The following is a 60,948-nucleotide window of genomic DNA, read 5'->3' as shown; positions in this document are numbered from 1 at the left end:
CGGACATCAGGGATGTAACACATAACATCTCTGATGGGAATCGAACCAATCTGACCATCTGCCAATTCATCTTCATAGCTGTAGCTCTATTGAAATGGGTAGCCTCTGACCTGAGTTCACCCCAACCTGGTCTGTTGATTTTGTTTTTCTCTCTTGGGTCTCCCTGGTTATTACATGATTATAAAATAACTTTCCTAGAGCACTGCATGGGCAGAACATAAATGTACTGAACATGCATGGTATCAATTACAGTTGATGACAGAAGTACTATCCAGTGTAACAGGTAAGATACCAAGCGGTTAGCGATGAATATCCAACTTTAATAAGTTTTAACTAAGATATTGTGACTTGCTTAATTTAATTTAACTCTGAGTGCCTGGAATTTTTCACTCCAGGAAAATCAAACAGCTTGACAACTAAGAACATATATCATGAAAATGAATGATACCCCTGGTCACTGGACATTGGAGCTGACGATGAAATCATTAAATATACCAGTTAGCTACATTTACCCTGCTTTTGTTTTTGGGACCCTTACATATGTAATTATTCTGTTTTGTAATATATTAGTGATTACAACAATTGTCTTCACAAAGAGTTTGCATTCACCTATGTTCATCTTGCTGTTAAACCTCCCTATACTGGACGTAATGGGAGCCACTGCTCTTTTCCCTCAGCTGTTACACAGTATAGTGTCAAATGACCGCTCTATTTCCTACCCTGGGTGTTTTCTCCAGGCTCTGTTGATTCACATCTATGGTTCAGGGAACTTCCTATTCTTAACTGCCATGGCCTACGACCGATATATTGCTATATGCTTGCCTCTTAGGTACCACTCTCTGATGACGTCAAATATTTTGATAAGAATCATCGTAGTTGTTTGGTTATTGGACATCTTAATTATAGTAGTGCTGCTGGGTATTACTACACGGTTCAAATTATGTAAGAATTATATATTAGATGTATTCTGCAACAATCCCTCTTTAGTGAAACTAGTTTGCGAAGACAGCAGCGTCAATAGAAACTATGGTGTATTCACTATCATATTAGTCCAGGGTGGATCACTGTTCTTAGTGATATTCACATACATCCAGATATTGTTGACTTGTATGAAGTCTAAGCGGTCAGATGCGAGAGGAAAAGCTCTCCAAACATGTGGAACACATCTGGTGGTTTTTTTATTCTTTCATTTAATTTGTATCATCGCTATAATGTCTCACAGATTTGACAGTTTGTCCCCAAACCTGAGACAGGCCCTGGGTGTATCAGTTATTGTGTTTCCCCCAGTACTCAATCCACTTATATATGGGTTAAACACAAAAGAACTTCAGAAAAACATGATTAAAATCATTAAAAGAACAAGGTTAACTTAAAAAATAACGAACTAAACCAGCTACAATTCCAATGCACCTTTTTTGATTTAATTTAGATATATCAAGTTAAGATTATGCATGAAAGGTCACTTAGACGTTCTTAATGTTTCTGGAAACATTTTCATAATGCAAAGCCTCATTGCGAACAACAAATTTTGTTTAGAAGTGATCAATAACTACAAATTCATGGTATTTTCTAATTTTGACCTTCTAGGATGGGTAAAAGTACAAACAAATATATTTTCTGGTGTGGTTTATTCGCATGATCAATTCTACACACACACACACACACACACACACACACACACACACACACACACACACACACACACACACACACACACACACACACACACACACACACACACTATTTGTCTGAGTCATTGCATTATAGTATTTGTAACTCATGCTAATTTGCCAATAATAATTTTAACATGTGAATATATAGTATGAACAAATATTATTAAATTTACTTAAAGCTCAGTTTAAAGGCAAATATTGTTAAATGTTAGTAATAATTAAACAGGGCAAATTAACACCAAAGACTTAATGTTTGGTTCAACAATAACTACATGGATGTGAGGGTTACTACATTTGATTCTGTTTGTGCATTTAAAAATGTAGCTGACGATACTACAGTAGTAAATAATATACAGTTATGAATAATGAAATATAATCACTGCATTTATAGTGTTCTTTAAAGTCAGAAAAAGCACTTTACATAGTGAGTGGGTTTGGGAGCATCAAAAATAAGAGACATTAAACTTGACCGTAAACTTGGCCTAAATTTACATACTACCTAATTTATACAGCAGATTCTCAAATAATTTGGGACTCTAATTTGGTTTTAGCTATGTGATTGGAGTACAGAAATGTGAAATAATTGTTAAATGATTGTTCTCCATAATACGGTTTGTAAAGGTCAGATTCTGAGAGAAGTTCTTCTACAGCTCAACAATGCCACCCACTGTAATTTGAGATAAAGGCACGCTTGTGGTTCGTTTTTAGGGGAACTACTGAAAACTACTAAATAAAACACAATATAGCAATATTTTATCATGTGTCGGACACTTTCTTTGATACCACAGGTAAAAAATGGGACTCTTGGTGATGTTGTTTGTGTTTAAATTGGGCCAAGACCTAACCTCGACCTCACCAAGCAAACTTTGATACATTGCAATCACAGTTGCAGATTATTATTATTATTATATTGACTATTCATCCGAGATTCGCCTCTCCTGGAACCGTGACCTTATCGTGGTGGAGAGGTTTGCGTGTCCCTGTGGCCCTGTGGGCTGTGTTGTCTGGAGCCTTGTGCTCCTTGTAGGTAGCAGATTGGTCACAGTTGAGGGGCCAGACTAAAGGGCTGATTATGGTCTCACGTCACGCAACACAAGGACCACGCAGACCCTTCTACGCAGTCGTGACCTGTTTTGGTTCTGCGTCGGTTTTAGGGAGTGGACCAATCACATCCCTTGCTGCTGCTTCGCCTCGACGGAAGGTTACAATTGTTGGGAGGCGCACGTCAGGCCCTTGCGGTGGACGTAAGGAGGGTCGGCAAGGACGTAACGGGTCAGTAACCCCCTTGTTTTGTGTGAACGTAGGACCATAATCAGCCCTTAAGAATGGATCTCCAAGTGTCAAGGCCCATGAATAGGTGAAAAAGAGGAGGAGAGACCCTGCCCGGAGGAAACCGGGGGCCCACGTCTGAGGAGGAGGGCTCATCGGCGATAGCTGGTGGCCGGGTTTGCCACGGAGCCTGGCCAGGCAAAGAAGTGACGTGGCACACCCTTCCTCTCCGTCCTGTGGGCCCACCACCTGCATGCAGGAAGACCCGATGGGGTTGGGTGCGCTGCCACATGGGTGGCTGAAGAAAGTAAAAGTCACCCAATCTAATAATACTTAAGTAAAAGTCTTAAAGGTCCCATGGCATGCTACTTTATGGATGCTTTAATAAAGATATTAGTTGGCCTTGGCCCCTAACACATTATTTGAAGACGTTCCCGAAATTCAGCCGTGGTGCAGAATTACAGCCACTACGAGCCAGTCGCACATTGAGATTTCCCCAAATCTCAAATGAGATTTTGGAGGAGGAGAGAGGCGGGTCAAGGAGGAGGGTGGGGGTGTGGCCCTGAGCAGCTTGCGGCCACGGTACCATACGCTCTGTTTACAGTGGATGTATCGCAATGGCGAAGCGAACACAGCCTTTGGCCGTGTTCTGTAAATATTCTAGAACACTCCGGGTGCTTTGGAATGAGTCCTGGAGCTCTATATCTAAATAATATCATATCATACATAGATATCTATATCATGTAATATATATTATCACGGCCAAAAGCTGTGTGCGCCTCCAGACGATATTATGAATCTCAAACGACTGCGCTGGGTTCTCCGACGTCTCTGGTTCTTCCACGTCCACATCAATCTGAAGTAGACTGAACCACGACATGGAGGAGAAGGGGATTGTTGCCCGTGATTGTCTCCCACCGGAGCCTCGCTGCCGAGGCAATGGTCCCTCGGCCGCGGGCAGCAGGAAGAGGGGGTCAAGCGAGAGTCAATCGCGGGCAACAATCCCTTTCTCCTCCATGTCGTGGTTCATGTACTTCAGGGAGTCAAAGCCAAAGTTCCTTTCCCCCAAATCCTTCTCAACCATGGCTGAGATAACCCCCACTACGAGTCTCGTTGTGGAAATACCAGAGACGAGAGTCCGACATGTTATGCGCCATAACCCCAACAGCAGAACGGTTATCCAAATAACAAAAAAGTGTACAACACTTGCGTTACAGTCCTGGAGCTCTATAGGCCATTCTTAATAATATCATATAATACATATCATATAATACATATTATCATGGTCAAAAGTTGTGTGTGCCTCCAGACAATATTATGATACACAAACGACTGCGTCGGGTTCTCCGATGTCTCTGGTTCTTACAATTCCACATCAATCTGAAGTAGACGATGGTGCGCCCGGTGGTGCGCCCAGCGGCTGAGATAACCCCAACTACAGTCTCGTTGTGGAAATACTACAGACGTCAAAGAGCCGACGTGTTATGCGCCATAACACCAACAGCAGAACGGTTATCCAAAGAACAAAGAAGTGTACAACACTTGCGTTACAGTGTGTTTAAACACACACACACGCACACACAAACATGTGGCGCTCGCACGGTTGTAGCTCATTGGCGGGCCAAATTCTCTGGGTATGTCGTCCCCGTATGTCAAACGGCGTGTCTGAGTTTCGGTTTTTCAAAGGCGGAGCAGAATGCCTAATGCTCATTTTACACCCAACTAAATTTCTTGCTACTTGGGGAGCATAGGTAGGCTAGGGGAACTCATATTAATGTTAGAAAACCTCAGAAAGTTAAATTTTCATGCAATGGGATCTTTAAAGTATCTGATATTAATTAGGGTTAGGTTATATCCAAAGTAATTTTCTGATATTATATGGACTTAAGTATTGAAAGTAAAAGTACAAGTAAATATTGTTAATAAAAAAACAAATCAAATTAGAACTTTCCAAATATATAAACTATAACATCAATACTAAGGGTCTTTCTTACCTTCCCTCCCTTTCCATCCTCCCTCTCTCTCTCACAGTAACGACCCCGTTCTTACTTGACGTCATCATTTCATTTTTAATTTGAACTTTGATTACATTCGATTATGTGACGTGCTAGCAATATTAACCATTTAGCTAACGTACACACACAAACATGTGCGGTCTCTGTGTGCAGGGACAAATCCACAGAAAATGTATGATTAGTACATGAGCTAAAATAAAACACCATCATAAATCTGAGGCCATGACTCTCAGCAGGAAACCGGTGGATCGCCTACTTAGGGGTAGGAAATGAATCCTCAGCTCAGCCCAAGTGAAGGAGTGTGAGTGCGACTGAGTGTGAGATTGGCCGGAGAATCTGAGCAGCGGGGCGCTATTGCGTTTGCTTTACCGCACCGTTGCGACGAAAAGAGAGCTGATCCGCAAGAAAAAGCTCTCGATCTACCGGTTGATCTTCGTTCCTAACCTCACCTATGGTCATGAAGGATGGGTGATGACCAAAAGGACGAGATCGTGGGTACAAGCGGCCAAGATGGGTTTTCTCAGGGTGGCTGGCGTCTCCCTTAGGGATAGGGTGAGAAGCTCAGCCATCTGTGAGGAACTCGGATAATCACCTGCTCCTCTGCTTAGAGAAGAGTCAGTCGAGGTGGTTCGGGCATCTGGTAAAGATGCCCACTATGCGCCTCCCGAGGGAGGTGTTCTAGGCGCGACAGTGGGGAGGAGACCTTGGGGAAGACCCAGGAATAGGTGGAGAGATTATATCTCAACACTGGCCTGGGAACGCCTCGGAATCCCCCCGTCAGAGCTGGTTAATGTGGCACAGGAAAGGGAAGTCTGGGGCCCTCTGCTGGAGGTGCCGCCCCCCGCGACCCGACCCCGGAAAAACGGATGTAGATGAGGATGAGGATTCGAGATTGTTAGTTTTATGTATTATTTATGCAGAAGAAAACCTTCCCTAGCACAAGGTCCTGAAGTTCACTATTTTCGATCACAGGCCAAAGTGGCGTGTGTAGAAAAAAAAAAAAAACAGCAACCCAAACTTTTAAGTAGTGTTGTTTAAGAAAAAGATGAAGACATTGGAAAAGCACGAGCATGGTTGTTGACAAAAAGATATTGGCCAACAGAACTCCAATGATATCTTACTACTATAACAACAGGCCTGTCGCACCAGTTACTCGAGTTACTCATGTGCGCATGTGCCAAGCAGCCTGCAGCTCACACACACACACACAGCACGCACAAACGCATACATACACCGCAAGCACACACATAAGCCTACACTCCGCATACACACACCGCACACACACACAAATGCGCACGAACATACATGGAAACGCACACACACACACACACACGTGCACTTGCACACACGGCACGTCAAGACAAAGACAGCGACATATACACGCACGCTCACGCGATCACCGTCTGTCAAGACAAAGGCAGCGACACACTCGCCGAGCAAAGACGTTATGTTTTTAAACATAACGGCTCCGCCATCGACACCCGCGCAGGTAAAAACACACACGCACGCGCACACACCGCAGCGACACTCGCCCAGGTAAGATGTTATGTTTTTAAATATAACGGCTCCGCCATCGACACACCCCCAGGTAAGTACACACACGCACACACGGCAGCGACACACTAGCCCAGGTAAGACGTTGTGTTTTTAAAAATAACGGCTCCGCCGTCGACAAACTCTCCCAGGTAACACGTTCTGTCTATAGACTGTAGAAATTGCCATAAAATAAGGGAAGAGACAATTTCTCACCGCGTCAAGCAACGGCGGGTCATTCAATTTGTCATATAAAAACCGTTAAATTCAAACATCGCACCGACCGGCATATCAACACATAAGTCGCGTGATCTTAACGAGACAGTGTCCCTATAACACAGAACGAAAACATGTCAATAACAAAGTAAGTTTGTTCCACAAACTTAATACTACCCTCCTCCTTGAGCCTCCCCAAATGTCTTGCGATATTGATATCCCCCCTCCCCCCTGCGGACTGTTTTAGTTGTTTTATTTTTCTTATGTTTTGTGTGTATGCTACGTGTGACTTTAGGCTACTGCTTCCTATCTTGGCCAGGACACTGGAAGAGATGTTTAATCTCAATGATTTATTATTTTCAACTAACCAATAGTAGTTGCCTTACATTTTAAAGTGTCAATGCACTTTTCCGCAGTAAAAGCTATTTAATAATTGATTTGCATGCATAGTATACTACACTTTCCGTTGAACAATTACCCCTGTTACCAATAATTGACTAATTTTATTTCAAATGCTCATACACTAGCTGCTTTCAGACACACGTGTAAGTCCTGATATTCTCCTGATGGGCCGTATGTGTGAACAACATATCCTGAAACTCTCCTGAATAATACTACCCCTGAGGTAGTATTTTTTCCATGGGAAATGTAAATTACATTATATGTGAATGAGGAGTGGGCGTGATGATGAGGCTTGTGCATGTCATTGAGTGGTCCCCTAAATGATAATCAGCCTGTTGCCTTTTGTTTGCTGAAGGGTTAAAATATATTTAAATGCTGGCACTGCTTTTAAGAGTCATTTGTGGTTAATGAATGTTATACCCCTGCTGGGGTAACCACATTATTGCTATGGGTTTAATTACAACTAGAGGCGCGAAAACTCTAGTTAAAACAATAGCCGGGTTCTCTAAAAAGTAGGAGGTTCATTAAACACAACTCTGTGGGATGTACGGCTCAATCAGTTGGGATAATGTTTGGAATATTTGACTTAGAATAATTATTATTTTTGACAGAGCTGGAAAGGTAGTGGTTATTCTTCAGATATTTTTGATCCTTACTAAAGACATCTGAACCAAGGATCAAGAGGGACAATCAGCAGTAAAGATCCCTGTGTATCTTGCAGCCTACCCTCATTCTTCAGAGCGGAGTCTGTGCCAGACAGCGGCACTCCACTCCGAGTCAGTGTCCAAATAAGGTGGCCACTGAGGGGAAAACTGAAAGAGATAATAATGATTGAAACTTGGTTAATTAGCTAGCATGATACATCAAGTAGATACATGTCATTAAGGAGCAGGCAGGGGTTTGACATCTTGTAGAAGGATGTCTACAGGTAGGCTGCGGACATTGGGGATGGAACCCAGAACCTCTCTGATGGGAATTTAACCCTCACCGCAGCCCCCCCCCCCCCCCCCACCCTGTAGTTTTGGTTTTCTTTCTGTCCTGGATCTTCCTGGTTCTTGCATGATTATAAAACCACAGTCCCGGAGAACTGCATGGGCAGAACATAAATGTACTGAACATGCATAGGCAGTATCAATTACAGCTGATGACAGAAGTAGTATTCAAGGTAACAGGTGAAATACCAAAAGGTTAGCAATGAATATCGAGCTGTTTGAGGTGTTAACTGAAATGCATAATTTTATTAAAGGGAAAAAATCTTTGCAGGAAAATGTAATACTTTAACCATTAAAATCATAGAATAATGAAAATAAATGATACCCCGGGTCACTGGAATATGGAGTTGACGATGGAATCATTAGATATTCCGCCTGACTACATTTACCCTGCTTTTGTTTTTGGGACCCTTACATATGTAATGATTCTGTTTTGTAATATATTAGTGGTAACAACAATTGTCTTCACAAAGAGTTTGCATTCGCCTATGTTCATCTTGCTGTTAAACCTGCCTGTACTGGACATAATGGGAGCCACTGCTCTTTTCCCTCAGCTGTTACACAGTATAGTGTCAAATGACCGCTCTATTTCCTACCCAGGGTGTTTTCTCCAGGCTCTGTTGATTCACATCTATGGTTCAGGGAACTTCTTATTCTTAACTGCGATGGCCTATGACCGTTATATTGCTATATGCTTGCCTCTTCGGTACCACTCTCTAATGACGTCCAATATTTTGATAAGAATCATCGTAGTTGTTTGGTTATTTGACATCTTTATTATGGCAGTGCTATTTGGTATATCTACACGGTTCAAATTTTGTATGAATAATATAGTAGATGTATTCTGCAACAATCCCTCTTTAGTGAAACTAATCTGTGAAGACAGTAGCGTAAATAATTACTATGGGTTATTCACTATCATATTAATTCAAGGTGGATCACTGATTTTGGTTATATACACATACATCCAGATCTTGTTGACTTGTGTGACGACGAAGCAGTCAGATGCTAGGGGGAAAGCTCTCCAAACATGTGGAACACATCTGATTGTTTTCGTATTTTTGCAGATCAATTGTTGCATTGTTTTAATGTCTCATAGATTTGAGAGTGTGTCCCCATACTTGAGAAGAGCTCTGGGTGTATCAGGTATTGTATATCCCCCAGTGCTTAATCCACTTATTTATGGATTCAAAACCCAGGAACTCAGGCGAAATATAATCCGAATTTTAAGAAGATCATGTTTTGCCCATGTTAAGCACTAACTTTATATTTTTGGGGATCACACTGTATTACTGTGTATCTACTTATTTACACACACTTGTACAGGTGTTACTATATTTGTCGTGGTTTAATATAATCCACTGATAGGATTGTTTCCATGGTAGTTTGAAACCACATAACAGTGAAACTCCTATTCTGACTATATTATAAGATTAACATTATTAATGTTTTTATGGTCAGATACTTTCAATGTATATGGCCCGTGTATATTGTATGCTGAAATGAATGATATGAGAAAAATCATATGATTAACATCTGCAAAAAAATGTGCAAGAATGTTCTCCAATGCATACATTATTTTATATCATACTTCAAACAATAATTTAAGAATGGTTGTACATATTATGTTAGTTGAATATTGGAGACATATGACAATTTCTTTAAGTAAGTGTAAAAGTAGTGTTAAAGTACAATTTATACATTTAAATGGGATGTTGAATTATAAAATCACACATGCTCAACATATGGGAGAAGAAGCTAGGCAATTTCTGTGTAGTGATTTTTTTGCCTCAAATTAAAGCATCGTAAGTTATAGACTCTCGACTTACTGCCACTGCCTCAGAGTGTCAGATAGTGCCTCCTATGGAACAAAGCACCCATACTGCTGGAAGTTATTGATGACCCTGGATTGTGATTTTGTTTCATGTAATTTCTCAGACAATACTGCAGGGAGCGGCCTTAATGTAGACCAGCCCATTGTAGCAAACTGCAACATTTCAGAATAGTCCTGTTTATGTATTGAAAAATGTTTAAAAGATAGTTCCCTGAGTGACAAACAATGTCCTTTATATCAGGAAATAAATCTTATAGTGTGAAATATTTCCGATGGCCAGTCTTTAAACAAACAATCTATGTTTTCATCCATGCATTTACTATTGAGTAATTTAGCAGATGCTTTTATCCAAATCCACTTACAGTGAATTCAGATACATGTCATAGGGCCAGGCAGGGGTTCACCATCTTGTAGAAGGATGCCTACAGGTAGGCTGCGGACATTAGGGATGGAACCCAGAACCTCTCTGATGGGAATTGAACCAAACTGACCATCTGTCAATTCAGTTTCATAACACTTTCATCTGACTTCAGTTCAACCACCCTGTCTGTTGACTTTATTCCTTTAACTGTACAGAATACCACTATTTATAGTTTTTTGCACATCTTTTATTTTTAAACTGTTACAGATTTGTTATTATGGGGCCAATTGTTTAAGAGATTTTATTTCTTATTTTTTTATTCTATATTTCACTTTATTTTAATACTTTGAATGTTGCAGAATTTCTGTAGGCGCTGCTTTTTATTTCACTGCATTTATTGTATACAGTATGCATGTGACCAATAAAACTCTTAAATCTTGCAAAATCATTTTCGTTTTGTCGCTATACTATACTGGCCCGGCTCGGCACGGTTCGACTCTGCCAAGGATACAAATTTTTATTGCCTCTTTAGTTTTATATTATGGCCTACCCTACAATCTGATTGATAAGTTTAAGAGACATTTAATTTAATTTAATAATTGGGTTGTTTCAGACGGTCAGCGTATCACATAATGACATGATGCATTTGACGTTCAATATTATTCCCCTTTTTTGCTTCCTAATCTCAATAGCTCACTGAGATCTGATTTATTTCAGAATCTCAAATTAGCTAAGAGAGCTAACGGTTAATATATTGTGGTGATCAGCCAGGGAAGAACCAGAAGTGAGCCCAGAGATATCAGGGTACTACAACTCCCGTGCCTCATACACCGCATGGCTACGGGTGTTGCATTTATTTTCACACAGGCACAGTACAAGGGAATAACATACCATATAGCCCGTGGATATAAGTGCCTCGATGCAGGTGTTGCTCTAGCCGACCCCACTTGTCACCGAGGTGCCACGCCCCCCAGGGGGGCTATTAGTCCAAACAGTCTGATAGCCACGGCTTTGATCGCCACAATAAACTAGCTGGCAGATATGAGTCCAGGTCACGTCAAGTGACTTGGACTGGCAGATTGTGGCAGATAAGCAGATTTCAAATAAAACCATTTTTTGGATTAATGAAATGATTAAATGGACAATTAATAAGAGATTGTTTGACTTATTGTTGTGTGGAACACGGTTATTGATTGCAATTAAGTAAGAGACTGGCCAAATTAATCCAGACGTTGTCAGTAATGCGGAACGAAAACATCCTCAGAGCAAGGGCCTGAAGTAGGGTCAGTACATTTTTTTACTATTCAACAAGCAGAGTGAAGTAGACAAAGTCACTCGGGAGTTGCGGGAAAGCTCTGAATGAAATAAGAGACCATCTGGCAAGGAATGAAAGGAGAGGAATGTTACAGGGGGAGCACAGGTGAAGGTGGTTGGGTTAATTAGGGGAGATCAGGGTGTTAGGCAGGTGAATGGGAAAACCAGGGGCGGACCATGACATGCAGTTTGAGTTAGCCCCTGTGATGGTACACGCGTGCTCGAAAAACTCCAGCCAATGATTTCCAGACCCACCGAGTAGCATTGGACAGTAAGTACGTCAATCAAACGGTCGTACTGCACTCCCCCTCCCCCCGCGCGACCCCTTCGTGCACATACTCAAAGCTCGCTTCTGTTTGTTGTTATCCTGAGGTAGCTACTGGAGCTAGCTAACTAGCTAATGGCTCGCTCTCGCGCATCTGTGTTCGCTCGTGCATGATTGCGCGTCCATGTACTTGGAATGGGTGGAGTCAGAGTCAGCGTTGAAGGAGAGGGGGAAGGACCATTTGAGTTCTGTATTTTCAAAATATGCTGGCGTTTCGCAAATCCCATACCCAACCTTTAATCTGTACCCTATATGTTTTAAAACCTTCCCTCTTCCATCCCCTCTCCGTCTTCCTCTCCCGCTGTCAACCAAAGAGCGCTATCATCTGTACTGTCAATCATCTCGGCACCATTCATTGTGATCCGCCCCCATTCAGTTTTAGTCTTCGGGTGTAGTTTTCTTCGGGTGATTTGATGTAACTAACTACTAACTCAAAATTTGATTTAATTTGGAGTTAGTATATTCAATTGCAGCAAAATCACCTATAATATAGGCTAGTGTTGGAGCACAATGTTGTTTTAGGGGTGAATTACCGACACAAGCCCTTTTATTTGTAAATGTTTTATTTTGCTTAATCTTTTAGTTTGAAATCTTAAATTTCAGTCCAGTGAAGTACTTGAAACACTTTATTTTTTTATATAATTGTGCTTCAAAGAAAGACAAGCATTTCTCTGCACCTTATTTTAAAATCATTGACATTATCTGAAAGTTATGGAGAGCGATAAAAAGGTGACCTTATGGCTTTAAAGGCAACGCAATAAAAAAATAACAAACTACGACCTTACTGCCACTGCCTCAGAGTGTCAGACATGAAACATGAAACAAAGCACCCATACTGCTGGAAGTTATTGATGACCCTGGATTGTGATTTTGTTTCATGCAATTTCTCAGACAATCCTGCAGGAAGTAGCCTTAATGTAGACCAGCCCATTATAGCCAACTGCCCCAAAGTTAGCTTGGTTCAAATCACACCAGCGGCAGCGGCGCCTATACCACCTCAGGCAGCTGAAGAAATTCAGAGTCTGCCTTGGGATCCTCAAATCCTTCTACTCTTGAGCTTTGGAGAGCATCCAGACAAGCTTGTCAGGAGGCTCTCCAAAGTTGGCTATAATGGGCTGGTCTACATTCATTTTACCACTTGAGCAACATAGCAAAAATCTGATCATTCTTGTCATTGCGTGATGCCGAGACACTTATCCACTAATTTGTCTCTTCAAGACTTGATATTTGCAATGCCCTTTTTTCTGGTCTTCCAAAATGCGTAACCTGAGGCCTTCAGCTCGTGCAGAATGCTGCAGCAAGGATTGTGACAAAAAGTAAAAACATTGACCATATAACACCGGTATGGATTTCCTTACATTGGCTTCCAATAGTGGCCGTAACATATAAGGCACTAAATGGACTGCCACCATTGTACTTGTCTGAGCTTCTCCACTTAAATCCACCTGCACTCCCAGAGGCGGAGTGGCCATCGGGACGATTGGGAGGTTTCCCGGTGGGCCGGTCGACTTAAGTGGGCCACGGCAGAAATTCGGGCCTCTGGCACCCCCTAGCGGCCGCCGTGCAGTAGGTCACGCGAACGAGCAATCGCGAAATGCACGAGATGTCCCTCAGGATCCCCCGGCCAGCGCCTCGCAACCTACCCGTCCACGTCCCCCCATCCCCCCGTCAGGATTCTCCGTCCAACCCCCCCCCCCCCCGCCCACCTCCTCGTCAGGATTATTCCTCTGTCCTATTTCAACAAGCTATGATTTCATCCATGTATTATATACATACAGGGAATTCAGATACATGTCATAGGGGCAGGCAGGGGTTCACCATCTTGTAGAAGGATGTCTACTGGTAGGCTGCGGACATTAGGGATGGAACCCAGAACTTATCTGATGGGAATTGAACCAATCTGACCATCTGTCGATTCAGTTTCATAACAGTTTCATCTGACTTCAGTTCAACCACCCTGTCTGTTGACTTTGCATGTCCCTCTTGGGTCTCCCTGGATTTTACATGATTATAAAATAACTGTCCTGGAGCACTGCATGGGCAGAACACAAATGTACTGAACATGCACGGTATCAATTACAGTTGATGACAGAAGTACTATCCAGTGTAACAGGTAAGATACCAACGGGTTATAAATGAATATCGAACTCCTTGAAGTATTGACTGAGATGCTTTATTTTTTATTAAAGGAAACATTTTTCAGGAAAAAGCAATAATTTGACAACTAAACAATACAATCATGAAAATAAATGATACCCCTGGTCACTGGACAATGGAGCTGACGATGGAATCATTAAATATACCGCCTGGCTTCATTTACCCTGCTTTTGTTTTTGGGACCCTTACATATGTAATGATTCTGTTTTGTAATATACTAGTGTTTACAACAATTATCCTCACAAAGAGTTTGCATTCGCCTATGTTCATCTTGCTGTTAAACCTGCCTGTACTGGACGTAATGGGAGCCACTGCTCTTCTCCCTCAGCTGTTACACAGTATAGTGTCAAATGACCGCTCTATTTCCTACCCAGGGTGTTTTCTCCAGGCTCTGTTGCTTCACATCTATGCTTCAGGGAACTTCTTATTCTTAACTGCGATGGCCTATGACAGATATATTGCTATATGCTTGCCTCTTCGGTACCACTCTCTAATGTCTTCCAATATTTTGATAAGAATCATCGTAGTTGTTTGGTTATTTGACATCTTTATTCTGGCAGTGCTGTTTGGTATATCTACACGGTTCAAATTTTGTATGAATAATATTGTGGATGTATTCTGCAACAATCCCTCTTTAGTGAAACTAGTCTGTGGAGACAGTAGCGTAAATAACTACTATGGGTTATTCACTATCATATTAATTCAAGGTGGATCACTGATCATAGTTACATACACATACATCCAAATCTTGGTGACCTGTTTGAAGACTAAGCAATCAGATGCGAGGGGGAAAGCGCTCCAAACATGTGGAACACATCTGATTGTTTTCTTATTATTAGAGATCAACGCTCTCATCGCTATGTTGTCTCACAGATTTGAGAGTGTGTCCCCGCACCTTAGGAGGGCCATCGGTTTATCAATAATTTTATTTCCCCCAGTACTCAATCCACTTATATATGGGTTAAACACAAAAGAACTTCAGAAAAACATGATTAAAATCATTAAAAGAGCTAGGTTAACTTTTTTTATTTAATTTTAATATATCAAGTGAAGATTATGCATGGAAGGTGACTTAGCCTTTCTTCATAATTCTGGAAATATTTTAATTTAGTTTAGAAGTGATCAATAAATGATTGATTCGTATTCATGGTCTTTTATAATTTGACTTCCAGGATGCAAGCGTAAAAGTACATATAAATATCTTTTCTGGTATAGTTTATTTGCATAGGTGCAACAGGAGAACATACACAAACAACTTGTCTGATGCATTTCGTTATAGTATTTATAGCTCATGCAAATTTGCAAAAAACTTTCCAAATGTATTATTCATTAATTGTAATACAAATGTTAACTTGAACATATAGTATGACATTTTTGATTGATTTTGATTTGTTCATGTTTTTAGAATTAGGATTAAACAGATAATTAACATGTTTTAAAGGCAATTTAAAGGCAAATATAAGCTGTTTAATGTTTGTTATAATTGTACTCATATAAATATGTATTTCATATTAAACGTTTTAACCTAAATAGAAGGATTTGGGAGTCTGTGTATGTCAGTTGTTTCGTTGTCATTGAGAACAGTATTGAATAAGTGAGTCTTAATCCCGCTCTCCTGGGTGGCAGGGAGGCCGGTTTCTATTCAGCCATCAAGCAAATGAACCCAAAGACTTAAATATGTTTTTCTTCAAGTTAGGTTAAACAAGAACTACATAGATGTAAGGTTGCTGGATTTGATTCTGCCTGTGGATTTAAAAATGCAAATTCAAAGCATGTAATTCGTTATTATGGGAATTACTGGGGAGAAGGAAAAATAAAGTTACTAATCAAATAATAATTGAACTTGACGAGATGAGAGAAGACATCATTAGAGTCTTGTTTGATAAAAAAATACACTTTTTCAGTCGACCTCGTGATTTCATCACAGTAATAGCTGTAGGTAAAACAGAGTAACAACTCGAGGGAAATATCAAAGGCTACGCCAACTATCCAATGTGATGTATTCTTGGTGTGTTGTTGAGTACCATAAATTAAGTGTTGTCTGTTGAAGCTATGGATATGTGACTAAGATTAGTCATGTCCACCTAATCAGAAATTTTGGAACCAGGAGAAACCGGTGATTGATCTTGTGACTCTCTTCGCAACTTAGCTAAGAGAGCTAACGGTTAATATATTGTGGAGATCAGCCAGGGAAGAACCAGAAGTGAGCCCAGCGTTATCAGGGTATTACAACTCCCTTGCCTCATACACCACATGGCTACGGTGCTGCATTTATTTTCACACAGCCACAGTACAAGGGAATAACATAACATATAGCCCATGGACATAAGTGCCTCGATGCAGGTGTTGCTCTAGCCGACCCCACTTGTCACGAGGTGCCACCCCTCCAGGGGGGCTATTAGTCCAAACAGTCTGATAGCCACGGCTTTGATCGCCACAATAAACTAGCTGGCAAATCTGAGTCCAAGTCACGTCGAGTGACTTGGACTGGCAGATTGTGGCAGATAAGCAGATATCAAATAAAAACGTTTTTTGGATTAATGAAATGATTAAATGGGCAATTAATAAGAGATTGTTTGGTCAGTAAATTTTTTTACTATTCAACAAGCAGAGTGAAGTAGACGAAGTCACTCAGGAGTTGCGGGAAAGCTCTGAATGATACAAGAGACAATCTGGCAACGAGTGAAAGGAGAGGAATGTTTAAGGGGGAGCACAGGTGAAGGTGGTTGGGTTAATTAGGGGTGATCAGGGTGTTAGGCAGGTGAATGGGAAAACCAGGGGCGGACCATGACATGCAGTTGGAGTTAGCCCCTGTGATGGTACACGCGTGCTCGAAAAACTCCAGCCAATGATTTCCAGACCCACCGAGTAGCATTGGACAGTAAGTACGTCAATCAAACGGTCGTACTGCACTCCCCCTCCCCCGCGCGACCCCTTCGTGCACGTACTCAAAGCTCGTGACCCAGAGCAAGCTTCTGTTTGTTGTTATCCTGTGGTAGCTACTGGAGCTAGCTAACTAGCTAATGGCTCGCTCTCGCGCATCTGTGTTCGCTTGTGCATGATTGCGCGTCCATGTACTTGGAATGGGTGGAGTCAGAGTCAGCGTTGAAGGAGAGGGGGAAGGACCATTTGAGTTGTGTTTTCAAAATCTGCTGGCGTTTCGCAAATCCCATACCCAACCTTTAATCTGTACCCTATATGTTTTAAAACCTTCCCTCTTCCATCTCCTCTCCCTCTTCCTCTCCCTCCCGCTGTCAACCAAAGAGCGCTATCATCTGTGCTGTCAATCATCTCGGCCCCATTCATTGTGACCCGCCCCCATTCAGTTTTAGTCTTCGGGTGTAGTTTTCTTCGGGTGATTTGATGTAACTAACTACTAACTCAAAATTTGATTTAATTTGGAGTTAGTATATTCAATTGCAGCAAAATCACCTATAATATAGGCTAGTGTTGGAGCACAATGTTGTTTTAGGGGTGAATTACCGACACAAGCCCTTTTATTTGTAAATGTTTTATTTTGCTTGATCTTTTAGTTTGAAATGTTAAATTTCAGTCCAGTGAAGTACTTGAAACACTTTATTTTTTTATATAATTGTGCTTCAAAGAAAGACAAGCATTTCTCTGCACCTTATTCTAAAATCATTGACATTATCTGAAAGTTGATATTTGCAATGCCCTTTTTTCTGGTCTTCCAAAATGCGTAACCTGGGGCCTTCAGCTCGTGCAGAATGCTGCAGCAAGGATTGTGACAAAAAGTAAAAACATTGACCATATAACACCGGTATGGATTTCCTTACATTGGCTTCCAATAGTGGCCGTAACATATAAGGCACTAAATGGACTGCCACCATTGTACTTGTCTGAGCTTCTCCACTTAAATCCACCTGCACTCCCAGAGGCGGAGTGGCCATCGGGACGATTGGGAGGTTTCCCGGTGGGCCGGTCGACTTAAGTGGGCCGCGGCAGAAATTCGGGCCTCTGGCACCCCCTAGCGGCCGCCGTGCAGTAGGTCACGCGAACGAGCAATCGCGAAATGCACGAGATGTCCCTCAGGATCCCCCGGCCAGCGCCTCGCAACCTACCCGTCCACGTCCCCCCATCCCCCCGTCAGGATTCTCCGTCCAACCCCCCCCCCCCCCCGCCCACCTCCTCGTCAGGATTATTCCTCTGTCCTATTTCAACAAGCTATGATTTCATCCATGGATTATATACATACAGGGAATTCAGATACATGTCATAGGGGCAGGCAGGGGTTCACCATCTTGTAGAAGGATGTCTACTGGGAGGCTGCGGACATTAGGGATGGAACCCAGAACTTATCTGATGGGAATTGAACCAATCTGACCATCTGTCGATTCAGTTTCATAACAGTTTCATCTGACTTCAGTTCAACCACCCTGTCTGTTGACTTTGCATGTCCCTCTTGGGTCTCCCTGGATTTTACATGATTATAAAATAACTAACTGTCCTGGAGCACTGCATGGGCAGAACACAAATGTACTGAACATGCACGGTATCAATTACAGTTGATGACAGAAGTACTATCCAGTGTAACAGGTAAGATACCAACGGGTTATAAATGAATATCGAACTCCTTGAAGTATTGACTGAGATGCTTTATTTTTTATTAAAGGAAACATTTTTCAGGAAAAAGCAATAATTTGACAACTAAAACAATACAATCATGAAAATAAATGATACCCCTGGTCACTGGACAATGGAGCTGACGATGGAATCATTAAATATACCGCCTGGCTTCATTTACCCTGCTTTTGTTTTTGGGACCCTTACATATGTAATGATTCTGTTTTGTAATATACTAGTGTTTACAACAATTATCCTCACAAAGAGTTTGCATTCGCCGATGTTCATCTTGCTGTTAAACCTGCCTGTACTGGACGTAATGGGAGCCACTGCTCTTTTCCCTCAGCTGTTACACAGTATAGTGTCAAATGACCGCTCTATTTCCTACCCAGGGTGTTTTCTCCAGGCTCTGTTGATTCACATCTATGCTTCAGGGAACTTCTTATTCTTAACTGCGATGGCCTACGACAGATATATTGCTATATGCTTGCCTCTTAGGTACCACTCTCTCATGACGTCCAATATTTTGATAAGTATCATCGTGGGCGTTTGGTTATTTGACATCTTTATGCTGGCAGTGCTGTTTGGTATATCTACACGTTTCAAATTTTGCACGAATAATATTGTGGATGTTCTATGCAACAATCCCTCTTTAGTGAAACTAGCCTGTGGAGACAGTAGTGTAAATAACTATTATGGGTTATTCACCATCATATTAGTCCAAGGTGGATCACTGTTATTGGTGATATTCACATACATCCAGATCTTTGTGACCTGTGTGAAGAATAAGCAATCAGGTGCGAGAGGGAAAGCTCTCCAAACATGTGGAACACATCTGATTGTTTTCTTATTATTAGAGATCAACTCTCTCATCGTGTTGCTGTCTCACAGATTTGAGAGCGTGTCCCCGCACCTTAGGAGGGCCATCGGTTTATCAATAATTGTATTTCCCCCAGTACTCAATCCACTTATATATGGGTTAAACACAAAAGAAATTCAGAAAAACATGATTAAAATCATTAAAAGAGTTAACTTAAAAACAACGAACTAAACGTGTTACAATTCCAATTTGACTTCTAGGATGCAAACGTAAAAGTACATACAAACATCTTTTCTGGTATGGTATTCATTCGCATAGGTACAACAGGAGACACATACACATACAATTTGTCTGATGCATTTCATTATAGTATTTATAGCTCATGCAAATTTGCAAAAAACTTTCCAAATGTATTATTCATTCATTGTAATACGAATGTTCACTTGAATATATAGCATGATATTTTTGATTGATTTTGATTTGTTCATGTTTTTAGAATTAGGATTAAACCGATAATTAACATGTTTTAAAGGCAGTTTAAAGGCAAATATTCTGTTTAATGTTTGTTATAATTGTCCTAATATAAATATGTATTTCATATTAAACGTTTTAACCTAAATAGAAGGATTTGGGAGTCTGTGTATGTCAGTTGTTTCTTTGTCATTGAGAACAGTATTGAATAAGTGAGTCTTAATCCCGCTCTCCTGGGTGGCAGGGAGGCCGGTTTCTATTCAGCCATCAAGCAAATGAACCCAAAGACTTAAATATGTTTTTCTTCAATATAGATGTTAGGTTACTAGATTTGATTCTGCCTGTGTATTTAAAAATGCAAATTTAAAGCATGTAATTTTTTTTAATGGGAATTACTTGGGAGAAGGAAAAATAAAGTTACAAATCAAGTAGTAATTTAACTTGATGAGATGAGAGAAGGTATCAGTAGTCTTTTTTGATAAAAAAAAATACACTTCTTCAGTTGAGCTCATTATTTCGAGACAGTAATAGTTGTAGGTAAAACAGAGTAACAACTGGAGGGAACTATCCATAGTGGGCTACGCCAACTATCCAATGTGAAGTATTCTTGCTGTGTTGTTGAGTACCATAAAGTATCAAGTAAGTAAGTAAGCATTGTCTGTTGTTGAAGGTATGTATGTCTGAATAAGATTAGTCATGTTCACCTAATCAGAAATTGTGGAACCAGGGGAAACCGGTGATGGATCTTGTGACTCTATTCGTAAATGAATTAAGAGAGTTAACGTTAATGTATTGTGGCGATCAGCCAGGGAAGAACCAAAAGTGAGCCCAGCGATATCAGGGTACTACAACTCCCGTGCCTCATACACTGCATGGCTATGGTTGTTGCATTTATTTTCACACAGCCACACAGTACAAGGGAATATCACACCATATACCCCATGGACATAAGTGCCTCGATGTAGATGTTGCTGTAGCCGACCCCACTAGTCATCGAGGTGCCACCCCCCCAGGGGGGCTATTATAGTCCAATAGCCCGCACCGTTCCATGTACCCATGAGGCAACCCCAGCACACTGGCGAGGCCCACGGCTGTGATCGCCACAATATACTAGCTGGAATAGCTGAGTCAATAGTCAATAGTGACATTTAACACGGAAAAAAGAAACTGACATTACCATATTGGCAATCAGAGTGGCGGATTTCAAATAAAAGTTTTTTTTTATTCCATAAGATGATTTAAATGGGCAATTAATAAGAGATTGTTTGACTTATTGTTGCGTGGAACACGATTATTCATTGCAATTCAATGAAAGAATGGCCAAATGAATCCAGTCGTTGTCAGTTATGCATGAGCAAAACATCCTCAGCTTAAGGGCCTGAAGATAACTTAGCTCGTCAGCAAAGTTATCTAACCCAAGCTCTGCTGGCTAGCTAGCAAATGACTTTGTTTGCAAGCTAGATTCATACATTTAGCCTTAAGGTAAAGTAAAGTTTGAGTGGAAGGTATTGTTTCTCTAAAGATTTGAGTGTGTCCCCATACCTGAGGAGAGCCCAATGTGCATCTGTTGTTGTATTTCCCCCAGTACCCAATCCACTTGTATATGGATTTAAAACCTAGGAACTCAGTTTGATTATACAACCCGTATCTTTAGAAGATTATGTTTTACCAAGAATTGAACGTTGAACGAATACATTTGTTATCCTTGATTTTTTCAAGAAGTCTCATTGAGATCCATCTGTTTTGTAAAAGTGCACTATAACAATGCGTGACATATTTCACAAACAAGAAAATTAAAAAAGCAGAAGCATTGAGCAGAACATTCACTAACATGAAGAATGTACGAGCAAAAATGTACATTAACATTTTAAGTCCCTTAAAAAATGAGTAGTTCAGTTCAGATGTTGTTGTGTAGCTCGTCCTAGAGTTATTGATTGTAATACCTCAAACCAGCCTTCCAGGTTTTGTATTTGTACATGGAACTGTTAGAGCTACATGTTTTCGATGTGAACCTGGTTGAGGGTGTTAAATAAAAAGTAATACATATACATTTAAGAATATATATGTTTTCCTAATGTAAGGGACGACCATCCAACCTTGGCATATAGCTCAGTTGTGAGGGTGGTATCAGTGTTGCGTGATAAATCAGATGGTTTAGCGTGGGCTGGTTAGAGAACTGCTTTGTCATTGTTTTGTTAACAAAAGGAACCTGCATTGATCCCTTATGATTGCAACCTGAGGAATTGTTTAGCAAGATTCTTTGTTTGACCTGATTATAATTATTAGTATGGAACCCAGAACCTCTCTGATGGGAATTGAACCAATCTGACCATCTGTCGATTCAGTTTCATAGCTGTAGCTCTATTTAAATGGGTAGCCCCTGACTTGATGGTTGATTTTGTATGTCCCTCTTGGGTCTCCCTGGTTCTTACATGGTTATAAAATAATTGTCCTGGAGCACTGCATGAGCAGAACATAAATGTACTGAACAAGCATGGGCAGTATCAATTACAGTTGATGACGGAAGTGCTATACAGTGTAACAGGTAAGATACCAAGAGGTTAGCAATGAATATCGAACTCTTTGAGGTGTTAACTGAGATGCTGTATTTTTATTAAAGGAAAAAATCTCTTGAGGAAATTGCAATACTTTTAAAACTAAAACAATACAATCATGAAAATAAATGATACCCCTGGTCACTGGACAATGGAGCTGACGATGGACTCATTAGATATACCGCCTGGCTTCATTTACCCAGCTTTTGTTTTTGGGACCCTTACATATGTAATGATTCTGTTTTGTAATATACTAGTGTTTACAACAATTGTCTTCACAAAGAGTTTGCATTCGCCTATGTTCATCTTGCTGTTAAACCTGCCTATACTGGACATAATGGGAGCCACTGCTCTTCTCCCTCAGCTGTTACACAGTATAATGTCAAAGGACCGCTCTATTTCCTACCCAGGGTGTTTTCTCCAGGCTCTATTGATTCATATCTATGGTTCAGGAAACCTCTTATTCTTAACTGTGATGGCCTATGACCGTTATATTGCTATATGCTTACCTCTTAGGTACCACTCTCTCATGACGTCCAATATTTTGATAAGAATCATCGTAGGTGTTTGGTTATTTGACATCTTTATTCTGGCAGTGCTATTCGGTATATCTACACAGTTCAAATTTTGTATGAATAATATTGTGGATGTATTCTGCAACAATCCCTCTTTAGTGAAACTAGTCTGTGGCGACAGTAGCGTTAATGACTACTATGGGTTATTCACTATCACATTATTTCAAGGTGGATCACTGATCATAGTTACATATACATGAATCCATATCTTGTTGACCTGTTTGACTAATAAGCAGTCAGATGCTAGGGTGAAAGCTCTCCAAACATGTGGAACACATCTAATTGTTTTCTTATTATTTGAGAACAACGCTCTCATAACTTTGCTGGCTCACAGATTTGAGAGTGTGTCCCCTAACATCAGAAGGGCCCTGGGTGTATCAGTTATTGTATTTCCCCCTATACTCAATCCACTTATATATGGGTTAAACACAAAAGAGCTTCACAAAACCTTGATGAAAATCATTGAAAGAGCAAGGTTAACTTAAAAATAACGAACTAAAACATGTACAATTCCAATGCACCTTTTTTTTATTCAATGAAAAAAATATCAAGTGAGGAATATACATGAAGGGTGACTTAGCTATTATCAATGTTTCTGGACATATTTTCATTTAAATCAATAAATTATGGATCGTATTCATGGTCTTTTCTATTTGCCTTCTAGGATGCAAAGGTAAAAGTACAAACAAATATCTTTTCTGGTATGGTTTATTCTCATATTTATAGCTCATGCAGGTTTGCAAAAAAAAAACACAATTTATTATTCATTAAATGTAATACGAATGTCAACATGAATGTTAAATTTTTCATGTTTTTAGAATTAGGATTAAACAGATAATTACAATTCTGTTGGCAAAAACTCTGTTTAATGTTTGTAATAATTGTCGTAATGTAAATATGTATTTCATATTAAACGTTTTAACCTAAATAGAAGGATTTGGGAGTCTGTGTGTGTTTCGTTGTCATTGAGAACAGTATTGAATAAGTGAGTCTTAATCCCGCTCTCCTGGGTGGCAGGGAGGCCGGTTTCTATTCAGCCATCAAGCAAATGAACCCAAAGACTTAAATATGGTTTTCTTCAAGTTAGGTTCAACAAAAACTACATAGATGTTAGGGTTACTTGATTTGATCCTGCCCATGAATTAATTAAAAAAGGAAAATTAAAAGAACGTGATTTTTTTATGGAAATTACTTGGGAGAAAAAAGAAAAATGGGAAGAAAAAAAAAGTTTAAAATCAAAGAGTAATTCAACTTGATGAGATGAAAGAAGGTATCATTAGAGTATTGTTTGCTATTATACACTTTTTCAGTCCACCTCATGATTACGTCACAGTGTTAGCTGCAGGTGAAACAGAGGTACAACTGGAGGGAAATATCAATAGCAGGCTACGCCAACGATCCAATGTGATGCATACTTGCTGTGTTGTTGAATACCATAAATTAAGCATTGTCTGTTGAAGGTATGTATATCTGACAAAGATTAGTCATGTTCACCTAATCAGAAAATGTGGAACCAGGGGAAACCGGTGATTGATCTTGTGACTCTCTTCGTAAATTAATTAAGAGTTAACATTAATGTATTGTGGCGATCAGCCAGGGAAGTACCAGAAGTGAGCCCAGCGTTATCAGGGTTATACAACTCCCGTGCCTCGTACACCGCACGGCTACGGGTGTTGCATTTATTTTCACACAGCAACCGAACAAGTGAATAATAACATAATATAACAATAATAAAATAATAACACACCATTTACCCCGTGGACATTAGTGCCTCGATGTAGGTGCTGCTGTAGCCGACCCCACTTGTCACCGCGGTGCCACCCCCCCAGGTGGGCTATTAGTCCAAACAGACTGATAGCCACGGCTTTGATCGCCACAATAAACTATCTGGCAAATCCGAGTCCAAGTCATGTCAAGTCTTTCTGGGCTCAAGTCCAATGGTCAATAGTGAAATTGAACACGGATAAAAAAATGGTTTTGCATGAGCAAAACATCCTTAGAGCAAGGGCCTGAAGTAAACTTTGGTCATAAGCCACTCATGCGGAAACGACATGGGACAACGTTTTTTTTTTCTTCATACATCTAGCATTAAATTAAAGTAAAATTTAAATGGAAGGAAATGTTTCCAAACAATTTAGCTTATGTTTTTATTACATTTTGTTTTCAATTAGGTGCGTACAATTTCATCTGGGCTATGAGTTGGTTTAGTTTAGTTACAATTCGATACAGCAAAGCATGCTGTGTTGCATCATCTCTTGAGTGTCCCTGCCAATTGAATGCCTATAAAAGAGCTGCCCCTTTGTGATGCAAATGCATTGTAGGTTATCTATTAGTAGATGGAAGAGATACAACACACTAACAGGTAAGATACAAAGAAAAGTTAGAAAAGATTTAGTTCGATTAATCTGGAACTGTGTTTGATGCAAGTACATGTTAGATCTATTTTGGAGTAATGAAAAAAGTAACATTTTTAACTTCTCATTATTTTTCCAGGATAACTTGACATTTAATCATGAACTTAAATGATACTCTTGGTTACTGGAAAATGGAACTGAAGCTGGAATCATTAAACCTAGAAACTGGCAACATTTATCCAGCTTTTATTTTTGGAACCCTTGCATATTTAATTACTATTTTCTTTAATATGTTAGTGTTAACAACGATTGTCTTCACAAAGAGTTTACATAAGCCCATGTTCCTCCTGCTGTTAAACCTACCAATAATGGACATGATTGGAGCCACTGCTTTTCTACCACAGCTTGTAACCAGCATTGTTTCCAAAAACCGCGCTATTTCCTACCCTGGGTGTTTTCTCCAGGCTCTGTCTATTCACATCTATGGTACAGGGAACTTAATGTTTCTAAGTGCGATGGCTTATGACAGGTATATCGCTATATGCTTGCCTCTTCGGTACAATGCTATCATGACCTCAAATATTTTAATAAGAATCATCACTAGCATTTGGTTGGTTACCATCTCTTTGATTGGCATCCTTTTAGCTCTTTTTGCACGGTTCAAAATTTGTAGGAATAGAGTAGTAGATGTATACTGCAATAATCCCTCTTTGGTAAAACTGGTCTGTGAAGACAGCAGCGTAAATAACTACTATGGTTTATTCACTATCATATTAATTCAAGGTGGATCACTATTAATAGTTGTATACACATACATCCAGATATTGTTGACTTGTGCTATCACTAAGCAGTCAGATGCTAGGGGAAAGGCTCTCCAAACATGTGGAACACATCTGATTGTTTTTATATTTTTAGAGGTTAATACTGCAATCAGTTTAATCTCTCACAGATTTGAGAGTGTGTCCCCATACTTGAGGAGAGCCCTAGGTGTATCCATTGTTGTATTTCCCCCATTACTCAATCCAATTGTATATGGATTTAAAACCAAGGAACTCAGGCGGAATATAATCCGTCTATTTAGAAGATCATGAAGATCATTCCCAATAATTGAACAAATACCTTTTCATTGTTAATTTGTCATTACTTTTGTACATCAAATATACTTATGTATACGTTCTGTACATGTTGTAGCCGTTAAAATAAAACGGATATTGCAAGAATGCAATATATTGCATGCATCATTTTAACCATTCTTTAATATATATTTAGTATTGGATGTATACATTATGTAATTTGAATGCTAGCTACACAATTGTTATATTTTTTTAAGAAGATGAATGTAAATAATGTATCAAATTACAGTATGGGAAAGTGGGTAAATGCATGTTTTTAATATGTCGATATTAAATGAAACATTTTATTAAAAATCTCTGTTTAGTTGTTTATTTTGATCAAATTTAAGAATTGTATATGGATTTAAAACCCAAGAACTCAGGCGGAATATAATCCGTCTCTTTAGAAGATCATGTTTTTCCCAATAATTGAACAAATACATTTTCATTGTTAACTTGTCATTAATTTTGTACATAAAATATACTTATGTATATGTTCTGTACATGTTGTAGCCGTTTAAATAAAATGGATATTGCAAGAATGTACTATATTGCATGCATCATTTTAACCACTTTAATTTATATTTAGTATTGGATGTATATATTATGTAATTTGTATGTTAGCTACACAATTGTTATATTTTTTAAGAAGATAAATGTCAATAATGTATCAATTACATTATGGGAAAGTGTGTAAATGCATGTTTTTAATACATATTTCCATATTAAATGATACATTTTATCAAAAATCTCTGTTTAGTTGTCATTTTGCCTCAAATTTAAGAATTGTAAGTTGAAGTTATAGCCCTGGTCGACCTAACTGTCTGCCACTGCCTCAGAGTGTGACATAGTGCCCCCACTGAGGCAAAAGCTGACAGTTGCTGGGAGGAGCTGGAGTAGCAGAACACAATAACCCTTTAGAACTTTTTATTTAACGTTTATTTCATCAGGGATTCTCATTGAGATCAGAATCTCTTTTGCAAGAGAGCCCTAACAGTAACTATCAAATATCACAAACAACAAAAGAAAATGATAGAGACACAGATGCATCAACCAAATCATTTCAAAGGTAACAAGAATGTGACAATTTAAATTAGTTGAGTATGAGTACTTGCTATATTCTTAGTTATTTTTCTAACCCTATATATGTATATAAATATATATATATATATTCATATTTGAACAAATTGTATAATTATATCACTTTCATGAATTAAATTGAAACTATGCCAATACAAACCACCATTTCTCTTGCTTATTAAAAGTACCATAATATGTCCAAAGTCGTATCTTAATTGCAACTTAAGTAGGTTGTGTTTTCAATGAGACCACTCACATCTCAAAGTAGAACTCTGGCGAATTTTGACCCAATTATTGTTTTCCTGAGGGTCACCCCATGTTGAGGGAAGCTAGAAACCTGACGAAAACCGATTAGACCAAGCCAGAGTTCTGCACTGGCTGCTGGCGCTATGGAATACCTATAACACTAACCTATGGGGGCAAGCTCTCTTTTATTTTCTGACTGTTCCACTTTGCACTCTCTATTTCTCTTCACTCAATCACCCTGGCTCTTGTGCTCACACTTGCATGTTAGCGAGCTTGATAATGATATGATTTTAAACTTGATAATTACATAGCGGTTTCAAGCATGCCCTAAATCAAACAGAATAGATCCATACAGCCATAACTCCACAGCATAAACGGAATATCGCACAGTTCCCCTGATAATTCAGCCCCCCCCCCCCCCCCTCCCGTGCCTGAACAAGACGAGAAGAGGGGTTGGCCACTGGGAAGGCTTGGGAGGTGGGCTGTAGGCTGAGCACCGCATCAGAAGTTGAAAAGGTGCTGGTATTTTCTTAGCTTTTTTTCTATTGGCTGAACAAATATTTTTTTCATTGTTTTGAGGTTTGGTTACGTTATACGTCAGGGCATATATGATACATATACAAACCTCCTTCTGAGAGAAGTTAGTTAGCATTAGTGCCAGGAAGCATATTGCCTTATATTTCTCTGCATTATTGAATAATTTTTGTTGTTAACTTTTTATTTGACCGTGAACTGTTGAAAATCTCCATTGACCATAGATGATGATTCAGCTGGAGACGTAGATGTAAAACGTATTTTTGACATTGTAGTTGAAAGTGCAGTAGTAAGCCTACACAATTTGTGATTTTGCAATCACTTGGTAAGAACTTTTTTCAGAGAGGAGATCTAAAGAAATGCTTAAGGTTATGCACAATATATTAAGGTTGAAATGTAAGTTGTAATGACATTGATTTTGACATGTGACATACTTGTGAATGAACATGCATTCTGAATAACAATTCACTAATTTCTGATAATGCATTTATTTTTCCAGGATTCAAAAAACAAAACAAAATGGTGATCTACTACAATACAAGTTCTATTCTGAATCTGCAACCCCTAAACCTGCCCCTCGAGACTGCGATATCTACGTTTCTTCTGGCCACACTAAGTTACCTGGTCATTTTGTTCTGTAACCTCTGCCTCATCCTCACAGTCGTCCTGAACAAGACTCTGCACCAGCCCATGCACCTCCTGCTCATTAACCTCCCCATCAACGACCTCATCGGCTCCACCGCCTTCTTCCCGCAGATCATTAAAGAATTACTCTTGGACACCCGAAAGATGCATTACACAGCGTGTCTTGCGCAAGCGTTTTGCATTCACACGTATGCTGTCGGGGCCGTGTTAATTCTCAGTCTCATGGCCTACGACAGGTATGTCGCAATTTGTTCCCCGTTGAAATATCAAAGTATCATGACTAATGCACATATAATGAAACTAATTACAGCGATGTGGGTGTTTAGTTTGATTTTGGTCAGCGTGATTTTCATTTTGCTCTTGCGCTTACCGCGCTGCAAGTCTCTCATTACGCACTCCTATTGTGACAATCCGTCCTTACTGGGACTGGTGTGCGCAGATACGTCCATCAACAACATATATGGTCTCTTTACGGTGGCTATCGTCCAGTTGATAGGCCACGCATCCATTATTTACACCTACCTTCACATCCTCGTTGCCTGTTGTAAAACCAAGAGGTCTGACACAAAATCAAAAGCCATGCAGACGTGTGCAACACACCTGGTCGTTTTTCTATTGTTAGAATGCATGGGTCTGTTCACGATCATATCATACAGATTAAACAATATATCGCCTGTTTTACGAAGATTTATAGGTGCTTCCGCCATAATATTCCCTTCAACATTGAATCCGATCATCTATGGACTTAAAACCAAAGAAATACGTGGGAAAGCACTCGCTTTTTTCAGGAAAAGAATATTTATATTTTGATTCTATGATGATTCTTTTCATGAATGATTACATTCTTGCTTTTTGAGTTTGATTTCAGATTGTGTTTTTTATCAATATAATTTCTAAATATTTAGGAATCAAATTTCTACATTAATCGATAATTCCCAATATACTTCCTAAGCCTCTGACTCTGTCGAGCGCTGTTCGGCCCTCCTATAATGTTTCTAACCTTTCCATTAAATATAAATATCAATTCAAAAAGTTTTTTTCTTCAAATGTGTACAATTATAGAAATGCAAATATGTGTTGATACACTTTATAATGTGATAACTAGTATTTTCTTATAAAACACACACACACACACACACACACACACACACACACACACACACACATAGACAACGACGAAAATAGTCCTATGTTCAGCAGAAACGTAATGTTTAATTGCACATATTGTTGAGGAATTATTTTTAGTTTAGCAGAATAGCCACAAATGTAAGTAACAAGCGGACAAAAACAATGGAAGCATTAGCAAAAGCTTCTGTATGTTGTAATGTGCTGCCCTCTTGTGTGAAATTATTTGGCTGGCAAGAATGTATAGTCCTAAACCACGACTAACCTTAATGGCTCGGCAGCGGTAGAAAAATCTGTAGTCCGTATAAGCAACAACGTTACACTATCGCACTCTACTGGTAAAACGGAATATGACATAACTTACACTGACATAAAAGCATTCGTCGAATCAACTTGTTACAAAAAATTAACATAACTTCAATGTAAATGTTATATTTAATTACATAGATTAACCCTCATTTATTATCAGCTTTTCATAAGCAAGCAAAAACAGATTGACTTGCTGTGTTCATTCTGTTCTATTTACTTTGCTGGTTCTGGCATTAGCTGAGCAACATAGCTAATAATTTCCTCTGCTTTATCTTTGTGATTACCGGTACAAATATTGATTTAAAAAAAAATAGTTTCAACTTTTTCTAGTTTTCTTAATGTTCACGACCCTCCTTACAGTCAATAAGGCACATTGTTACATTGACAATTGCGTTCTGCAGTGATGACATAGCACATGCATAAAAACTGATCATAAGGTTGTATGTAGGCTAATACATAGGCCTACATAACTCCTTCCTGATCAATGTATTTTACAAAATAACATTGCAGTGTACATTTCAAACCCTTTCTATTAGTGCTGCACAATTAATCTAAACGCAATCGTGATATCCCTGTAACAAAACAAATGGCAATTACAGATGTGTTTGCGAGTGTTGCGTCATATGACAAGTCCACAAGGAAATTCATTTTCATAAGAGTTTGTTTTAGAATTTCTATTCATTTGATTTAGCCTCTCCTGGAACCGTCACCTTATCGTGGTGGAGAGGTTTGCGTGTCCCTGTGAACCTGAGGGCTGTGTTGTCTGGAGCCTTGTGCTCCTGGTAGGGTCTCTCAGGGCAGAGTGGTCACAGGTGAGGGGCCAGACTAAGAATGGTTCAAAAATCCTCAATGAATAACGTAAGAAGAGGAGATGTGACCCGGCCCGGAGGAAGCCCAGGGCCCCCGTCTGGAGCCAGGCCCAGACGGAGGGCTCGATGGCGAGCGCCTGGTGGTCGGGTTTGCCACGGAGCCCGGTCGGGCACAGCCCGAACAAACTACGTGGCACCCCCCCTCTCTTCATCTCATGGGCCCACCACCTGTGGGAAGACCCGTTGGGGTCGGGTGCGCAGCCACATGGGTGGCAGCGAAGGTCAGGGGTCTCGACGGACCAGACCCGGGCGGCAGAAGCTGGCTCTAGGGACGTGGAACGTCACCTCGCTGTGGGGAAAGGAACCGGAGCTTGTGAGGGAGTTGGAGCGCTATCAGTTAGATCTGGTGGGGCTTACCTCCACGCACAGTCTCAGCTCTGGTACCGTACTCCTGGATAAGGGTTGGACTCTATTCTTCTCCGGAGTTGCCAAGGGCGTGAGGCGCCGGGCGGGTGTGGGGATACTCATAAATCCCCGGCTGAGCGCCGCGGTGTTGGAGTTTACCCTGGTAGACGAGAGGGTCGCCTCCCTGCGCCTAAGGGTTGTAGGGGGGAAAACTCTGACTGTTGTTTGTGCGTATGCACCAAACAGCAGCTCAGAGTACTCAGCCTTCTTGGAGACCCTGAATGGAGTCCTGTATGGGGCTCCAGCAGGGGACTCCGTAGTTCTGCTGGGTGACTTCAACGCCCACGTGGGCAACGATGGAGACACCTGGAGAGGCGTGGTGGGGAGGAACGGCCTCCCTGATCTAAACCCGAGCGGTCGTTTGTTATTGGACTTCTGTGCTAGTCATGGATTATCCATAACAAACACAATGTCCGAACATAAGGGTGCTCATAAGTGTACCTGGTACCAGAGTACCCTAGCCCGAAGATCAATGATCGATTTTCTGATCGTGTCATCTGATCTGAGGCCGCATGTTTTGGACGCTCGGGTAAAGAGAGGGGCGGAACTGTCAACCGACCACCATCTGGTTGTGAGTTGGATCAGGGAATGGGGGAAATTTCCGGATAGACCTGGTAAGCCCAAACGAGTAGTGCGGGTGAACTGGGAACGTCTGGAGGAGGCCCCCGTCCTAGGTATCTTCAACTCACACCTCCGGCTGAGTTTTTCTGGCATTCCTGTGGAGGTTGGGGGCATTGAGCCGGAGTGGGCGGTGTTCAAAGCCTCCATTGCTGAAGCTGCGGTGGCTAGCTGTGGCCTCAGGGTCTTAGGCTCCTCAAGGGGCGGTAACCCTCGGACACCGTGGTGGACACCGGTGGTCAGGGAAGCCGTCCGATTGAAGAAGCTCTTCCGGGATATGATATCCTGGAGGACTCCTGACTCGGTTGCAGGGTACCGACAGGCCCAAAGGGCTGCAGCTGCTGCCGTGTCGGAGGCTAAGCAGCGGGTGTGGGAGAAGTTCGGAGAGGCCATGGAGAAGGACTTTCGGTCGGCACCAAAGTGTTTCTGGAAGACTATCCGGCACCTCAGGAGGGGGAAACGGGGAACCATCCAAGCTGTGTACAGTAAGGATGGGATTCTGTTGACCTCAACTGAGGAGGTCGTCGGACGTTGGAAGGAACACTTTGAGGAACTCCTGAATCCGAATAACACGCCCTCTATGTTGGAGGCAGAGCTCGAGGTTGATGGTGTTTCGTCGTCAATTTCCCTGGTGGAGGTCACTGAGGTAGTCAAACATCTCCGCAGTGGCAAAGCCGCAGGGATTGATGAGATCCAGCCAGAAATGCTAAAGGCTCTGGGTGTTGAGGGGCTGTCATGGTTGACACGCCTATTCAACATCGCGTGGGAGTCGGGTACAGTGCCAAAGGAGTGGCAAACCGGGGTGGTGGTTCCCCTGTTCAAAAAGGGGGACCAGAGAGTGTGTGCCAATTACCGGGGTATCACACTTCTCAGCCTCCCTGGTAAAGTCTACTCCATGGTGCTGGAAAGGAGGGTTCGGCCGATCGTCGAACCTCAGATTGAAGAGGAACAATGCGATTTTCGCCCCGGACGTGGAACTACGGACCAGCTCTTCACTCTCGCAAGGATCCTGGAGGGGGCCTGGGAGTATGCCCATCCGGTCTACATGTGTTTTGTGGATCTGGAGAAGGCGTATGACCGGGTCCCCCGGGAGAAACTGTGGGAGGTGCTGCGGGAGTATGGGGTAAGGGGGTCTATCCTCAGGGCCATCCAATCCCTGTACTCCCAAAGCGAGAGCTGTGTTCGCGTCCTCGGCAGCCAGTCAGTTTCGTTCTCAGTGGGTGCTGGTCTCCGCCAGGGCTGCGCCTTGTCACCAATCCTGTTTGTGATATACATGGACAGGATATCGAGGCATAGTCGTGGTGGGGAGGAGTTGCAGTTCGGTGGTCTGAGGATCTCGTCACTGCTTTTTGCAGATGATGTGGTCCTCATTGGATCATCGGCCTGTGACCTTCAGCACTCACTGGAACGGCTTGCGGCCGAGTGTGAAGCGGCTGGGATGAGGATCAGCACCGCTAAATCTGAGGCCATGACTCTTAGCAGGAAACCGATGGATTGCTTACTCCGGGTAGGAAATGAGTCCTTAGCCCAAGTGAAGGAGTTCAAGTACCTCGGGGTCTTGTTCGCGAGTGAGGGTACTATGGAGTGTGAGATTGGCCGGAGAATCGGAGCAGCGGGGGCGGTATTGCGTTCGCTTTACTGCACCGTTGTAACGAAAAGAGGGCTGAGCCGCAAGGCAAAGCTCTCGATCTACCGGTCGATCTTCGTTCCTATCCTCACCTATGGTCATGAGGGCTGGGTGATGACCGAAAGGACGAGATCGCGGGTACAAGCGGCCGAGATGAGTTTTCTCAGAAGGGTGGCTGGCGTCTCCCTTAGGGATAGGGTGAGAAGCTCAGCCATCCGTGAGGAACTCGGATTAGAGCCGCTGCTCCTTTACTTAGAAAGGAGTCAGCTGAGGTGGTTCAGGCTAGGGCTGGGCGATAAACCGATTTTATCGATTAATTCGAGTGTGTAGCTCACGTCGACTTGTTCAAATGAAAATCGGTTTTCTCTTCAACATCCGCAAACGCTTCCCTCTCAGCTCCCGTAGTTTGGAATGGGCTCAGCCCTCCCCCCGCACAGAGCGCGCATTTACCAAAGTGATACACAAACATGGCAGCGAGTTTGACAAGTTGTATGCCACAATTTATTCATAGATGTATAATCTATTTTGAGGTAAACATAATTCATTTGAAATATATCTGTGTGGTTTAATAATTCGTCGATCTGTTGGTAATTCGTCGATCTTTTGGTAATGCCTCGGGGCTCCAGTAGGGGGATCGCACTCCTCTTCCTGATTCAATACAGACAGTGAAGGAAAGAGCTGCGTGCGTGTGTTTTTCCTCATTCTTCTCCCGTTACTATTCCCTTTCTTAAAGTAATTATTACTGTTTGCAAAACACTGTACATTTATGACCAGTGTTGAAAGTTTGAATGTTATGTTGGCACTTTATCAGAAGTCCTCTTATCATTAGAAATATTTTATGTTTACAGAAATATTTTATTTTATATTTTATATATTTTACATTTTATGTTATGTTACAGGTTACACTGTTTACAATGGCAGGGCCTGCCATAATGCTTTTTTATGTAAATCGATTTAAATCGGAAATCGGATTTTTTATGAAAGAATCTGGGATTTTTATTTTAGGCCATATCGCCCAGCCCTAGTTCGGGCACCTGGTAAGGATGCCCACTGGGCGCCTTCCTTGGGAGGTGTTTCAGGCACGTCCAGTGGGGAGGACCCAGGACTAGGTGGAGAGATTATATCTCAACACTGGCCTGGGAACGCCTCGGGATCCCCCCGTCAGTTGGTCAATGTGGCCCGGGAAAGGGAAGTCTGGGGCCCCCTGCTTGAGCTGCTCCCCCCGCGACCCGACCCCGGATAAGCGGACGAAAATGAGATGAGATTTGATTTAGTAAATCTAGCAAGTTTTCACTGCAGAGATGCAGTGTATTTTGAAAAAGGTAAATATTTTATTAATGTTGGGAATTAAACCTTAGAAGTAATCTGTTTGTATTTTCCTTGATGTGAGTTCTCAAATATTCCCTTTTCCATAAATCCTTCATGTGAATGTTTATTTGTGGGTTTGGTAAACATATGTATTTGCACTTTGTTTGTATCATGAAGTAAGGCGGTTATTTAATGAAATCGGACTACACAGACAAGCTTTCCCGTTTGATAACCACCAGGATATAATGTACTGTAAAATACAGCGGTTTAAAGTATAGTTCATGTTGACAAAGCTTATTGCATTGCTTATCCTGTTGTTGTGTATGTATTCATTTGCAGGATCATTTTGATAATCCTTGCATAATACAGATGACTGGGAAAGTTGTGTACTCCAATGCTCCCTTTTCAAAATAATTAACACAAGCATTATGTGCCTCTGCCTGCTGATTATGACAGAAAATCATTCAGAAATTCAATTCAAAGGATATTTAGCACTGCTATAAAGCTTCTCATGTTAGGTAATTGCATGTTACAGGTTAATGCATGGTTTTATTTTATGAAAGAAATTAGCCCCAGGCAAATTTCAATAGTTCATTTCATCTTGGTGCCGTGCCTGCAGCAAGAGCATAGATTGGCCATTGTTAGAGACAGCTGAGCTATACTGTTTGACGATACGCAAGTGTGGGAAATCCTTATTAGACTATAAAACATAACTGTTAGAAAGTGAAGAGGTAATTCTATGTTTCAGTGGAGAAAAATATATATTTTACATAAAGCAAACATAAATGACAACACGAGCCACTAGATGTCGCCACTTAAACAGCTAACAAACAAATAGCAACTCCTAGACATCTTGTAGCAATCAGCACAGGAAGAAAAGGAAAACAATGGGCCGTAGGTCCCTGTGGATCTAGAGTTCTGGGATTTCCTCATGGTGATTGCCACTCCAACACTGATGACTTTGAATAAAGGGTTGGCCATTGACACAAACAAACAATATATGAGCACTAGGTTTATTTGGTAACCCTTCCTTTTACAGTCCCTTAATTACTAGATATTTACTCAGTAAATATATGGTAAATCCTAGTGTATTACTGGGTAATTACCACTGGTAATAAGAAGGTAAATACAGAGGAAATTACCCGGTAAATCATAGTGTATTACTGGGTAATTACCACTGGTAATAAGAAGATAAATACAGAGGAATTACAGCTGGAGTACTAAGTAAAACCTCCACAATCAACTCAACTGTTTTAGGTTGGTAATAACTCAGATATTATTGTGTACTTCCTAGGAAATTAGGCAACCAATTCTTAGAAACACCTATTAATTCAAGTTACAATTGTAGTTATCCAAGGTTTATGTTGGTAACAGCCCAAGTTTACCACGTTATTACCATATCATTTTTTATACATTCCATTGTCCATGGAGTAAACTGGAACTTGTACCATTTCTGCAACGTTACTAAGTAAAACATGACAATTTACCCAGTAAGTAAGCTGAAACTGTACTGTAAAAGGAAGCCTCGTCCATGGTATTACCAGGCTCTTACCATATAAATTGTAGGTTAATCCCTTTTCCATGCAATCAACAGAAACTTGTACTATATATGTTCTGCAACGTTACTAAGTAAAACATGACAATTTACAAGGGGTGGGAATCTCTTGGCACCTCACGATTTGATTAGATTCCGATTATGAGGTCAACGATTCGATTCTGAAGCGATTATCGATGCATCTCGATGCAACAAATATTTGTATGTACATTTCCATGTGTGATTTCAAAAATATATATAGACATCTTGGTTTGCTACTCAGAGTTTGCTAATCACTTCCTACTTTTGTGACGATCATTAAAGACATCAACAGATGAATTAACTTATCGAATATTTTTTAAGAGAGAAAGCTTTTGTCACAAATATGACTTTCAATGAAAAATGCAATAATCAATGCAGCTTGCATTATAACACAATATAAATCAGCAGAACAACGTAGTTATTTCTACATTGTTCCACGCATTTCATTCAGAATGTGATGACATGTAACATGTTGCGACTACTAGTTGCACTATTATTCCATATGATGGAGCAGCACAGAATGGGTTTGGTAACATGCTGATCAGGAAACAGCTAAAGAGGCCAATCAAATGAGCTCATTCATAAAAACAAACTTCTTTCCCTGACCACGAAAAAAAAGTAAAAGAAATCTAGGAATATTGAGACCTCAAAAATGAACTATTTTGGACCAAAATATTAATGACAAGCAATATTTGTATCCAAAATTGTATGATTTAATAATTAAGATTGTGAGTTTATTTCCCTATTGCTCATAAGTAAGTCTCCTGTACACTCACACATGTACAAACATACAATTGTACATAGTCTATAATCTGCCAACTCTTTACATATTAGTATCAGTATTAAGATAACTCAAATTCAGAGCAGTTTTTGCTGATAATCTTTATTTACATTTACTGCACACTTGGTGAAAATCTGACTGAATATTTTACATCCAACAACAAATTATTTACATCATGTGTGAGATGCATAAGAACAGAGGTTTCTAAACCTTTCAGGCTGTAACCCACCTAGGAGATACCTTCATGATAACCACAAACATATTTTGTGACAATATAAAGCGAGGCCATCCCATGGCCAAATTGGTCCATCAAAGGTTTGTGACCTACATGGAAACCACTGTAACCACTGTATTACAGGATACAAAATACAGCTAGAGCAGATGCATTTCAAAAATGCAATCCTATTGTATTGGTTTTCCTTTCTTAAATATACCGAACAACTTGTTTTTTATTTCTTTAGTTCTTAAACAGTACACAAAGGGATTTACAAGAGATGGACCAAGAATGGCCCCAATCATTAAACCTTGTCGTTCCTCCAACGTCAACACCAGGCCGATTCTGGTGAAAACAACACGCACAAACAATGGCACATAGTAACACACCACTACAATCAGATGACTGAAACATGTACTGAGCAACTTTCTAGTCTCATTCTTAGACGACTTCAAAACAACAGATATAATCCACGCATAAGATAAGCAAATGAAACCAGAGGTGAAAAATAATAAAAAGAATAATACGATTGTGGCCAAATTAAAATAATACGAAGGATTGAGACAAGAGGTACGGACAACAGCGGGGAAGTCACAGAAAGCGTACGTTAACCTGTTGGAACAGTGAGGCATAGGTATCAAAAGCACAGGCATAAGGGTGACAAAGGCACAGGCAGCGACCCAAAGGAAATATGTTATGGCTATGGTATGAACATTTGTTAGTATGCTATGATACCTCAATGGAAAAGAGATGGCAATCAAGCGATCAAAGGCCATGACAGCTAAAGCAAACAGCTCCATTGTTTCAGCTACCTGAAAGATGAACATTTGAATGAAACATGCCGCATAGGATATCGTATTCGCACCAGCCAATAATACACCAATCATAGTTGGGCATGAACTTGTACTATACAGCATATCAACAACAGCCAAATTGCAAATCAGAAGATACATTGGTTTGTGTAGTTTCTTGTCTAAAATGACAAATACGATGTTGAGTGTATTAGCTAAAATGATTAAAACATAAACAATTAACATCACCACACCTATTGCCATTTTTCTTTCAACTTTTTCAAAACCCTCGATAACAAATTCTGTTATTTGAATAGAGAAATTTCGTGAGTTCATTTTTTCACTTTGACAATGTATGAATGTTAAAAGTAATTAACAAAGCCTAAAAGCAATCTATTGCCTCACCTATCAATATTTACCATAGCGCATCCAATTATGAAACAGATCATAACTTTACAAGTAATCTCTTACTACATTTTGGTCTATCATCTTAGTTATTGCCACCAACAAGTTCTGTGGTAGATTTTGCTATGACCTTTTAAATCAGAGGGTTGTTTAATATTAATGAACTGGATCCAATCACATAGCCAACCTCCAATCCAATCCAAATGAGGCAGGATTAAACATTATCATGAGCATCACAGGGAAAATATTATATTAACAAAAGAGTATTGTAGGCAGTGGGGGTGGGTCAATAGAGGGCGCTAGGGAAATTCGCCCTCGGGTCGCACCAGTGTGTGCCCCAGGCTAACTTTCCGCCCTTTTCAGTGGAGGATTTGGACTCCCGAAGCAATGTTATACTTAAAAGGAGCAAGTAAGTTACATATTAATTTAGTCTTTCGGCCTGTAGCATATAAACAAAATGAAGCAACTGTCCCATATTTCTAACTGCATTTGAAGTAGACATTGAGACTCACAAAAAATGGACGCTATAGGACACTGATCATGACTGTCTCAATATCATAATAACAACAATGGGTCATGTTACGTTAGGCTAGGGTTAATGAAGTAGACAGAGACGGAGCTGCATTCAACGTGTTTACTCTCCAATCCCGGAAGTCCTGTGTCCCTTCTAAACGGGTCCGTGCAACAACCTACATCTCCGCTATATTCTTTACACAACATCTACCCCTTAAGTAAGAAATCCCTCCAATAACAAACATGGTTCACTGTTAACTCGGATAGTTATCTCAACATATATAACTATATATTACCTAAAGCTTAATATTGCAGGTTCCTTAGTAACACTCTTGTAAGGTATCACATAAAGCACAAAGCTGTAAACGTAAACAGAGAACTTAAACCCTCCAACAGGTATCACATACAGCATAAAGCTGTTAACATAAACAGAGAACTTAAACCCTCTTACAGGTATCACATAAAGCATAAAGCTGTAAACATAAACAGAGAACTTAAATCTAAAAAGTGCACAACTTTTCACTGTTTTTCCTCTTCAACAGCTCATACCACAGTCCAACAGTCCTTAGAGATCCAGACGCCGCGGCGGGCCTGAGACACGACCTGATGAGGTCACATGTGTTATTTGCCTCTGTATGTGTGTGGCTCTTTGATTCCCAAGTAGTGGCAGTGGGTGTGTCTGTATCAGGCCTGTATCAGGCCTGTATCAGGTATTTCTTCTGTGTCTGGCGTTGTCTGTGGCTGTGTATTTTGTACTGGGCGCAAGTGGGTGCGATTACGCCTGAGCTGTCCTTCATCAGTGAGAATGAGGTAGGACCTAGGTGTTACCGCCTTCTGAATGACGGTGCCCTGCTTCCTCTCTCTTGTCAGCCACACGTCCTGACCTGGCGGCAGTTGTGGCAGGGAGCGAACTCTGTGACGCAAGTTGTAACGGCGTTGTTGGTCCTCCTTCGCCTGCTTTTCAGACCTTCTGAAGCCCTTGATGTTCGGCCACTGAGGACGGAGCGTTGCTGGATGTTGTGGTATGTCGGAGCGAATTTGTCTTCCCATAAGAAGTTGTGCTGGGGAGTAGTCACTCTCCAACGGTGTAGCCCGATATGTCTAGCGCTTTTGCTTTGTCACCTCCTTTTTTCCACAATCCTTTAACTGTGGCCACCGCCCGCTCCGCCTCGCCATTTGCCTGGGGGTATCTGGAGCTACTTGTGACATGAGTAAACCCATACTCCATGGCAAAGGACTCGAACAGTGAACAACTGTATTGCAGCCCATCGTCAGAAACGACAGTCTTTGGTGTTCCATGGCGACCGATAACATCCTTGAGGGCAGCTACAACAGTCACCGCTGAAGCTACCTTGAGATGGGCTACCTCTATGTACCGTGAATAATAGTCCACTACAAGAAGATATGTCTCATTTTCCCAGAAAAACAAGTCTGAGCCGACTCGTTTCCAGGGTCTATCTTGCACAGGTGTGGTCAGCAACGGTTCTCGCTGTTCTGCCCTATGCTGTGAGCACGACGTGCTGCAGTTTTCCACCATCTGACTGATTTGGACAGACAGTCCTGGCCACCAAACTGACTGGCGGGCCCTTGCTCTGCATTTTACGATCCCTTGGTGCCCACGGTGGAGATTATGAAGAATCTCCCGTCTCTTGTCACGTGGGATCACAATCCTTTGGCCTCTGAGAAGTAGCTGTCCAGTCACTGTGATGTTACCCTTTTCAGGCCAGAAGGGGGACAGCTCTGGGGGGAGCATATGTCTTTCTGGCCACCCCATCTCACAGTACCTGATCAGCTTCGCACAGACCGGGTCGGTTTTCTGTCTCTCTATAATTTCTTTCAATCTGGGCTCTGTGGCAGGAAGACTGAGTGACCGCATCCACGAACACGGTGACCGCAGCCTCGTTCTCTCTTTCCTCCTGTGTGAAAGTATGCTCTATAGGGGCCCTTGTTGACAATGTGTCAGCAGTTATCAAGCTTTTACCTGGCACATGTACAATGTCATAAGTAAACCTCAGCAGCCTCAGTCTAAATCTCAGCACTCTCGGGGGAAGTTTGTAGAGAGCCTTGGTGCTTAGCAATGGCACTAGTGGCTTGTGGTCTGTCTCTAATCTGAATTTCAGTCCGATGAGATAGGAGGACAGACGCTCACATGCCCACGTAGCTGCCAGAGCTTCTTTCTCTATTTGTGCATAGTGTTTTTCGGTATCAGACATACCTCTCGAGATGAACACAATGGGTCTCGATGTTCCATCTGGCTGCTATTGAGTTAGGTCCCCTCCTAGTCCAAACGATGAGGCGTCCGCCGACACGCACGTTTCAGCTGTCGGTGAGTATGCAGCAAACACCTGTGTGGAACTCAGTTCTGCATTGAGCCTTTGAAAGGCCTCCTTCTGTGGCTCTTCCCAACACCACTCGCTCTTTCCACACAGCAGGTCTTTGATCGGGCGTGTGTAGGATGCAAGATGGGGCAAAAACGTACTGAGGTAATTGGCCATTCCCATCACTCTCTTCACCCCTTCGATATCTGTTGGTGCAGGCATCTCTTGTATTGCTTTATCTTCCCTGGGTCAGGTGTCACCCCGTCCACAGTGACACAATGGCCCAGAAACATCATGCTGCCTTTTGCAAACTCACATTTTTCCCCATTTAGTGTCAGTCCCTCTTCCTTGAGTTATCTTAGGGCTTTGGCCTTGGTTACGACGACAAGGTCAGCACACCATGGTGTTGGTTGTGTCACTTTGGAAACCACCCCCATGCTTTGCATACGGTCAAGCTCTGTTCTCACCTTATCACGCAGTGGGAGAGGCACACGCCGTGGAGAAGACAGGGCGTATGGGACAGCATCCGGCTCCAATGCAATCTTGTAGGGCTCCTTTAATTTTCCCAGACCCGAGAATACAGTGGGGAACTGAGCTTTGAAATCCTCCTGTTGCACTTCCACTGTATGGACACGCTTCACTAGCTTGAGAGCCATAATCGCTCGAGACCAAAAAGACGCTTTGTCAGTTCATCAACAATATACACTTGTTGTTTAGTTGCCTTCTCTTTACTGGTCAGGTACCCATCAAAACATCCTTTAACGTCCAGTCGGTGATGCCCTGGTCCATACAACATCTTACTAGGCTGTCTGAGTGTTCCATGTATTTTACTGGAATAAGTGCTGCTCGGAATTGCAGTAACTGCAGCTCCTGTATCTAGTTTGAATGCAGTCTCCTCACCGTTCAGCTACAGCACTCCCAACCATTCTTCCTCCTCACCCGAGCACACTTCTCCCAAAAAAAAAGCAAACTCCTCGTCTTCCGACCTAGTGTGCCCCTTTGTAATGTCATGCACAATCATGGCTGACCTGCATTTTTTGTGTGTCCTTTTTTATGGCACTTCCTCATTACGGGCAGGGCAATCTTTCCAGAGGTGCCTCTTGGCATAGCCACAGTTGCCACATTCTGTGGGCTGGCTATCCGCTGTGGCATGAAATCCTTTATGCCCTTTGACTTGTTTTTTGTGCATCGCTTCAACATGCCCTGCTGAAGACTCTGCCCCTCTCAGCACGGGCTGTTACTTTTTTACTGCTGCACCTTGTCTGACTTTTGTGATTGCCTTAGCTAATGTCAGTTCTGCGTCTAGCTGTAGACTCTCCCGATAGCTTAGTTTCAGTATGCCGACCACTATTCAATCCCTTATCAGCTCTTCCCTCAGAGCCCCGAACTGACAATGTTCTGCAAGCGTGTGCACTGCTGTGATAAAAGATTCCACACTCTCACCCGGCTGTTGACTTTGGCGATTAAAGCATGCCCTTTCATAGATCACGTTCTTCTTGCTGGTCAAATAGCAATGGCTGGTGGAATGGCCATAAAGTAGGTCATATGCAGTGGAAGCTTGTCCAGGCCCTGCAAGTCAGGATGTAGGCTATGAGTCTGAATGAATAGTAGATAAATAGGTAGTGGCCATCCCCAAAATGCACCAGAATACAGGAAATCAAATCTATTAAATTAAAAATATATATATATTTTACTGTATTACTGTTCCCCACCAACAATTTTGATCACCAGCCGCCACTGATTGTAGGGCTGGCCCGAATTATTTGAATATTTTAATACCCGTTCTGAAAATTTGTATAGGAAGCTTAAATCAGTATTCGGAGCTTCGTTGTTTTTTTTCACATAACTGTATGCTACGTGTCGTTACCAGAGTGAGGGAGGCAAACTATAAGCGACACCAAGCAGAGAATCCTGAGAGGTGGAGGAAGAATAGATATCTTGTTTCCCTTAACTTTATAACACAACATTAGCAGGATCTCGGGAGGAAAAGTAATGCTTAGCAAAATGCTGACCTTAGCTTAGCTGTTTGTTTACGTTCGCTGTACAGCGCCGCGCCAATCAACTGTGACTGGCTTGCTGCAGAGCGTGAGCGCCTTGGGAATACCCGGTCAATATAATGGAGATAATATGGACACATAAGACAATCAATATTCGGTATTTGTTATGGATTTATTGTACAAATTCCCTGAAAAGATGCACGTTCCAGGATCAATTGAAAAGCTCCAGTAAGGGCTGAGATGGCAGAGAGGACAGCTGATTTGGAACAGAACAACTGCTGTTCGCTTCCACGGGGAAAAACTAAGGAACTCCAACTTACTTAGGCCTACTAATTAACGTTCAAAAGGTATTAAATCTTCAACTAAATATGCAGATACTGTCAAAATCGGTTCCAGGGCATTATTAATGTTGTTTTTGATGGTGTGTTTTCTGGAACGAGTTTTCGAATACTCGCTCGGAAAAACCAACGAGTATTCGAAGCCTGAAAAATGGCATTCGGGCCAGCCCTGGAGTATAGTAATTATGAGGATTAATATTAGCAGAAGTAGTTTTTCTAGGTTAGTCCACGAATTGCATCAAGAATATTTTGTTAACCACCATGAGCTGTGGCATTACACTTTCATTGAGTAAAAACATTTGTACAGAATTAAAGGAATGCATTTTTCTCCCTTGCACCACTGTTTTTTGGCATTGTTAAGGAATACGCACTATATTCGTAACTTTTGGTAATCGGATAGAATGTGGAAAAAAATAAATCTTCAAATCTGTTTTGACATCTCTGAGGCACTTTTTTTAGTATCACTACAGTAATCTGGGATGAGTTGCGTATATTTTCATCAATCTGTGCATTGCAACATGGGATACTTTAAATAGCATATTTTAAATGACCCAATGGAGATTTATAATGCTTTTAATAATCATCTTATTTTAAGTGGTGACCTGTTTGATGACTGCCATGATAAGTTCCTTATGGCGCAGCCGGTAAATGTCAGTTCCTCTGTTTTTGAAAAGCCTTTCAGCAGGCCTAAAATTCCTTTTTCTTTTAAACCAGTATCTTGGCCAGAGGTTTTCTCTGCATTATGCAGTTAGAAATACATGAGAAGCACAATTGGTGCTGTTTAATTAGACCCTCACCTGCTTGCTTCCCCAATCATTGCGCGCCTCCTGGCGCACATTTTTACACTTAGCCCTTTTCTCAAGCCAGATTCCAATGATATGGAAATCAGCCCTAGTGGTGCTGTCACGCCAAATTTGTACCGGGTGCCAAATTTGTACCGGGCACGTCATCCATACGTAATCCATTCCAAACCTGCCTGGCAACAGATGATCGAGTCGTCCGTTGCCTGGCAACGGACGATCGCGTCGATCGCGTCGTATAAATACCTGGGGAAATGGCTAGATGACAGACTGACAGTCTGATGACAGTCTTTTAAGACTAATGTACTTCGAAATTTTTAAAAGAATAAGTAAAACTGTCTGCACTTTCTAGAATAAGGCCATGTCCTACACTGGAAAACAGAAAGCTGATTGTCCAATCAACAATTCCGTCCTTTTCGGACTATGGTGACATTGTATATATGCATGCTGCCCCCTCAGTTTTAAAACAACTTGACACTGTCATCTCCCTAGACACTCCAAATATGATTTTGGAAAACTGTCTTTTAGCTTTTCTGCCCCCTATAGATGGAATGCTATTGAAGAAGCTCTTAAATTAAAAGTTTTTGTGTCAGTAAAGTAATTTAAAATTTGACTAAATTAGATGAATGTAGCTCAGTGCTCTTGTTTTAAATTCTCATAACTGAATTGTTATTTATTTATTTTCTTTTTTCATTTTTACCTCAGATCTCTCTGATTTTATTTAATGCAATTACTGATGATATGTTTTTTCTACACCCTGTATTTCTGTCCTCTTATCAGGGCATTGCTGTAAAAGAGCCTTGTGCTCAGCCAATTTTTCCTGAATAAACAATGAATTGATTACGTAATTTTGAGCAAACATCTGGCCGGTTGGATCAAAGCCCTCCTATGCTTTATTGTAATGGTGACCTGTGATTCCCTTCCTGGTCTTCAGACCCTGACCTTGTGGGACAGCAATGGTAGGGAGACATCTCTGTCACTGCTCTGCCACCAGGAGTTTTCCGGGGGTAGTAGAAAAATGGGGCAGATCGTCTTGTTTTGATTGCGAGTTATGGCGCCCCTCATCACTGAAGCGGTATCTCACTTTTTGGAGGCCTGCTTACTACAATTTCTATACGTGTACCAACTTTGATAACCCTGAGTTGTTTGCCTTCGGAATGGTTGAAGTCAGTGATTTTTCCAACTCTTAGGTGTTGATGTTTTGAGTGGTTGATTTTAGCGTTTTTGCCCAATTCACTTTCCATATTAAATCGTAATATTATAAGTATTATAGTATAATATAATACAATAATATATATAATAACAATAAAGAAATATGCAAAATTATAAAACTTATAGGAACAGCGTACTGCACTGATATGTGTGGACTTCTTTGCAATGGGCGACATTTCTATACCTGCAAAACTGTAGGAAGAGATAATTAGCAAAAATCCGGGCGCAAGAGGGGAAAGAAGGAAACATGATTACTAGGGATGTCCCGATACCACTTTTCACTTCTGATACTGATACCATAGCTTAGGCTAGCTGCCGATATCTATGTGATACTTTGTTTTACTCTTGATCAAATAATAATGATAAAAAATATACGTAACCAATTTGCTCATGATTGCCAATTAGCCACCTAAAACATCTCACTTGAGAAAAGTTGAATGGCTTAAATCAAGTGAAAAGATCTGAACAGAGTACAAAGTTAAATGGAGTAAACATGCACACATTTAAAAAAAATGAAATGGTTGGAAACATAAAGTGAAGAGTTAAACAAATCGCTAAATGGTTAAAGTTTGAATACATTTGAGATAATATATAGAATAGCTGAGCTGTTAAAGCTGATAATTTGAAATGGTTGAATCGATGGGTGTTCCTGAATCCTCGGACGCCAGCCTTCCGAGGTTGCAAGTTTGACGTCACTTCCGGTCTCGGAGCATTCATAGTTTGTCTTTGTGATTGTGGCATGAAATGGCTAGTCGTTGTTTATTGTTAGCTACATTAGCCTCTTTAGCAAACCAGCCCGAAAAAAAACAACACAACTTTACATTGTATTGCACGCACCGCAAGACCATGCAATGTATAAATTGGTGACCGGAATAAAGTAGCAATGTAATCAAGTGTGTAAGAGACTTTAAAATCGACACTAAAATGACCTACGTGGTACAAATACAAAAAATATATATCTCTTCACAGGCGCAGCTATTTTGTTGGGAGCGTCATCCCTGCTCTCGGTCTACTCTCAGATTTTCGAAAGGTGAAGACAAAAAGGGGGCATGCCTTCAAGAAATGCCGCAAGAAAGCTGGGAGATCTTCGACTTTCGACTCGGAAGTCTGGCATTCGAGAATTCAGGAACACACCACAAGTGTGTGCGCTTGTGCGTATGCAATGCCTGTGTGTGTCATCACATGTAGTAACCAGGAAGTGTTATTGACCTAAATCTTTCACATCTAGTTAATCGAGATAAGCTCACAAAACGATAAGGCTTATGCGATTGGACAGCTTGTAGACTCTTTCATATGGCATGTCGTTTGTGTAGATATCATGTGAAAAAGATTGTTTACGTAAGCATTTAGCTTCTACCGGGATTACATCGGATATGTAAGAAGCAGCTAGCATCTAGACATATAAATCTATGATCGCCAAGCTTGTGGCTATCAAAACAGCATTGATCCGCTCAAGCCGAGGTTGGTGCATGTGACACGACGGCGCCTCTCCTCAGCAACAGCCGAGGACAGCCATGCGACAGCCAGGCTGTTGCACTTTTTTCTTCTTTAAGGTTTAAATACAGCCACACTGCTGACATGGTTTTTCAACAAATAGCTCTCTTGCGGTAGCTCTCATGCGCATGCGCCTAATTGACGACTAACTGTTATCACGTGACATACTGAGCGGATAGGATCATATTTCTTACTCCTCTCCGATATCTGATCCAGCGTAATGGGCCAATACCGATGGCGTGAATCGGATCGGGACATCCCTAATGATTACAATAGTGTGGCATTTGTACACATTAACTTATATATTTATATGTATATATATTTACTTAGATATGTGCGTGTGTGTTAGTGTATGTCTGTCAAATTCTCATTGCTGTTAATAATGATAATATTACCGGCAGTAATTGCATCATTGCATAAACCCTTTTATACTTTAGGTATAAGGCTCAAATCATTCTTTAAATACACACCAAATATTTGACTTTCCCTGAAGAACCTATTGTTTTTAATCGTAATTAAAGATATCAAGTAATGGTATTTTTCTGTATTATTAAATAATTTATTAATAATCTCTATTTGTTATGATGGTGAAATACTATTCAAGAATGCGTTTTTACCCGGTCACTTCAAACAATTCTCTAATGTCTGATAAACATTAGACATATCTTTCGATACAATTTTCACAGATACTTTACGGAACTATCCAAGCAGAATACAAAAGTTACTTCATGTTTATTCTCCTAACTTTCCTCATTAAGGTTAATGAGTTACTTGTTCGACATGAAGGTTGCATCCCCCCCCCATAGGCCCCACAGTAGGCTCTCGAGGGTGAATCTTGCCTCAGATGATGTTACTGTTGCACAGTAAACAGCCAAAGAAGAGAATCAGAAGAGCTCACTCAGAAAACAGGGGAACTTGTGGAAGTTAGTTCAAAGTGTTGATGTCAGAAGTTTAACTTTCTTTGCTCAAGCTAAGAAGTCTATGTGTGTCATTATTTTTGGATTTGAGGACATTCTGTGCCGTGCCAGGACTATGAGCGTGTGACAATTATCAATGATGAATATATCCGGGGCTGTTTAATAAACCTGACGCCAGTGCATCTTATGATCATTAATATGTATAAAGATTAGTATTAACAGAATAACATAGTTATTTCTATGTTGTTCCACGCATTGCATCCAGAATATGTGACTTTTAATATGTTGTAGCATTGCGACTATTATTGAACAATTATTCCACATGAGTAGATGTAGCAGCAGTAGTAGTGGGAGGAGTAATTACAGTAAAGGTGAGGCCTAAAGGTGCGTTCACACCCAAAGTAAAGCAATATTCTGCTCACGTTGAAGAACCCCATTTTACCCTCCCGAACCCTGAACCCTGCACACGTTTAATTTTGTTGTAAATGCGACGGCTCCACGGTTCCGGGGGGGGGGGGGGCTTGGGTAGTGGTGTTGCTGTCGCTGTCTCACGGAGACAACACAGCGATTATGATCATGAGCGAGAGAGACGCAGAGGAACTGTCCTTACGAGGCTTTTGTCTGAATAAAAGAAAATCTGCGAAATACAGAATATGTTTGCGTTTTTGCACTTGTAAATAGTTAATCGCGTTTGTGGCCTACACTCAGACGTGAACTTATTCTTGCATGCGGGTTAAAACATTAAAACATTCGGGAGCGTGCAAATTATTCTAAAGAGGTCTAGACTCTGAGCGCAGCCCCGCCTTCTCCAGTGAACCAAGAAAACCGGCGCCTGGACGAACAGGGTATTTTTGATCAAAAACTCAACTTCACTATCGCACCAACCTGAACCGCTTGCCGTCATGTTTATTGTTTAATGGTAAAGAAGGGTCGTATGGACTATACGTCATCGAGCTCAGGTTGCGTAGACGTGCGTGTGCGCGTGTCGGCTGATTAGCATCTGTACCGTGGCCTGAGAACACCTCTCCCAAGTGTGCTCAGGCCATGGAATGGAAGTGGACTTGAGTACGGTTGGCGTGCTCACACTAGCCAAACGATCTAGACTTCAGCACGGTACAGGTGTAAAAGGGACTTGGGCATGGTACAGATGGCCTAGTGTGAGTGCGCACTAAGACCACAAAAAATAATTGTGTTATTAGTTTGGGCCCAACATTGTAAGGATTAAATTCTAAAATGCAATATTTCTACACAAAATGTATAAGATTTCCAAATAGAGATTGTACGTCTACTCCTGGTACTCATTAGTAAGCCACCTCTATTAGTTAATTTACCCTCACACATATGTGCAAACATAAAATGTTACATAGTTTGGGATAGGCCAAGTCTTTATATATTTTTAAGTACTAAAACAATTCAAAATCAGAGCATCTTCTGTAAATAATCTTTATTTACATTTAATGCACACTTCAAAAAACAGCTTGGAGAAAATCTGACAGGGTGCATTTTCTTTGGACAGCACTATAGACTATTTTATTTGCAAACAAATCTTGTATCGCAAGTGAGATATGCATGAGATAAGATAAGATACAAGATACAAGATACAGCGATAGCAGATGCATTTAAAAAATGCAATCCTATTGTATTTGTTTTACTTTCTTGAATATACCGAACAACTTGTTTTTTATTTCTTTAGTTGTTAAACAGTACACAAAGGGATTTAAAAGAGATGGACCAAGAATGGCCCCAATCATTAAACCTTGTCGTTCCTCCAGCGTCAACACCAGGCCGATTCTGGTGAAAACAATACGCACAAACAATGGTACGTAGTAACACGCTACTACAAGCATATGACTGAAACATGTACTGAGCACCTTTCTACTCTCATTCTTAGATGACCTCAAAACAACAGATATAATCCACACGTAAGATATGCAAATGAAACCAAAGGTGAAAAATAATAAAAAGAACCATACGATGGTGGCCAAATTAAAGTAATATGAAGGATTGAGACAAGAGGTTCGGGCAACAGCCGGGAAATCACAGAAAGAATAGCGTAACCGGTTAAAACAGTAAGGCATTGGTATCAAAAGCACAGGCATAAGAGTGACAAAGCCACAGGCAGCGACCCAAAGGAAATATGTTATTGCTATGGTACGAACATTTGTTAGTATGCTATGATACCTCAATGGAAAAGAGATGGCAATCAAGCGATCGAAAGCCATGACAGCCAAAGCAAACAGTTCCATCGTTTCAGCTACCTGAAAGCTGAACATTTGAATCAAACATGCCGCATAGGATATTGTATTGACACCAGCCAATAATACACCAATCATAGTTGGGCATGAACTTGTACTATACAGCATATCAACAACAGCCAAATTGCAAATCAGAAGATACATTGGTTTGTGTAGTTTCTTGTCTAAAATGACAAAGACTATGTTGAGAGTATTAGCTAACATGAGTAAAACATAAACAATTAATATCACCAAACCTATTTCCATTTGTCTTCCAACCTCCTCAAACCCCCCGATAACAAATTCTGTTATTTGAATTGAGCCATTATGCAAGTTCATTTTTTCACTTGACTCACTTGATTCACTGACAATCTATGAATGTTAAAAGTAAATCACAAAGCCAAAAGCAATCTATTGCATCACCTATCAATATTTATCGTAGAGCATACAATCATGAAACAGATCATAACTGTACAAGTAATCTGATATAAATAATGAACAAGCACTCAACTAATCGAATCAGTAACTACATTTTGTTTCATCGCCTTAGTTATTGCAACAAAAAAAGAGTTATTATTTAGAACAAAGTTTTGCTTGGACCTTTTAAGTCAGAGGGTTGTTTAATATTCATGAACTTGACACAATCACAGAGCCACCGTCCAATCAAATCCAAATAAGGCTGGATTAAACATAAGCATAACCATCACAGGGCAGGGGCTGACACTAACGGTTGCCCGCTCTCCCGGGGTACCTAAAAGTAAAATTTGGGCAAGTTGAGATTGATTTCTGGTGGCCCGAACGGGCAAGTGGATTTTTGAGGGTTTGTTAATATAAAGGCTATTTATTCACGTGTTTTTAAAAACTGCAGCACAAGCTTTTTTCCCGCAAAATCCCACGTAATAGATATGTTGGCAATTGATCAGCACGTTTACATGCTACCATTCCGACATGCTGCCAGTCCGGCATTCTACCAGTCCGACATGCTCCCAGTACGACTTGCCGCCCTTCCGACATGCTCCCATTCCAACATGCCCCCATTCCGACACCTTTTAGTACAGCCATTCAGACAGTCTACCAATCAGTTGCGCAAACTTCAGGTCAACTTTGGGGGATCATAAATATTTAGTTCAAACGTGTTCAACCAAAAATAAGCCATTTCAGTATTATTTAACTGTAATTTATTTGATTAATTCCAAATTTTGGTTGTGATGATGTATGAAATAACCCATTCCATCAATTGAGAACTGCATTTTACAAGTGTGTTACGAGTGGTGGGGCATGCACTTATATAACATGCCCTGGGAATGTATAAATATTCTATGAAACTTAAAACTGAATAGCCCTGCTCTATGACTACATGGTGTGTGTGTGTGTCTGTGTGTCTGTCTGTGTGTCTGTGTGTGTGTGTGTGTGTGTGTGTGTGTGTGTGTGTGTGTGTGTGTGTGTGTGTGTGTGTGTGTGTGTGTGTGACGTCAACTTCAAAGAGCTCCGATAACATGACCTCAACACAGAGACAAACGCTCTTCAAATTAGCCTATACATAATTGTTTTAGGAGTGAATTTGCTCCAAAATCGATTTGTTTGCTGACAGCCTGCTGCTGTGGAATTGTGGACAGGTGTTATGAAGATGTGAGTGGCATCTTGCGGGTACTGGACTGGATGCCTGGACTCTCCTCATGGATAACCGGCCAGAACCCCATCACCATTTTAATATGATGTGCATGTATTTACCTGTATGTCAATTGTGGCACCCATTGCACTCCTGACCATCCCTGGAAGAAGGGATCCCCTACACTGTGTTTCTTCTCAAGATTTCTTCCTTGCTGATTCAAGGGAGTTTTTTCTTGCCCGTGTGGGGGCATGGGTAAAGGGGGGTGTCACAAATATTTGGCCTGTTAAGCCCTTTGAGACTGTAATGGTGATTAAGGGCTATACAAATAAAATTGAATTGAATTGAATCTTCACTGTGTTAAACCATGGTTTAAAATACGCACATGTTCTTGTCTTGCTGTTAGCCGTAATAGTCTGCAGCTGTGGCTCATAGGTTGATTAAGCCACACCCATTCTCGAGGCCAGAGTTCTAGACTGGAGAGAGGCTCGAGTTGTGCAAGTGAAACGACTGTTGTGCTATTGTTTGTTTTAAGTAAAAATATGCTTTTTACCAAAAACATTGTGCGTCAAATTTGGTGGCAGTAATGGGATGATTCCTCTAGCCGAGTGGAGGGGACCTACATTTCGAAGAATATTGTTCAAGGAGCTTCATGGCGGGCCGCAGTGAAAGGTGAGCAGGTAGACGAAGAGACCTGCTAGGAGAAGAGATCACTGGTGGAGTTGAACTGCTGTCCTGTGGGGTTGGCCAAAGCCTGAAGGAGGAATAGCTCGGGAACTCCTTGTTGCTGACGTGAGCCTTGTGGGGAGCTATTGCCAAGCCTTAACAGAACAGCAGTGGCGGAGGACAGCAATGGCTGAGGACTTCCTGATGACATCCCCTGGAGGACCAGTCTGCAGCCCAGGGGAAGGGCCGGTGCTCGGAGGCCAAGTTATCTGCTGGAACTGCAGAGGCCTGAGCGGATTTTGCAGGTGGTCTGGAGGTCTGGATGGAGGAAGTCTCAGAGCTGGGCTGTGTACTGTGAAGACTGCAGTGTTTGGCCATGAAGGAGTGATCTTGGAATGAAGATCGGAGGTCACCTGAGAGACTTTATGTACTGTTTATTTAGCACAAATGACTTGCGCAATTTTTTTTCTTTTTTATCTACTGCACTTGAAACTGTGTTTGCAATCTTAAAAGAGGGCGAAGGTAATGGGAAGATGTGAATTGCATCTTCACTGTGTTAAACCATGTTTTAAAAGATGCACATGTTCCTGTCTTCCTGTTAGCCGTAATAGTCTGCAGCTGTGGCTCATAGGTTAATTGAGCCACACCCATTCTGGTGCTCCTTAAGAGGGCCAGAGTTCTAGACTGGCGAAAGGCTTGAGTTGTGAAAGTGAATCCACTGTTGTGCTATTTGTTTTTAAGTAAAAATATGCTTTTTACCAAAAACATTGTGCGTCAAGGAAACTCTTTTTCATAGGTGTCATCAAAATTGGTCCATGTAATAAGCAACGCCTTTAAGGTGGGAACGGTCATGCGGTTCATCTCGTTTGTCCAAGTATTGTTCATGATGGAATAAAGATCAGTTCAACGGGAGCATTAGTGCCAGGCAGTCACATGGGAAATTACACATTTATTTTTGTACGGAATCACCCTGCTTCTGAAATGCGGGAACATCTCCGCCCAGCTCTCGTCCACCCAGTGGACGTTCGACACGATCGTCTGTTGCCAGGCAGGTTTGGAATGGATGACGTATGGATTACTTAGGCGGTACAAATTCGGCACCCGGTACAAATTTGGTGCGACACCGCCACTCCGACAATTAGACGTCAATGTCGGCGTGGGGGTATGTCGGAATGGAAGGCCTTCCCTGATCAGTGCACGTCTTCTTTTCTCTCGGACAGTGAGTTATCAGACACATTGCTTCAGCCGAACATAGCCCCGCCTTCTGTCAATCACTCCGGTGCGGTCTCTGGCAGTGATTCGACGGTGTTAGCTAAAGGTTGGCCAACACAGCTAGCAACTCAAGTGCGGTTTGGAAGTACTTTGGTTTGAGGCAAATTACCAAGGAAAGTCAAAAGACAAAAGATGTAAAAAAAATTGGACCTGCACAAACTATATATTATGTGAAAGCTGAGCCTCTGTCACACTAAATTTGTACCGGCTGCCAAATTTGTACCGGGCGCGTCATCCATACGTAATCCATTCCAAACCTGCCTGCAACAGATGATCGCGTCGTCCGTTGCCGGGCAGGTTTCAAAAAACATTTGCGCTCATGTTGCCAAAGACGAAATAACATAGTACAGTTAACGGATCGCTAGATAACACTTGTTTTTACTTTATATATGTATTGTATTTCATTTTTTAATCAAATTTAGCTAGTAAACTGAGTGTTTAAAGCGGGTTTCAAAAAACATTCGCGCTCATGTTGCCAAAGACGAAATAACATAATACAGAAAACGGATCGCTAGATAACACTTGTTTTTACTTTATATTTGTATTGTATTTCATTGTTTAATCAAATTTAGCAAGTAAACTGAGTGTTTAAAGCAGGTCAAGGACGAAATAGCACAATACAGATAACGGATCGCTAGATAGAAGGTTCGCAAATGTTCGTGAACCTTTCACGTCATTCGACGCGATCGTCCGTTGCCAGGCAACGGACGACGCGATCATCTGTTGCCGGGCAGGTTTGGAATGGATTACGTATTGATGACGCGCCCGGTACAAATTTGGCAGCCGGTACAAATTTAGTGTGACACCTCCACTGATTCCAAACCAAATCATTCTGTGACTAACACTCGTAAATAGCAACTTAAGAAGAAATTTCCCCTTTTCTTTCAAAAATTTAGTTATTTTTGTCCACAAAGTTGAATCTGATCGCATAGAAGCACAAATTAACAGATAATCCAGTGTCTAGGCCAAATTTTACAACTAAACATGGTGTTTACAATCAATTACTATGAGAGGTTTCTGAGGAAAAAGGTAAATTGCCTTCAATCAGAACACATGTTCTTCCGCGCAATCTAGTGGCCATATGTGTATTTGCGAGTGTTTGGCTTGGTGTCATTCGATTATATTTGCCCTGAACACACACACACACACACACACACACACACACACACACACACACACACACACACACACACACACACACACACACAACAAGTGTCAACATTTTAAAATATCTACCTGTTTGTGTCTCATAGTACGACAGTGCTACTAGGGCTGGGACGACGCATCGACGTAGAAATTTCGTCAATGCGAAAAATGTGCGTCGATTCAAAAAATCCAAAACGAAGATGGCGGCGGCGGAGCGTAATAACGCGAGTGGCTCCTCAGACTTCCAAAAGTGCAAGGCGACACGCAGTCGTTCTTCAAATGTATGGGATTTTTTTCATTTAAAAGGAAACGATTCGGTGATATGCCGGCTTTGCAAACTGCAGATGGTTTTCCATTCCAGCACCACGGCAATGCACAAGCATCTGAAGAGGCGCCACCCGGGAGCAGCTGCAGATGACCGCGCACCGTAAGGTTTTTTTCAACTCCCTACTTTGCACTCAATGTTGAAGTAGGCTATAATACATTGTCGACACCTAAAGTTTAAGGCTACAGTGTATGTTTTCTGTGTAATTATTTACTAAATGTAATATAGTCGTGTATTCAACGTGTGAAATTACAACGCTTAAGCAAGTCATGGCATGTCAGTGAGCACAGTTAGATGCCAGGTCTAGTGCTATTCCGGTTTTAAACGAAATATTGGCGCCCGTAATAGTAACTGTTCACCTTCATGCCATGACTGCCAAGTGACGTTTATGTTACAAACATAGGATTTGATTAGCCTACTTCTTGATATTAATCATAGGGCATAGCCTCTGCTGAGATGGATACATAGAAAAATCGTACATTGTGTTTGTCAGGATTCTCGCATGGACTTGTATTTGTCTCCCCCTACCTGTTGGAGTGTGATAATTCTGGACTTTGTTTATGTGTTGGTCATGTGTCCGGGGTAACACCCATGTCCTTATTTGGGCAACTTCCTGCCTTTTGTTTGTTCCCTCCATTTTCTCTGTCCACCTGTCTCTCATTTGGCATTGATTGGTGGAGTATTTAAACACTGCCCTTTCTGTTCACTTTGTCAGATCGTCACGTTAGGTACCGTTTGCTACCCGACTGCCACGTGAGTGCGACTCGCGTGAAGCTCTTTGAAGAGAAACTATAGTTACTGGTCTTCCCGGTTTTGAACCGTGCCTGTTTTGGACTATGCCTTCTGCCTATCGGTTTTGGATCTCTTGCCTACCTGCCTGTTTACGAACCCTGCCTGTACCTGGAATCTGATTTGCCCGCTGGACTGTATGGGAATAAATCCTTTTTGATCTGCAAATGATTCCCGTTCTGTGTTGTGACAGCGTTTCTTTGTTGTTGGTTTATTATATTTATTTTAATGTGTGTGTGTACTTTATGTTTTCAGGGATAAGAAGAATAGTGTGGAAAATTACTTTCGCAAGAAAAATACAACCCACTGCACCCCCCAGGAGGCTGCCATACTTACTGAGAGCGTCTTATCAATGATTTGTAAAGACATGAGGCTGATTTCTGCGGTTGAGGGCGAGGGATTTAAAGAAATGCTGACCACCTTTGAAGCAGGTTACACTCTGCCTTCTAGGCGCCATTTTACTACTCTGATCGAGAAGAAGTATGAAACTTCAGTAGAGAAACTTAAAAAAAAACTTAAAATGGCCACATCCAAAATCTCCCTTAGCACTGATGCCTGGACCAGTCTGGTGACAGAAGCCTACTTAGGGGTAACTTGTCATTTCATTGATGACAATTGGGAGCTTGTCTCCTTCAATTTGATAACACTGCCAGTTGAAGAACGCCACACAGCAGAAAACATTGCCTTATGGCTGGAGAATGTGGCAGAAAAATTCAACATTTCGTTTGAGAATGTCCTTGCTATTGTCCATGACAATGCAAGTAACATTGTGGCAGCTCTCAGAATCTTGGAAGAGAGATTTGGGGTGGTATCCCATCGGTGCGCTGGGCATACACTTCAACTGGTAGTCAACAATGCAATGAAGAACCCTGAGATTGACGAGGCACTCTCAGCTACACGGTGCCTTGTAACCCATAAAGAATAGTGAGCCAGCTACCACTAAGCTGAAGCTTAAACAAAAACAGATGGGCACAGTTGAACATAAACTGATACAGGATGTAGCAGTCCGTTGGAACAGTTCATACTACATCATTGAACGTGTTTTAGAGCAGCGATGGCCAGTGGTTGCGACGCTATCAGATCCAGAAATCACACAGCGCGGAAAGCACTATCTTGATCTGAAAAACGATCAATGGACTCTTCTGGAGGAACTGGAAGATGTGCTCAAGCCCTATGAGCAAGCCACGGTTTTCCTTAGTGGTCAATCTTATGTCACAGCCTCTGTTCTCCCCCCCCTGCTGAAGGGTCTCCTGAAATCCACCCGAAAAAAATCATTTGATTCTGCTGCCATGACCTTTTTCCAGACCAAAGCAGAAGAGGGGATATTGTCAAGGTGGCAGGTGTTTGTATTTAAAGAGGGTGGGAAAAATGTGTCTCTCATTTCTGCTGCACTTGATCCCCGTTTTCGGAAATTGAAGTTCCTTCCAGCAGATGATGCACTCAAACTGCAAGTGCAAATACAGACTGTTGCGCTTGATATCAGAAGGAAGCAGAAATTGTTACAGGCAGCTGTGAGGCAGGAAGCCTCAGCATGCTCCCCACCAAAGAAGAGGTCCTGCTCTTTGTTGGACACTTTGTTGGGCTCAGATTCTGAGGGGGAAGACGAAGAAAACATGGACCAGGAGGATGGTGACGGGGACAGTGAGACAGTCAGGAAAGAGGTGATGTCGTATTTTGGGGAAAACCCTATCCCAAGGGATGATAACCCCCTTACATGGTGGAAGGATAACGCCATAAGGTTCCCCGTCCTGGCTGCAGTAGCCAAATCTTATTTGTCTATACCTGCCACATCAACGCCATCTGAAAGGCTTTTCTCAGTTGCTGTTTCCAAAAAAGGGTAAGCCTGACTCCTGAGCATGTGGAAATGCTTACATTCCTCCACTCCAATATATGACTGTACTTTGTCTTGAATGATACACACACACACACACACACACACACACACACACACACACACACACACACACACACACACACACACACACACACACACACACACACACACACACACACACACACGCACACGTTATTTGCATGAATGAAGATGCTTTTTTTCAGTAATCTAGGCCTATGTTCATAAAAAACATAAATGTTGAATTCTGAATATTTTTTATTTATTTTTTGTTGGAAAAGCACTTTTATATTAGCTTAAAGCCCCCAAGTTTACAAAAAGTTACTGTATTCTTTCAATAGCTCTAAGAAAGGGTGGCTGGTTGACCTTTTTATTTTTATATTGAAAGCTAGACATCAGAATGCATTATTTCTGTCTTGTACACTCTTACTAGAATTGTATTTTCGAATTTTTAAAAATTCTATACTTTGTCATTTTTATGTGAATAAGGAATTTAAATATGCACTTTTTTTTCCAGTAAGCTAGGCCTGTATTTTCATAAATGTTCAATTCTGTTGGTTCAGGAAGGACGGAAGGCCTTTGTGTTTTCAAGGCTTCAAGGTTTCATTGAATGCTACCTTCTAAGAATGCATTCCTTTGCACTTTTTTATGGAATTTTAAGGCAATAAACATGCATTGCAAATGCAATGTTAAGGAATTCATGTTTTTTTCATTCAGATATGTAAATCAACATGTATAAATTGCTATTAGTCAATTAATGGGGAGATAATCGATAATCGAATCGAATCAAAATCGAATCGAACTGAAAAAATGAATCGTTAGATGAATAGATGCATCGAAAAAATTATCGCTATATGAATCTTTTAAAAAATAATCGTTTATCCCAGCCCTAAGTGCTACCAACTGATAATTATTTCAGGTGTAAATGTAATCCTCCAATTATGCTGTGTTCCAGCTTTATTCATTTTAACCAAGTTGTATCCACATTGAATATTTCCCTTGAACAACAATCTTTCTATCGTCCCCAAGATGACATATTATAGGCCCTGCTGTTGTGGAGATAAACTCTATTTACTTTGGGTATGTTCTTTTCTGAAAAAAAAAAAAAAAAAGTTTTCCCCTGATATTTATTTTATTTTTTATTTTATTGGTTTAGTTCAGGGACATTGCACACTAACCAACATTCAAAATGTAAGTGAGCCAGAGTTAGCCTGAGAGGCTAGTTTTCATCTGTTGTCCCCTGCCAGATATTCAAAAGGCAACCTAAAATTACAGAAATAAAATGCTATATATTAAAAATGGTATAGAATATCAATATTGTGACAACACTACTATAAACGAGATTGTGATTATTCAGTTAGACCTACAAGAAACGTGAAAGTTAAAAAATACATATCTTTGCTACTACATTGGACATTTAGTTATGTACATTTGCATGAAATCCGGATAAAAGCATGCAGGTCTACATATAACTGGGCGATAGCTTTAATAGGTTGCAACGGTGGCCTGATATCCCTTCATGGCATGATGTAACCGTTCGGTAGTAAACAAAGAGAAATTTGTTATTTTTTAAACACTTACATGTGTGGAAGCTAACGTTCAGCTTCAGCCTGAGCTAGGATGTGTTTTCTGAGCCCCCCAAATTTTTTGCCAGGTGTCTGGCAAAAAGATGCCCGTCCACGATTCTGATTTTAATTTGGGCAAGTGAACATGACATTCGGGCAAGTCGAACATGACCTGTACTTGCCCGATGGGCAAGTGCTTTTGAACCTTAGTGTCAACCCCTACAGGGACATTTTATTAGGCAGGTAAAGATCTATTTATGAGGATTATTACTAGCAGAAGTAGTCTTTTCTAGGTTATTCCACAAGTTACATCAAGAATATGTTGTGCCTTCAAACCAACAAACTTTAACTTACTAGTTAACCACTCTTAGCTGTGGCATTACGCATCAATGGCTTGAATGAGGAAATAGAAGACGCTTGACCCATTCCTTTAGAGCTCTTGATCTATACATGTTTGAAGCATTAGAAAATGGTCTCTGCTCTACCTGAGCAGACACCATGAGGAGGCATTTGCCCATTTACTTAATAATAGATGTTGACCAGGCCTGCTCAATCATGAGTCCCCATGCAACAATAGCGCAGTCTTGGAGCGAAGGCAGGATTATATTTCACTGCCTGTGTTACAGGTATAACTATGCATGTGACAAATAAAGAATCTCTTGATCTCTTGAACAGTACAGGAATGCTGATGGTGTGAAAATACCTAGACAGACTTGGATTATGATTATTAGTTATCCAATTTGGTAATCAGATACAGACTTTCTTTTAGTATCACTACAGTAATTTGGGTAGAGTGGTTTATATTT

The 60,948-nt window shown here is 41.1% G+C and overlaps 9 protein-coding genes across 9 annotated transcripts; 7 read left to right on the top strand and 2 right to left on the bottom strand.

Moving 5' to 3' along the window:
* The first annotated feature begins 419 nt into the window (after positions 1–419).
* On the top strand, positions 420–1,373 carry LOC130406608 (olfactory receptor 1509-like). Its single transcript, XM_056612273.1, has one exon. The coding sequence runs from the start codon at positions 432–434 to the stop codon at positions 1,371–1,373; it is 942 nt and encodes a 313-aa protein (XP_056468248.1). The 5' UTR covers positions 420–431.
* A 7,035-nt stretch (positions 1,374–8,408) lies between these two features.
* Positions 8,409–9,362, top strand: LOC130405349 (olfactory receptor 56A4-like). Its single transcript, XM_056610410.1, has one exon. It carries the CDS (start codon positions 8,409–8,411, stop codon positions 9,360–9,362), a length of 954 nt encoding a protein of 317 aa, XP_056466385.1.
* Positions 9,363–14,173: 4,811 nt separating this feature from the next.
* On the top strand, positions 14,174–15,124 carry LOC130405348 (olfactory receptor 56A4-like). The gene has a single exon (XM_056610409.1). It carries the CDS (start codon positions 14,174–14,176, stop codon positions 15,122–15,124), a length of 951 nt encoding a protein of 316 aa, XP_056466384.1.
* A 3,651-nt stretch (positions 15,125–18,775) lies between these two features.
* LOC130405347 (olfactory receptor 56A4-like) lies at positions 18,776–19,726 on the top strand. Its single transcript, XM_056610408.1, has one exon. It carries the CDS (start codon positions 18,776–18,778, stop codon positions 19,724–19,726), a length of 951 nt encoding a protein of 316 aa, XP_056466383.1.
* Positions 19,727–22,639: 2,913 nt separating this feature from the next.
* LOC130405346 (olfactory receptor 1509-like) lies at positions 22,640–23,581 on the top strand. The gene is given in 1 exon segment (XM_056610406.1): positions 22,640–23,581. A coding segment is annotated over 1 exon segment (942 nt).
* Positions 23,582–25,641: 2,060 nt separating this feature from the next.
* Positions 25,642–26,541, top strand: LOC130405345 (olfactory receptor 52K2-like). Its single transcript, XM_056610405.1, has one exon. The coding sequence runs from the start codon at positions 25,642–25,644 to the stop codon at positions 26,539–26,541; it is 900 nt and encodes a 299-aa protein (XP_056466380.1).
* A 2,400-nt stretch (positions 26,542–28,941) lies between these two features.
* Positions 28,942–29,877, top strand: LOC130405344 (olfactory receptor 52N5-like). Its single transcript, XM_056610404.1, has one exon. It carries the CDS (start codon positions 28,942–28,944, stop codon positions 29,875–29,877), a length of 936 nt encoding a protein of 311 aa, XP_056466379.1.
* Positions 29,878–38,010: 8,133 nt separating this feature from the next.
* Positions 38,011–41,976, bottom strand: LOC130406609 (olfactory receptor 2K2-like). The gene has a single exon (XM_056612274.1). The coding sequence runs from the start codon at positions 39,024–39,026 to the stop codon at positions 38,088–38,090; it is 939 nt and encodes a 312-aa protein (XP_056468249.1). The 5' UTR covers positions 39,027–41,976; the 3' UTR covers positions 38,011–38,087.
* An 8,091-nt stretch (positions 41,977–50,067) lies between these two features.
* Positions 50,068–51,305, bottom strand: LOC130406610 (olfactory receptor 6N1-like). Its single transcript, XM_056612275.1, has one exon. It carries the CDS (start codon positions 51,255–51,257, stop codon positions 50,319–50,321), a length of 939 nt encoding a protein of 312 aa, XP_056468250.1. The 5' UTR covers positions 51,258–51,305; the 3' UTR covers positions 50,068–50,318.
* Positions 51,306–60,948: the final 9,643 nt, after the last annotated feature.

The sequence above is a fragment of the Gadus chalcogrammus genome, chromosome 16 (assembly GCF_026213295.1).
Source record: "Gadus chalcogrammus isolate NIFS_2021 chromosome 16, NIFS_Gcha_1.0, whole genome shotgun sequence".
Lineage (NCBI taxonomy): Eukaryota > Metazoa > Chordata > Actinopteri > Gadiformes > Gadidae > Gadus > Gadus chalcogrammus.
The sequence above is the reverse complement of the archived record's forward strand: the minus strand, read 5'-3'. Positions and strand labels throughout refer to the sequence as shown.

Bases quoted from the DNA above. Each gene is read 5' to 3' on its own strand.
- LOC130406608 (XM_056612273.1), top strand. From the start codon at position 432: ATGAAAATGAATGATACCCCTGGTCACTGGACATTGGAGCTGACGATG.
- LOC130405349 (XM_056610410.1), top strand. From the start codon at position 8,409: ATGAAAATAAATGATACCCCGGGTCACTGGAATATGGAGTTGACGATG.
- LOC130405348 (XM_056610409.1), top strand. From the start codon at position 14,174: ATGAAAATAAATGATACCCCTGGTCACTGGACAATGGAGCTGACGATG.
- LOC130405347 (XM_056610408.1), top strand. From the start codon at position 18,776: ATGAAAATAAATGATACCCCTGGTCACTGGACAATGGAGCTGACGATG.
- LOC130405345 (XM_056610405.1), top strand. From the start codon at position 25,642: ATGGAACTGAAGCTGGAATCATTAAACCTAGAAACTGGCAACATTTAT.
- LOC130405344 (XM_056610404.1), top strand. From the start codon at position 28,942: ATGGTGATCTACTACAATACAAGTTCTATTCTGAATCTGCAACCCCTA.
- LOC130406609 (XM_056612274.1), bottom strand. From the start codon at position 39,026: ATGAACTCACGAAATTTCTCTATTCAAATAACAGAATTTGTTATCGAG.
- LOC130406610 (XM_056612275.1), bottom strand. From the start codon at position 51,257: ATGAACTTGCATAATGGCTCAATTCAAATAACAGAATTTGTTATCGGG.